Source organism: Oncorhynchus gorbuscha, linkage group LG18, assembly GCF_021184085.1.
Source record: "Oncorhynchus gorbuscha isolate QuinsamMale2020 ecotype Even-year linkage group LG18, OgorEven_v1.0, whole genome shotgun sequence".
NCBI classification, from domain to species: Eukaryota; Metazoa; Chordata; class Actinopteri; order Salmoniformes; family Salmonidae; genus Oncorhynchus; species Oncorhynchus gorbuscha.
The window spans coordinates 54,963,665-55,034,761 of NC_060190.1; the positions used below are offsets into that span (position 1 = coordinate 54,963,665).

The 71,097-nt window shown below is 42.3% G+C and overlaps 4 protein-coding genes, 2 non-coding genes and 1 pseudogene across 15 annotated transcripts in view; 4 read left to right on the forward strand and 3 right to left on the reverse strand.

Annotated features, from left to right (window-relative positions):
• Positions 1 to 1,122: 1,122 nt before the first annotated feature.
• anks1ab (ankyrin repeat and sterile alpha motif domain containing 1Ab) lies at positions 1,123 to 37,029 on the reverse strand. Of its 7 annotated transcripts, none has more exons than XR_006833256.1 (16): positions 35,639 to 36,276; positions 25,637 to 25,703; positions 19,429 to 19,544; positions 14,651 to 14,749; positions 14,213 to 14,359; positions 13,674 to 13,790; positions 13,344 to 13,517; positions 12,890 to 13,027; positions 12,589 to 12,660; positions 12,416 to 12,502; positions 12,086 to 12,223; positions 11,127 to 11,309; positions 8,979 to 9,077; positions 6,043 to 6,140; positions 4,778 to 5,221; positions 1,123 to 2,178 (listed from the first exon to the last, which is right to left on the reverse strand). XR_006833256.1 is itself a non-coding variant. In XM_046312041.1 (16 exons), exons 2-16 carry the CDS (start codon positions 35,927 to 35,929, stop codon positions 5,188 to 5,190), a joined length of 1,860 nt encoding a protein of 619 aa, XP_046167997.1. In that variant the 5' UTR covers positions 35,930 to 36,090; positions 36,821 to 37,029; the 3' UTR covers positions 3,807 to 5,187. The 7 variants fall into 7 exon arrangements, 6 of the variants coding, with proteins under 6 accessions (XP_046167999.1, XP_046168002.1, XP_046167997.1 ...); XM_046312041.1 differs by lacking the exon at positions 1,123 to 2,178 and adding an exon at positions 36,821 to 37,029 and having other exon boundaries at positions 3,807 to 5,221; positions 35,639 to 36,090; XM_046312042.1 differs by lacking the exon at positions 1,123 to 2,178 and having other exon boundaries at positions 3,807 to 5,221; positions 12,416 to 12,499.
• Positions 37,030 to 55,395: 18,366 nt separating this feature from the next.
• Positions 55,396 to 61,193, forward strand: LOC124003190 (guanine nucleotide-binding protein-like 3). The gene is made up of 15 exons (XM_046311265.1): positions 55,396 to 55,497; positions 55,696 to 55,754; positions 56,073 to 56,213; positions 56,307 to 56,420; positions 56,496 to 56,588; positions 56,694 to 56,829; positions 56,940 to 57,043; positions 57,225 to 57,375; positions 57,762 to 57,849; positions 58,117 to 58,294; positions 58,401 to 58,543; positions 58,749 to 58,885; positions 59,955 to 60,106; positions 60,371 to 60,440; positions 60,717 to 61,193. Exons 1-15 carry the CDS (start codon positions 55,485 to 55,487, stop codon positions 60,815 to 60,817), a joined length of 1,680 nt encoding a protein of 559 aa, XP_046167221.1. The 5' UTR covers positions 55,396 to 55,484; the 3' UTR covers positions 60,818 to 61,193.
• Positions 57,914 to 57,989, forward strand: LOC124004469. The gene has a single exon (XR_006833453.1). It is a non-coding gene; the product is annotated as a small nucleolar RNA SNORD69 (small nucleolar RNA).
• On the forward strand, positions 60,506 to 60,581 carry LOC124004468. Its single transcript, XR_006833452.1, has one exon. It is a non-coding gene; the product is annotated as a small nucleolar RNA SNORD19 (small nucleolar RNA).
• A 2,012-nt stretch (positions 61,194 to 63,205) lies between the features above and the next one.
• On the reverse strand, positions 63,206 to 64,658 carry LOC124004181 (annotated as a pseudogene).
• A 1,342-nt stretch (positions 64,659 to 66,000) lies between these two features.
• LOC124002462 (signal peptidase complex subunit 1-like) lies at positions 66,001 to 68,352 on the forward strand. Its single transcript, XM_046309873.1, has 4 exons — positions 66,001 to 66,154; positions 66,638 to 66,697; positions 66,786 to 66,872; positions 68,124 to 68,352. The coding sequence occupies exons 1-4, from the start codon at positions 66,041 to 66,043 to the stop codon at positions 68,247 to 68,249; spliced, it is 387 nt and encodes a 128-aa protein (XP_046165829.1). The 5' UTR covers positions 66,001 to 66,040; the 3' UTR covers positions 68,250 to 68,352.
• Position 68,353: 1 nt separating this feature from the next.
• The window catches only part of LOC124002460 (serine/threonine-protein kinase Nek4-like), a 15,810-nt gene continuing 13,066 nt past the window's right edge, over positions 68,354 to 71,097 (reverse strand). For 3 of the 4 annotated variants that reach the window (XM_046309870.1, XM_046309868.1, XM_046309867.1), the window contains 7 exons: positions 70,962 to 71,097; positions 70,701 to 70,767; positions 70,181 to 70,299; positions 69,994 to 70,085; positions 69,653 to 69,861; positions 69,134 to 69,264; positions 68,354 to 69,052 (listed from right to left, as the gene is read on the reverse strand). The exon at positions 70,962 to 71,097 is cut by the window's right edge and continues 32 nt beyond it. In XM_046309870.1, coding sequence (XP_046165826.1) covers positions 68,954 to 69,052; positions 69,134 to 69,264; positions 69,653 to 69,861; positions 69,994 to 70,085; positions 70,181 to 70,299; positions 70,701 to 70,767; positions 70,962 to 71,097 — 853 coding nt within the window. In that variant the 3' untranslated portion in view covers positions 68,354 to 68,953. The remainder of the gene's footprint in view (positions 69,053 to 69,133; positions 69,265 to 69,652; positions 69,862 to 69,993; positions 70,086 to 70,180; positions 70,300 to 70,700; positions 70,768 to 70,961) is intronic. The other variant, XM_046309869.1, reaches the window with a different exon arrangement.

The following is a 71,097-nucleotide window of genomic DNA, read 5'->3' on the forward strand; positions in this document are numbered from 1 at the left end:
ACTTTATCATTGGAGGTCTTAGCCTAATGCAGGGATGGGCAACTTGTAGCCCTGGGGAGTCATGCACTCCCAAAATCTGAGGGGGCACAAAGTATGTGGGGATCACTGGGAGGTGAAGACTAAGTTGACACCTGAAACAGCTTTTTCCTGCAATCTAGAGCCATAAACATTATGCTTAATTCTATGCAAAAAAATATATGTATATATTTTTTCTGCATAGCTAAGCATACCTCTTGAGCTGTCTGTATCCTGCTGACTGGTGGTTCTTACATTTAAAAAAATATATATATATTCTTCCCTGCATCTCTGCTCAAATCTGGGTAAAGGATTGAAAATAAATCTTAGTACATTTAGGCCTAGATTCAATCAGATCAAGCATTAACCGGCAATAGCAGACGCCCTCATAGCGGACGCTTTGGAGTTGTAATTGCGTTGGAGTCATTAAATCGGAGACAGCTGCGCTTGTGATCATTGTCACGAAGGCTCACCCGCCCCCACTCGCATTAGACGTAAATGGCACTCAAATTGAAAATGAGGATTTATATAAATCTAATCAAGGTGTAGATTACATCTCACATTCCAGTTTTCGAACTCGGAAACATGGCTGCATGGGATTGCTGGCTGCTGGATTTCTCTTAATGCGACTCTGTGTAGCCAATGGCAATGCCGCTTTAGGTATAATGACAGTTCCAACACCGCCAAAACAACCGCTATGCGGATGTTGGCTAAAGCGGATCTGATTGAATAGAGCTCTTAGTTATTGCTTGCTTTTCTAAAATCAACCAACTTTTCCAGCAGACATTCCAGCTAAGATAGACAAGCCAGCTGCTCTACCTTGATTAATAGCCTTAAATGGCTTTTTGGTAACTAGTTATGAGGTTGGGAGATTAGGCTAGCCAAAGCCAACTTCATGATGTTGCTAATTGGCTAGTAGTATTACAGAAAAAAAATACTTATTATTTTAAATAATGTTTTTAACAGGACACATCTTAAAGGGCACATGCCCCTGTACTCCCTATGGCCATGATACCTCTATTGTGACCCCCACCCCAACAAAGTTGCCCATCCCTGGCCTAGTGCATCAACCGTTCTGAAATTCACTCCATACTGTGGTATGTCAGTCTTTGAGGATCATAGCATCTGCTGGTGTTCATCCCTTTCTATACTATGTACTTACTGGTAAGTGATTTAAACCTACAATACCATATTAAGATTTCACACTAAATACAGATACTGCAGCCTGTAAAAGCTACATGTGTAGAAGCTTCTTGCTTTTACAAGGGTTTGTAAGTTGCATTTTCTTCCTAATTTTAAATAGTTGTCCCTCCATTGAATAATATATTTCATCCTCTTACTACATCAGTTAGCCATATAAAAATAGTGTATTTTAAAAATGCATCAGTTTATTTCCATCACATGTTTTGTTCCAAATGACTTTGCTAGTGAGGGAGTATGACTTTTGCATGCATACATCTATCTCCTCTGCCAGTCCCTGGGCTTGTCTTAGTGACAAAGAGATGCAATTAGCTCTCATATAATATATTGTCTGGCAGTACCTTCAAACTCCCATGCAAGTAAGATGACCTAAGACACAATCAAATACCTTAAGAATTAGATGTTCCATTGTACTATTTAATTTCAGGTATATATTGCTTTACATTTTTAAACATTATCATTGACAAACTATACTTTGCCCACAAATACATGGGCATAGCATTATTATGCTGGTACGGTAGTTCTAAATTTGATTAACGTACTCTTGTTGTCTCTTCTTGATCCTGGTATTAACAACATGTTCATCTCAAATATACCTGAATCAATAACAATTGTCATTAATGGCCCATCATTAATTGTCTATATTCTGTATATTACTGTAAAGGAAGTCAGATGTGGAGGTAAAGACAGTCAGTGTGAGGCCAGGGAGGATATTTGACCTTTCAGACTGACCTTCTCACCCAGTGGACAGACAGCTAAGTGTAAGGTTATAATTTCTCTGTTACTTGGTATTCAGGAGATGTGGTAGAAGGCAGCAGACCTTATCAAACAGTCCCTCATAGACCCGCTGAATGTATCCCTGTTGGTCTCTCTGGCTCTAGTCTACACACACGCAGACGCTCACATTGGCTGCTCCACTTCAACTCATAGCTTGGTGTCCGGAAACTTGAACGCTGGAGTGAGCTACACAAGGAAAACACTGGTGTTAAAAAACAGAAGCATCCACAGCCAAATCATGCCCCCACAATAGTGTCTGCTTGAAATAGCCTCTGCTCTTTAAAAACTTAAGGCTTTTATATGCACCCAAACCAAAACAGGTAGAATGTATTTGCATGATTTCAACACATAACAGGGAGGAACATACTTAGTGCAAGAGAAATGACAATGCTGGACAATGTAAATGAGATGAGGTGCTATATTTGTGAAACAAAGAAAAAAGTCAAACAAAACAGCAAATTATAAGATAAAACAAAACAGACACTGCTGTTACAGACACCTCAATGGGTCATCAGCAGACCAAACGCACATACTGCCACATGCATCAGTACTGTAACAGTCAGAACAGGACAGATTGATGATGAGTCACAGCTACAGTACCGCACAGAGACTAGCATGTCTTAACAGTCATTCTCCAGTCAGCCATCCTGTATTAACCAGGTGTCGTTTGGAGAGAGGCGAAACATAACATCTCCTGCAGCAGGAGACACAGAATGAGGACAGCAGCTAGAGACAGAACAACCCATCTTTCCACGAGGACACAAACACAAGGCTACACAGCACACAGAATAGGTTGAGCAAAACACAAACAGATAGAGCCAACAGACACACTACATGACCAAAAGTATGTGGACACCTTGTTGAACATCTCTTTCCAAAATCATGGGCATTAATATGGATTTGGTTTCCTCGTTGCTGCTATAACAGCCCCCACTCTTCTGGGAAAGATTTCCACTAGATGTTAGAACATTGCTGTGGAGACCATTCAGCCACAAGAGCATTAATGAGGTTGGGCAAGGATTTTGGCCGATTAGGCCTGGCTCGCAGTCGCCGTTCCAATTCACCACAAAGGTGTTCGATGGGGTTGAGGTCAGGACTCTGTGCAGGCCAGTCAAGTTCTTCCGCACCGACAAACCATTTGTGTATGGACCTCGCTTTGTGAACGGGGGCATTGTGATGCTGAAGCAGGAAGGGGCCGTCCCCAAACTGTTGCCACAAAGTTGGAAGCACAGAATTTTCTAGAATGTCATTGGAGGCTGTAGCGTTAAGATTTCCCTTCACTGGAACTTGTAGCTCGAAATATGAAAAACAGCCCCAGACCATTATTCCTCCTCCACCAAACTTGACAATTGGCACTATGCATTCGGGCAGGTATCGTTCTCCTAGCATCCACCAAACCCAGATTATTTTGTCGGACTGCCAGATGGTGAAGCGTGATTCATCCCTCCAGAGAACGCGTTTCCACTGCTCCAGAGTCCAATGGCGACAAACTTTACACCACTCCAGCCAACGCTTGGTATTGCGCATGGTGATCTTAGGCTTGTGTGCAGCTGCTCGGCCATGGAAACCCATTTTGTGAAGCTCCTGGCGAACAGTTATTGTGCTGATGTTGCTTCCAGAGGCAGTTTGGAAGTCGGTAGTGAGAGTTGCAACCGAGGACAGATGATTTTTACATCTTATGCGTTTCAGCACTTGGCGGTCCCGTTCTGTGGGCTTGTGTGGCCTACCACCTCACGGCTGAGCCGTTGTTTCTCCTAGACGTTTCCACTTCACAATAACAACACTTACAGTTGACCGGGGAAACTCTGGCAGGGCAGAAATTTGACGAACTGACATGGTGGAAAGGTGGCATCCTACAGTGTGATGGTGCCACATTGAAAGTCACTGACCTCTTTAGTAAGGCCATTCTACTGCCAATGTTTGTCTATGGAGATTGCGTGGCTGTATGCTCAATTTTACACCTGTTAGTAACGGGTGTGGCTGAAATAGCCGAATCCACTAATTATAAGGGGTGTCCACATATTTTGTATATATAGTGTAGATAACTAGATCTGCGGTATAAATCCCTGTGAAAGGAAAAACAAGAATGCAGTTTCACAGATATTTTCAACCAAAAGCTATTTGCACAATGAAAGCATATCTAATTACATTTTGATCCCTCAAATGTAAAGTTCCATGAGTAAGCCTGAATCTTTGGCACTGTCGCTAATGTTTTTGTGACTAAGTTGTTTAAACATACTGTACCTCATGCTGAACCTATGTGCCATTGCATGGATTACAATCCATGTAATCTTGATAAGATGCAACATAAGGAGTCCAGCAACACAAATGTGCCTTGCCTCATAAATTGTCTAAAATTAAAACAATGTTATTAGGAATATCTTGCATCCTTCACCAGGAATTGGCAAATTCAATTATTGCCCTCAAATTCCTTGGAAATACCCAACCGTGACCTTCATGACCATGCTGTTTTGGTCATTTCTCATACATTTGCACTTAAATTATTTACTATGCCGATATTATTGTGGTCTTGCTTCCCTTGGTTTCTTTCACTAAATATATTCCAGGAAGCCCTGGTCTTAAAAGCATATCTTATTAAAGAAACCAACCATATCCATTTTAAAACAATACATTTTTTAAGGGATAGTGCCATGTTTTAACACAGTGTTCTCTGATGAGCCAAACAGTCTCTGTTGATTGTCTCTCTTGGTAATAAAATGACTGGTGAGGCACCATGCACACTGTGAAGCTACAGAGCATTATAGACAGTATTATCTGGACAAACCTGTACCATTACAACAACTTCCTTGCAGCTCAGCCAAAGTGTTCATGTGTTGTCAACTCAAAAGTACTGTTAGTCTTTTTAACCATGGAAGACGCATGTAGCAGTTAGCAGGTGTGGAGAGTGTGTGATGGTGGCAAGAGATGCTCAATTGACTACATTTAGATAAACTGATAGATGGCCAGATTGAAGTAATTAAGGCTACTGATCTTGGCAGATTGATGATGAAGTTGTCCTCCCATTTGTGTACAAGAAGAGCACACAGGAATTTGAGGTTCAGTTCTTGATCCATTTTGAATGGAAAGGGAAGATTCCTTGATGATCCATCAATGTATGATAAAAAAAAATGCGTAGAAAAAATAGTTTTTTTTTGTCTTTCATGCATCCCAGGTGATGTGTCTCCTCACAGCGCCTCACAGTGGTAGATGCCTGGCAAGACAGGACAAGCTACAGATAGGAAAAGAAAAATATTGAACTTGCCTTTAGCGAAAAACAAGTGAAATACAAAAATAAACATGGTATTAAAAAGACAAAATTGTTAATCCTTTTGGGAAGGGAGTAAACTGTTGTTTATGGCTGAGGAGGTTGTTTGGGACATGATATTGTTCTTTGTTCCACTCTATATGGGACCAAAACGGTAAGTTGATAATATCACAAGAATAGTACTCCTTTGGCGTTAGATAAAAAGAGGTACTTGTGAAGGATTGTTCTTTTCTTGTTCACATTGGCAGTACAGCCAATGCTTATCATGTTACTATCAGGTAAAAATTCAACAGATAGCTGAATAGAAAAAAAGTCATGCTTGTTTTGACCGAAGGGAGTCACTTGGAAAATAATGGCATGACAGGAAGAGAACAAAAATCCACAATGTCTTCAATGATGATAAACCTAATAGGGGGTGGATGCAAATGCAAGTAGTTGGGAGGAGGAGGAGGCAGATCGGTTGAGAGAGCAGGGCCATTGTAGGTTCAGTTCAGGTCCATCCACAAGTCAAGGGGCTCCATCAGTGGCTGCAGGAGGAGCAGGGTCTGCCAAGGGGTGAGGAACAGGAGAGAGCTGCAGGGATGTGTGATGTCAGAGCAGGGTGAGGTTTGTGTAGGGCAGGGCAAAGGAGAGGGGGCAGCCCTGAGGGATGCTACCATCACAGTGAGAAGGCACAGGGCTCGTGAGAGAGAGAGAGGGCGGTAGAGGTCAGGGGTCAAACTGGGTGCTAGTGCGAGGTGAGGATGGGGCAGGTGATCCAGTCTCAGAATATGGTGGTCTCGTACTTGGTGCTGACAGGGCGCTTGTTGGAGTCTCTCTGGTTGAAGAGCCAGGTGGTGCTGCCCAGGGACTGCATGTCTGTGTCCATCTCCAGAGGGTCAATCTGCCGGGGGAGGGGAGGGGGATGAGAGTTGCACACTCAAGTCCTCAGCACATGTGCAAGTGGATTAAAGGCACAGTCCAGTGATGCTAGAATCACAGACACCAGGGCTCAATCCACAACATATAGATGTCTGATAACAAAACAGGCTGCTGGAGACCTAACAGACCACACACACTCCCATCTGTCTCTTAGTCTTGGCTTCAAATAAAGTGAAAATGTGAAAACACCATAAGGATTCAAACATGCGCTCTTAAACAATAGGTTCACCAATAAAAAAAGTGTCTCTGTTAACACATGAACAGCCAGAAATCAACACTGATCATTACCAGGATAAACATCATATGTTATAGCTTTTCCTTTTAAAAAAATGTACTTTAATTAGTAGTCCTGTATGTCTGATTACACTAAACACCACTGATAAACCCCAAATAAAGTACATTGTGGCAATGCAAAGCTGAAATATACTACTGTCTACATATTCAGTACCAGTCAAAAGTTTGGACAAACCTACTCATTCAAGGGTTTTTCTTTATTTGTACAATTCTACATTATAGAACAATAGTGAATACATCCAAACTATGAAATAGCACATATGGAATCATGTAGTTACTAAAAAAGTGTTCAATCAAAATACATTTTATATTTCAGATTCTTCAAAGTAGCCACCCTTTGCACACTCTTGGCATTTTCTCAACCAGCTTCATGAGGTAGTCACCTGGAATGCATTTCAATTAACAGGTGTACCTTGTTAAAAGTTCATTTATGGAATTTATTTCCTTCTTAATGTGTTTGAGACTATTAGTTGTTTTGTGACAAGGTAGGGGTGGTATACAGAAGATAGCCCTATTTGGTAAAAGACCAAGTCCATATTATGGCAAGAACAGCTCAAGTAAGCGAAGAGAAACGACAGTCTATCGTGAATTTAAGACATGAAGGTCAGTCAATCTGGGAAATTTCAAGAACATTGAAATATTCTTCAAGTGCAGTCGCAAAAACCATCAAGCACTATGATGAAACTGGCTCCCATGAGGACCGCCACAGGAAAGGAAGACCCAGAGTTACCTCTGCTGCAGATGATAAGTTCATTAGAGTTAACTGCACCTCAGATTGCAGTCCAAATAAATGCTTCACACAGTTCAAGTAACAGACACATCTCAACATCCACTGTTAGAGACTGCGTGAATCAGACTTTCATTGTTGAATTGCTGCAAAGAAACAACTACTAAAGGACACCAATAAGAAGGAGAAACTTTCTTCGGCCAAGAAACACGAGCAATGGACATTAGACCAGTGGAAATCTGTCCTCTGGTCCGATAAATCTAAATTTGAGATTTTTGGTTCCAACCGCCATGTCTTTGCGAGACAAGGAGTAGGTGAACGGATGCTCTCCGTATGTGTGATTTGCACCGTGAAGCATGGAGGAGGAGGTGTGATGGTATGGGGATGCTTTGCTGATGACACACTTAACCAGCATGGCTACCACAGCATTCTGCAGGGATACGCCATCCCATCTGGTTTGCGCTTAGTGGGACTATCATTTGTTTTTCAGCAGGACAATGATCCAACACACCTCCAGGCTGTGTAAGGGCTATTTGACCAAGAAGGAGAGTGATGGAGTGCTGCATCAGATGACCTGGCCTCCACTATCACCCGACCTCAACCCAATTGAGATGGTTTGGGATGAGTTGGACTGCAGAGTGAAGAAAAAGTGCTCAGCATATGTGGAAACTCCTGAAAAGCATTCCCGGTGAATCTGGTTGAGAGAATGTCATCAAAGCTGTCATCAAGGCAACGGGTGGCTACTTTGAAGAATTAAAAAAAAATATACAGTGGGGCAAAAACGTATTTAGTCAGCCACCAATTGTGCAAGTTCTCCCACTTAAAAATATGAGAGAGGCCTGTAATTTTCATCATAGGTACACTTCAACTATGCCAGACAAAATGAGGGGGAAAAAAACAGAAAATCACATTGTAGGATTTTCAATGAATTTATTTGCAAATTATGGTGGAAAATAAGTATTTGGTCACCTACAAACAAGCAAGATTTCTGGCTCTCTACAATGTGATTTTCTGGATTTTTTATCTCATTTTGTCTGTCATAGTTGAAGTGTAACTATGATGAAAATTACAGGCCTCTCATCTTTTTAAGTGGGAGAACTTGCACAATTGGTGGCTGACTAAATTATTTTTTGCCCCATTGTATATATTTTGATTTGTTTAACACTTTTTGGGGTACTACATGATTTCATATGTATTATTTGATTGTTCTGATGTCTTCACTATTATTCTCCAATGTAGAAAACAGTAAAAAAATTAAACACCATTTAAAGAGTAGGTTTGTCCAAACTTTTGGCTGATACTGTATATAAATTATAGCTGTCCAATACCAGATTCATCTGAATCCAAAAGCTGAGTAATATTGCAGGATTAAGACTAAATAGGCCACCTCAAGCATCTTCCTATTTGTACTTATCACACCACTATGCAATTAAAACACTAGATCATTAGCAGCACAACTGTTAAGCCATAAATCATTTGTAGCTGGTTAAGTCAAATCTAAGCTATAGCCTAATTATCCTCAGGAAACAATTCATGAGAAAGAACTGCTTATCTTAAAAAAGCTCAAATGGAATGACTATGAGAAAATAGAGAATGTGACAGAAATTCAGTGTAGGCTAAGTCAAATCAAAAGGGCAAATATTCTGTAGCTACATGAAGTGCCTGGAAAAAAAACAAAAGATGGACATGGAATGACAAGAGAGAGAGAGAGTTAGAGGTATGTCAGGTAGGTTAGCAGATGGATGATGAAGGATAGCGGAAAGGAGGAGAGAGCAGGACCTGGACTCCAGGGCTAACAGAGTGCAACGGGAGGAAGGAGGGGCGGTGGGTAGTACACGTGTGACAGTAACAGCAGCGGCATTCTAGCGGAGGGGCACCCTGGGAAACAAGAGGATCAAGAAGAGAAGAGCAAAGAAATGTTAAACAGGGAAATAGAAGGACAGAGCATGTATAATGGCACTGCACTGACCATAGCGGTGCAAGATATCCTGTAAAGAGTGCATCATCTAGGTTGTTTATCACATCCTATTTTGTGTAGACAAATAATGTTGTGAAGATTGAACTCTGAAACATTGTTTTATACTAGACAGCAGCTGGCATAGCAGGGATTTATCTCATCTGCCAACTAGACTGGACTGTACTAGCCAGGTTCCCTTCAGTGTCTAGGCACAGCCAGTACAGTACATGATATACAGTGCAGTGTTTAGGACTAGTAATTTAACCCCATTTTGCAGTAGATTGGTGGTAGTTAAACTAAATTCAAATATTGGTAGTGTTTCAGTAGTTACATTTACATTTAAGTCATTTAGCAGACGCTCTTATCCAGAGCGACTTACAAATAGTTAATTACATTTTTGTCATGTAGCGGTGTAGCTAACTACTGGAACTACTCACTACTTTTCTTGCTAAAATAACAGTTTCTCACTTAAAATAAAATATTCTTATTTGAAACAGTTTTTGTGTTTAATATGCTAAATTACACATTCTGTTAACATCAGAGCTGTTCTTTTAATTTGTAGTCTATGACATTTCAGATGTAGATATGATAATGTATCACAAAGCAGTTTTGATGTCGTCAACTACTGTTTCAAAGTTACTTTAGTTAAGTAAACCAATTAGCTTTAGTGCATCTCAACTTTTTCCAATGTGAAGTAATTGGTAGCAAGGTAAATTATATTTTCAGAGTAGCTTCCCCAACACTGACAGTGTTCAGCTGCACAGTGATTTATGCCATAATGTACATGGGACAAAAAGAGTGCACACCTGGCAAGAGTGAAATCATTTCGGAAAAAAGGAAAGGTCATCTCACAATTGTGAAATCATTGTCTACATTAACAGCTGCAAATTTAGTTTTCGGGTTTTAGATGTTCCTAAAATTCCACTGCCTAAAACTCATACCACCAACTTGTGCATTATGCTGCTTACTGATTACCTCATATATCATACCCAGGGGTGCAACTTTGGTTTTAGAAGTGGGGGGGACATAATGTTGTTGTTTTTTTTGTGTTTTTTTATCCAGACGGATAAACACTCTAAACACCCTACCCGACCACCCGGAAGCATCCGTATTGTCCCAAAACACACCGTTGCCTCGTTTTGTATCACATTCCAATGATAAAACTGGGGGGGACAAAGCGCAATTTCATAATGTGGGTGGTACATTTCTCCCCCGTCCCCAGTGAAAGTTGCGCCTCTGATTATACCTTATATGTACCTATATCTTAAACCTCATATATTATACCTCATATATTGTTCCTCATAATATCTTCTGTTTGTAGTAGATAATAAAGTACAGTGATTTGTGTGGACGCATAAACATGTTGAGCCGTGTGCATACATGGTCCAGACGGTGCAGCTTTACCAGGTGACAGTGATCACTGAGTGTTCATTATTCTGGGGCCTGAAAGGTTAATACATCCATACATGGCCTGAGGCATACGTAAACATTTACGTAACACTCTCAATCAATATACATGGAAACAGAGGAGGGGCCTGGCGACCAGCAGAGAGACACAGCTCTCCTTCTCTCTCTTTACTCCCATAGGAAATTATATCCTGCCTGTAAGCAAAAAAAACAAGACTATTCATTCATCATGGTTCTTATATTGTATGGCTGCAGGAAAATCTACTCCGATCTGAGTGACTCAGAGTCGTGGAGACGAGATTGGTAGCAAAATAATGACTCATCACTTTCATCGCTCTTCAAGTCTTCCTTTGTGTATAACAGGGTGATCAGTGGTTTAAACTCCGAAGGAACACTCTGTGAGTCATCTGATCGTGCATATTTCTGCATACACACATACACATCTACACATACATACTGAATATACAGAAACACAGTATGTATATACACATAATGCACGTACAGAAACACACATGTTGTGCTACGAGTGAGATTTGTGTTTGTGCTCAGTGTGTGGTACTCACTGTTGATCTCCTCATGCTGCTCCATTGCTGTGATGTAGGCCGGCTGGATTTGGTCTCAATGACCTCTGACCCCAGAGATGGTGGGGGGACTGGGACATACTGCCTGGCTTTGGTCTGGAGAGCCAGCTGATAGGCCACCTCAAAGGCCTGACCCAGCGTCAGGATGATCTCATAGGTCTGGGTCTGTACCGAGGGAGGGAGGGAGGGAGTAAAGAATGAACAGACGGTTGCAGTAGTGACTGACAGCTACTTTGAATGAGGCACTCTGAATGAGGTACTAATTACAATAAATCAGCATTTTTGTCATTGAGATGCCATTCATAGCAGGAGCACTATGTTAATCAAGGATGCAATTAGACAATCGAGATGTAGCTTTGTATCGTGTGCCAGGCCTTTTTGAAACATGGCTTTAAAAGTGACTAATCAAGATATGAAGTTATTTGCATGACAGCAGGTGCATTACTTTAATCAATACATTAAGGCAATTTAATTCATCAAGATATGAAGTTGCATGCGGTTTTGTCAGCAGGTTGCCAAACTCCAATAAACCTTTTGCTATCAAACTTTTTATGATATTACTGTATATGGCATTTATAGTTAAATTAATAATAGTCAGAGTACTTTAGAAAGATTTTAAGGTGGGAAATGGGTGATTGTATTTTAGCATAGATATGTAGAATCTTAATTTGAGCCAGTTTACTACAGTAGGAAAATAATCCTGCAGCAACAGAAAATGTTAATTATTATGTGGATTATAATGAATGGAATTTTTTTGTAGGGGTTGATACATTTTACATTCGGGCAACTTAAGCATTTTAAAACCATTCCTGCTGTGCAGGACAATTCTCAGCAACAAAAAAGTGATCTTATTAAGATCCTACATCTGTAGTCTTATGGAGTGATAATAATGTATGGAGTGATTGAAGGGTTTGGGGTGGTGTCATCATCCTGTTCCTCACCACTTCTACAGTGCTGAAGACATGGCAGAAGTGGTGGCCACTTTTATTGTCCTTGGTGATGTAGGCGAAGGTACAGAGTTCCTCAGGGTCCTGGGCCGCACAGGAGATGTTCCTGATCTCATGCTCGGCTACTATGGTCTGGTGAGAGGACAGAAGAACAGGATGGAACTGAGCAGCAACAGGAACAACAACATCGACCAGAAACAACAGACTTCATCGGCACCAACAGTGCTATCTTTATTTTAGGGGAATCAGTATGAGAGAGCAAAGTAGGGAAATGATGCTGCTGACATCATCATGCATCTCTCATTGCCTGCAGGCTCCCAGTACCTTAGTGGCTGCGTCGATAAACTTGACCCCTTTATAGGTGATGGAAAGGATGACAACAGGACCCTTTCTTGAATGGTCCTTCGACTTCTAGAAGTAGAAAGAAAATGGCAAGGGGTTATATATCAATATGGAGTGCTAGAAAAGAGTGATTGAATATTGATGACATCACGTACCCTAATTTTGGCACAGGCTTCTTGAGTTGACTCAATCCCCCGTAGATCCCTGATAATCATTGATCCTAAATACTGGAAAAGAAGCAACAAAAAAGGTTATCATCTCTGAACTATCAATTTCTGACACATCAAGCAATGATCAATATTGGATAGCTGGTGAATATATGTAGAATCTTAATTTGTGCCAGTTTGCTACAGTAGGAAAATAATCCTGCAGCAACAGAAAATGTTAATTATTATGTGGATTATAATGAATGGTGACTTCTCTTCAGGGGGCATAATGACTGTAGACATGACTTACACTGGCCTCATACCCACAGGACTCTAAGATGAGTTTCTCAGGCTGGTGATGCCAAGCGGACACTGTAGCGTATGTGGCAGACTGGCTAGGCGGCCGAAGGGTCAAACTGGGTTCCCTATGTCTGTCACTCTGTCTGTCCTAGAAAGACACATACAGTAGAGATGGATTGATTCTGTAGTGTACAGGGATGCTTATGGCATACAATTTTGTCACAAAATATTACTGGATAATAAAACTACAAATATGCTGTAACACTTGACTGATCAATATATATTTAATACAAGCATAGAATGACCCAATAATCTGTTAAACACATAACAGCTTCGGTTTCAGATCACCCCAGCAGCAGCTTCCTCTCTTTATGACATGATTATCCCAAGCATACCACAGAGACACATATTTCAGTCACTTTATGAGCTACAGGTAAAGACAGCGTTTTGTCAGGAGAACTAACATGAGAGCGTGGTCTCTCGCTGTAGGAGCGCAGGGACACACTGCAGTCCTGGTCCATGGCTCTCCTCCTCCTGCCTGCCTCTCCCAGGGGCAGGAGCATGTCCATGGAGCGACTGGTGGACGGGTCCATCTGACTCAGAGCAGAGGTCCCTGTCTGGGACAACAAGTCCTGAAACTGACACATACAGATTGATTGATCAGATTGATGACGTGGGCGTGGAAGATTTCAAACAAAATAGTAACTCAATACATATTTCAATTAGGTATTAGAATGTTATGTAGTGTCATACAGGTGAAATGATTGTTAAAATGTGACAAGGCTCTAACTAACCCTGATCTGTGAGAGACGGTGAGAGATCTGTGATTTGGTCGGGGCCTCCTCATAGGGCCGCTCTGCCAGAGACGCTATGATCCTCTTCCTGTGGCCCAGAACGCCGATTTTCAACACCTACAGAGACCGGCACAGATGGGACACAATGGTGACTAGACTGTACTAAGGCCTGTGTGCATATGAACACTAATACTGACAAAAACAAATATGAATGGAAATACACCACAGGTGGTTGGTGGGCCTTAATTGGGGAGGACGGGCTCGTGGTAATGGCTGGAGTGGAATTAGTGGAATGGTATCAAATACATGGTTTGCATGTGTTTAATGCCATTCCATTTACGTTCCAGCCATTATTATGAGCCGTCCTCCCCTCAGCAGCCTCCAATGAAATACATAGTTGGACACCCATGCCGGCACACAACAGGTAGACAGAACGGACTCCTCAATTATTCAGCTCAAATCTGTTTTCCTTAAGCTCAGTACAGCACTGTCTCCTCCCTGAGGCACTCTATAATTCACTAACAAAACATTGGCCTCACGTTGACAATCTCCAATTCCCATAGGTTCTTCACACAGTCCAAGGTACGGTAGCCGCTAGACAGGAAGTTAGGCAGGTACTCCTGCAGACCTAGCACATCCAACCAGGTGGAGAGAGAGGTGCTGCCATCACAGCCCAGGGCCTTCACCTATAGGCAGGGGCAGAAAATAGATCAAAATACATTTAAATAAAAGCAGGATTTCACAATTCCCTTCAGGATATTCCAACCATAACCAATGTCAATGGGCTTTTTCATGTGATCTCTTTTGCCGTAGCTACAGGCAAGATCCAAGCTACGTTACAATAGTGGTCATTCTGTCATGATTGATAATACTATGCACAAATGTAGATAAATCCAATGCACACTCCTTGATGTTCTTAGATGAAAGCTCATCCAGGTAAAAGGTTGCAGGCGGTGCCCTAGACTGATGATAACTACCTTGGGCAAGCTGCGTGCTGCGTGGAGGATCTTCTTTCTGTGTCCAGGGTCAGTGATTCCCATATCTCTAAGGTCCAAGTCCTCCATCACGTTACTGCCCTACACATGCACCAACGCACGCAGTACACACACACGCACACACACAAGTTAATCACACATACCGCAGACACTTATGCATAAACACATATAATCACTTAAGCTAACTATTAACGTAGACATTACAACATCTCCTACACTCCAGGTCTATATTCGTGGCCAAGCATGACTCTAACACCATCATTAAGTTTGCTGACGACACAACAGTGGTAGGCCTGATCACCAACAAAGATGAGCCTCTAGGGAGGAGGTCAGAGACTTAGCAGGGTGGTGCCAGGACAACAACCTCTCCCTCAATGTGATCAAGACAAAGTTGCTGATCGTGGACTGCAGGAAAAGGGGGGCCGAACATGCCCCCATTCACATCGACGGAGCTGTAGTGGAGCGGGTTGAGAGTTTCTTGGTGTCCACATCACCAACAAACTATCATGGTCCAAACACACCAAGCCAGACGTGAAGAGGGGACGACAACGGTTTTTCCCACTCAGGAGACTGAAAAGATTTAGCATGGGTCTCCAGATGCTCAAAAAGTTCTACACCATCGAGAGCATCCTCAACTGGTTGCATCATGCCTGCTATGGAAACTGCTCGGCATTTGACCATAAGGTGCTACAGAGGGTAGTACGTATGGCCCAGTACATCACTATATAATAGGCGGTGTCAGAGGAAAGCCCTAAAAATCTTCAAAGACTCCAGTCACCCAAGTCATAGACTGTTTTCTCTGCTACCGCAAGGCAAGCGGTACCTGAGAGCCAAGTCTATGTCCAAAACGCTCCTTAACAGCTTCTACCCCCAAGCCATAAGACTGCTGAACAATTAATCAAATGGCCACCCACACTATTTACATTGACCCCCCCAACCCCCCACCCTTGTTATTACACTGCGGCTGCTATCTGTTTTTTAGTAACTTTTTTATTTCATACATTTTTTATTGAACATTTATTTAACTAGGGAAGTCAGTTATTTACAATGACGGCCTACCAAAAGGCAAAAGGCCTCCTGCGGGGACATGGGCTGGGTTTAAAAATGAATTAAATATCAATATAGGAGAAAACACACATCACGACAAGAGAGACAACACAACACTACACAAAGAGAAACCTAAGACAACAACATAGCATGGCAGCAACATATAACAACACATCATGGTAGCAACACAACATGGCAGCAGCACAACATGGTAGAAGCACAAAACAGGGTACAAACATTATTGGGCACAGACAACAGCACAAAGGGCAAGAAGGTAGAGACAACAATACATTGCGCACTTTACCCCCACCAACATGTACAATTTACCTCGACAACCTATACCCCTGCACATTGACCAGTAACCGGTACCTCCTGTATATAGCCTCGTTATAGTTATTTTATTGTGTTACTTTTTATTTTATATTTTAATTTACTAAAACTTTTTTTTCCTTCTTTCTATTGTGTTATTGACTGTATGTTTGTTTATTTCATGTGTAACTCTGTGTTGTTGTTTGTGTCACACTGCTTTGCTTTATCTTGGTCAGGTCGCAGTTGTAAATGATAACTTGTTCTCAACTGGCCTACCTGGTTAAATAACGGTGATATAATAAATAAAAATAAAAACTGCATTGTTGGTTAAGGGCTTGTAAGTAAGCATTTCATGGTAAGGTATACTACACCTGTTGTAGTTGGCGCATGTGACAAATATAATTTGATTTGATTTTGATTTATATGCACTCAATAATGCACACACACACACACACACACACACACACACACACACACACAGAGACACAGACATAAACACACACACGCGCATGCGCTTATTTATGTCCTCAGACAAACAGGAATGGCACGGTGAGAGGACATTGGAGTCAAATAAATTGTGCATGCCAAAGGTAATCAATCTATTCTAATGCAACACCACCAAGGGAAAAGCAATCAAAACTGCAGGAGCTTTTACTTCTGAGCTACAGTGTTGCATTGAGACAAATTACATTGGGCATGAGAATTATGTATCTGTGTGTTTGTATATGTGTGTGTGTAAAGTCATCTAAACATTTCCCATTTTCCTTTACACTAATGATTGACAACAATAGATGTTCACCATTTGTTTTACATAACTTTCCATAAGTGGCACATGCTTCGTCATCTAAATCAGCTTTATAGGGAGAAATAAAGATACAAGGAGATCCTTAAAAATGTGGAGCTCAGCATTTTCCCAGTGGACTGCTGCGGATAGATTTTTCCTGGCCAAGAATGTTAAAATGTAGCTAGTCTTTTCTAAATCTAGCCTCACTGCTCGTTTCTGGAGCACAATGCAGCAGTTACAGTAACACACGGATGATCACTAGAACAAGGATCCAAATAATGCAGTGTCTGACGTCAGGAATCGGCCAAAATAGATATTTCCAATAAATTGTTGGACGTTCCAGAAGGTCCAACTCTAGCTTGTCATTTATACTTAATCAGGAATATATGATGAAGTAATGAATAGCTATTTTTGTTGTTATTTATAAGTACCTATTACATAACTGTGACACATCAAATCAAATCAAATGTATTTATATAGCCCTTCGTACATCAGCTGATATCTCAAAGTGCTGTACAGAAACCCAGCCTAAAACCCCAAACAGCAAGCAATGCAGGTGTAGAAGCATGGTGGCTAGGAAAAACTCCCTAGAAAGGCCAAAACCCAGGAAGAAACCTAGAGAGGAACCAGGCTATGTGGGGTGGCCAGTCCTCTTCTGGCTGTGCCGGGTGGAGATTATAACAGAACATGGCCAAGATGTTCAAATGTTCATAAATGACCAGCATGGTCCAATAATAATAATAGATACAATCCCTGATCACAAAGGGGAAGGTTCCATGAAATGAGGAGGCACCAGAAAACCCATAAGGGTAGACCGAAGGTCTGAAGGGTAGACTAACTCTAACTTTCTCTGTTTTGAAAAATTTGATCTATGACGCTCTTGCCTTTGGGATCAGCAGGGAAACTCAGATTTCTCAACTGGGCTATACTCTAAAAGAGTGTATTTTATTTAATGAAGATGACAGCTTTGTCATCGCAGCTTTCAGGCCAGATGTTCACCGACTAATGTGCGTCTCCGGCACAGTCAGCATTACCTTTGCTCCTCTGGGCTTCATGACAATGTATTTATATGTGATTTGATTTCATCTACATTCATTTGATGATGGGGTTGAACAGTGTCTCACAGAGCCATCTCAACCACTCAATAGAAGTTATACCTGGCAAAACCCAGTATACTACTTCCCCTGATCTAGAGTCGGCCCACAAAGCAAATCAACAAATAAACAGAGCAGCACTGCAGTGATAACTCAATGAATCTGGCAGAAAGTTCAATGGGACACCATTCAACCTTTACAACATCTCTCTGACTGCTCTGACCTATTCAGACAGCAACCTCCAAGTCCTTGTAAGTATCTGAGGGGAATTTGTCCTGCAGAGAGCGAATCAATTATCTGGTTGGTACTCCTACTCCTCAGACATTAATGCAGAGATGAACATTAGCATCACAATGCTAATGACCCATGATCCTCATCCTATTATAACCATATTAACACGAACACCATTGGTACAATACTGGTTGGTACAATACACTCTATATCACTATGCTGACTATACCCAGTCGAAACACAGTATATTAGACTTCTCCCATTGGTTATGTAACCTCTCCAACAGGTGCAGTCCATTGCCCCTGGCCAAGCTCTCATCTGTGGCAAACTCATGTAAACAACAGTACTGAAGCAGCTGTGTCATCAGATTAGTTTGTGTTTGCTTTAAAGACCACGTTATTCACCATTTACAACATATTTCTCAAAGTTACCTAATCAGTGGAAATACCAGTGTTGTTTTGAACATTCATTGGCAAATGTTGTAACACACATCCGTGTGTTGTAACTTAAAAGGAACACGATTGCCTCTTAGTTTGACACAAAACACACAGTCATTTTAGCTGCAGCTAATCCATTTTATTAATACATAATTCCAGAGGCACAGCCTATTGAATCTGCCTATGCTTTCCAGAAACTACAGACATACAAGACTCAAGGGATGTCATAATGATGTTATTTTCTGGCTGAAGTGGCATAAGATAACCAGAAAAAAACATCAGTATACAACTTGACCATGACATCACAAAATATGTATGAAGTTTCTACAGCAAAAAACAAACATTCATGCCCTTAAAAAAAATACTTAAAAAAAAATATCTTATAGAATTGCCAGAAAGTAAAATCCATCCTGTGACCTCAACAGAGTGGTTTGTAGTATCTGCTGATGATTGGGTGAGCTATACTGTGTATGCTTTCTGGCCGAGCCAGCATGGAGGTCAAGGCTATAGAACATAAATCAGCCTGACAAGATAGGGGGGATGGTGGTGACTATGGGAATTTATTGTAAATGAGATGGAATGATTGGGGATGAAGGAAAAAAGTGAATAGGTTTTGTTGTGATTCGTCTTACCATTGGTGACCTCTTCTACGCTTCAAAGGGATTTACAGTAAATCTGTATAGGGTCATCTACTGTATAGCAAGGAGAGGTGAAGAGCAGCTATGGAAGAAAGAGAGAAACTGGGGGAGAGAGAATAAGGAACAGAAACTGAAATAGAAGAGGGGGAGATGGAAAGGAGGGAGAAAAGGAGATGGAAAGAGATGAATAGTGTAAAAGATCTTAGAAACGTTGACTCACCATGTAGCGTAGGTCGTCAAAGCCATTAAGCAGCAGCTTGCTCTCGTACTGCGGCAGCCCCACATGCTCCAGCCACTCTCCCACAGGCTGGTCCAGGGCTTTGCTGCAGGCCCCATCTGCCGAGAGAGGGAAGCGCTTCAGCAGGGAGAAGCCGTTCAGCCGGTAGCAGCGGCACTCCGAGGACGAGACATGACATTGCCACATCATCCTCGGCCAGCACAGCCGAGTGCAGGAGCACCAGCAGGGCAGAGGAGACAGGGTCCAGGTTGGGGGAGGGCGGCTCCCACAGGGCAGGAGGGGGCCCGGCTATTCTTACACTGGAGATATAGTGGTGGAACCTGCCCACCGTGGTATACTGTACACCCACTGTTGTTACAGTGAGTGTCAATGTCAGGCAAGGATGGAGGTAGAGGTGGATATGTAGATCTTTTTAATACTGATCACCACTTTCAATTAATTGAGCCAATCTGGCATCTTCTATCAAAATGTTTTGCTAATTACTGACATGGAAATTGCCAATGCCTCAAAATGTTTCATTTCCAGCACACTGTAATACGGAGCACTAAACAAAATAATTTTCCAGACCACACAAAGATGATACAGTATTACTGGATATCATATTCCACATGCTGTCTTTAAACCTGGTTAAACCATCATCAGCATCATCCTTTTTGAGATAATATTCCACAAGGGTATGGTAAACCACAGTAAGTTACAGCTCCTCTTTGTAGCATTTGGTCACCTCTGTCTCTGTCCCATGGCTTTATTGGACAACCTGTCTGAGAGCTCTGACGGTAGAACCGTGATAAGGTAAGGCTATTCGTGTAATCTGGATTATGGGATTCTCTCTAGGATTGTGTTTTTACTCCACAAACAGAATGAGAGTCCAATCTCATACACCAAAATTCAGGTTTCTCCTTTGGCTTCCGACTGTTGATGAAAAACTCCTGAAATAAAATCAGAATCCAATCACTAGCCGCTTGATAAAGCTCCAGCCGCCGGCATGCCTGCTAGCCCGAGGCTCTATGTCCTTGGTGTTCCCAGTGATCCTGGTGGAAAACCTGATGCTTCCCAACATATAGACTCCCCTCTGGAGGCTGGCTCATTCAGAGAAAGTTCTTATCATATCTCACACCAGTAAATCCAAGCTTAGCTCTAACAGAGCGCAGGTGAGCCTCTTGACTCTTGGCTGAGATCTCCACAGGACCACCTTGGTTCAGCCTGCCTCTTCCCTGTGTGATAAGCCCCCTCCACCCCACCTGGTTCTCCCCCACCGTGGGTACAGCTAGCTCCTGTGCTCAGGGCAGAGGTTTGCTGCATCCCCTGTCTGATGCATGCACTGTCACAAAGCAGCTGCTCTCGGCTCACACGCTCCCCTCACCGCTTCCCTCACAGGACATAACGTCCTGATGCTGGATACTCACGAGTCCAGAAAGCAGCCTCAACCGCGTCCTTCCCGCATCCACAACAGGCAGTCTTGATGCTCATCCCCCTTCCCATTCAGACAAATCCCTCAAGTTTTCTCTCTCTTCTGCTCTCTTTCTGGCTCTTTACCTCATTCCCTTATTCACATAGTCTCTAAGTCCACTGCAGGGCTGCCGTATGCTGCCTGATGGAGAAGGGTACTGCTCCACGTATCAGCTCTTCGTTCCTCCCCCTATCTCTCTCTGCCTCACACTCTTACTATATAAATCCCCCTCCCTCTCCCTTTACCTCATAGCCTCTCTCTCACTCCCTCTACCTCAGTCTCTCTCTTCCTCTACTCCAGTCTCTCTCTCCCTCTACCCCAGTCTCTCTCTCCCTCTACCTCACAGTCTCTCTCTCGCCCTCTCTCTCTCTCTTCCCACCATCTGCACTGATTAGAATTGCACAGAGGCACTCTGATCTTGCTAGTGCTGAAAAGACACCACCGTCAGAGGCAGGGAACAAGCACTAGGAGCCTCAAAATCACAGACCTCTCTGTATGGAATGGCTAGATATTTTAAAAAATATGTACGTTTCTCCCCTTCTACATGGGCAGTGATTTCAAAGCTCGGCTTCCCATTGCTTTACAAGGGACATTAAAATAAAGAAAATGTTCAAGCTTATTCACAGCTGTCCTTAATTCGTTTACATCTCGCTGTGATGATTGTGCGAGTGGTGCAGCACAAATCTCTTTCACACACACACATGCATATGCGCACACACACACACACACACACACACACACACACACACACACACACACACACACACACACACACACACACACACACACACACACACACACACACACACACACACACACACACACACACACACACACACACACACACACACACACACACACACACACACACACACACACACTGTTTAATGGACTGTCTCTCATAACGACTCTCAAGTCCCTTTCATTGGATACCCCCCGTGCTACAAGATGACAGGAGAAACATTACACTCTTAGAAAAAAAGGTACTATCTAGAACCATAGAGGGTTCATCTGCTGGTTCCAGGTAGAACCCTTTTGGTTCCATGTAGAACACTTTTCTATGGGGACAGCTGAAGAACTCTTTGGGAACCCTTTTTTTCTAAGAGTGTAACTCCTTTTGTTACGTCAGCACATATCACAGACTATTTTAGAATAGAACAGTTGATGCGTGAAGCTTACAGAAAACTGCAGGAATCAAATGTGTGAAATGCAACAGGATAATACAAATGGGCACACAGACTTCTATTGAAATAAAACCAAATAGGCATTTGCACCCACCTATGCAGGGCTGCTTACTGCGTCCATCACTGGTGTTATCTGGATACAGCTACAGGCACAGAGTAATTATGCAGGCTTTCAGTCTGCCTGTGAACACCTCACACATCCCATCCCCAGCCAGCTGGCCAGAGGAGGAGAAGTCATGGTTACAGAGGCAAAGTGAGGAGAGATCGATTTGAGCTCCTGCCGTAATTGGCCCGGCTGTAACGAAGTTGCTCTACCTTAATGAAGGTAAAGGTCAGGTCTTTGTGACCACGCATCCGAGATAAGCTCAAGAGCTAACACTCATAATTCATAATAAAGAACAGACAGCCCTTCTATTAGACATGCTTTGGGATAGAGAGAGAAAGGATGAATGCGCCCACTACTGTAAGTCGCTCTGGATAAGAACGTCTGCTAAATGACAAAAATGTATAATAATGTGAAAAGGAAAAGGAAGACAAATGAAGCAGACAGATAAGAGATGCACGTAAAAAGATGAATTGTGAAGATGATGTCATGTGCATGTGGGGGAGATAAGATGGTAATAAAGAAATGGGAAAGATTGGAGCAGACTCATTACGTTTCAGTCAGACCCCTCCCTCTTCCCCCAGAGCTTTACCGATGGCAGCTTCTTTAATATATCACTCAAACAAAGCCTGTTAAAGATACCAGCCCTCCCCACCCAATTACAGCCATTCATTTAGGACGACATCAGCTCCCAGGGACCAGCAGGGCCTAATTACTGAGTGATTGTTACTGTTAGGGGGAACTGGGTTACTACCTCAGCCCACTAAACGAGTCTTCACGTCCAGTTTGGGATAGTGGGCTTCCGAAGGGACCAAGAGAGGTACCTAGGTCTAAACTTGGCTCGGGGAAATATTTACGGAGAGTTAATGGCTCTGCTATCTAGATAAAGCACTGCCTCGTTATCAATGTGAGAGTAGCCCTAGCTCTGTCAACACATCCACAATGGCAACACTACCGAAAGGAACCGCAAAGCTAAATTCATTCACAGGAATGGAAGACGGACACTATATCTTTGAACGTCAGAGGAGTGGCAAACACATACTGAGCTGCAGGATGCCTCCTGTGTGTTGTTAGGAGAGCTCTCTCTCCCTCCCTGCTCACTGTTTAAGTCTACTCAATGCTCCTGTAACAGACAATTGAAACACTTTCAAACCACAAATGCAAACAGCACATCGTTTAAGCATTCGATAGGCAGGGATGTTTCAAGAGGCAAAATGGCACAGCAGTCACAAAAATATATATTATTTAGTTTAATTAGCACAGGTCATCCCTAGGAAATAGTATCTATGGAGAAAAAGGGATGAGAGGAATAGGGAGAGAGAGAGGGAGAGAGAGGGATGAAAGGGTTGGGGGATAATATAGCTCCTTTACAATGGTGGAATAATGTAGGGGAGAATAGTGACAATTTGGCTTCCCCCTCTCACACTCACTTTTTTTTCCTTTTCTTGATATCTTAATCCGGAAGGACACTTTCATTTTGTATCATTTAATTTTGTAGGAGAATACAATACCCTCATTATGCCTTTACCAAGAGGGCAAGTCAGTCAACACATTTTGGCTAAACGCAGGGCAGCAGCTAGCCTAGCGGTTAGAGCATTGGGAAAGTAACCGAAAGGTCGCTGGTTCAAATACCCGAGCTGTCGATGTGCCCTTGAGCATGGCACTTAACCCTACTTTGCTCCAGAGGTGCCGTACTACTACAGCTGACCCTGTAAAACAACACATTTCACTGCACCTATTTGGTTTATGTGACAATAAAACATATTTTGTTGAAAAACATTTTTTCATCTCCTCTCCATGTCAAATGACAGAGTAACAAGCAATCAGGTACAATCAGGTGATAAAATCAGCACAGCTATGAATCAGCTGAATCTGGGAGAGGCTCCTGCTGAGTCCTCTTTATGAAAAACTCAAAGTACTGAAATAGTATAGAAGCACCGTCTACATCAACAAACACATCAATTACCATACTTTCCAGCCACATTACATAGAGTACAATAACATCAGCTATAAAAAGAATAGTAAATGAGTGGTAGATGAAATTGGAATAAGAAAAATATATACTTTCAGCTGAAGGAGAGGAAACTCACAGTGAGTTTCATTAGTGAGTTTCATGACAGTGGTTATGACTAATCATAATATTCAATTATGCATCAAGGACCATATATGGACGTTATGACGGTGGCCTGTTCAGTGTAATGGACACACATTGTCAGAGGCTGTATGATGTCATGATGAAAAAGACCCTAGCACAGTCAGCCTGCAGTGTGGAACTATTACTGTAAATGAATAATACATATTAATAATACACATTACAACATTAAGCCAAAAGAGTGTCATTATCAATATGAGGTTGACCAAAAATCCTCATTGCACAATGACCATAATCCACTGAGGTAAATAGCTTTGTGGAATCACATTATAGAAAAGTTTCTAAGGGAGATTTAGAGATCCAGTGTACCATGTTGAGAATGTAATCTAAATAAACTGAGCATTTGTTAGTTGGCTTCTCACTGAGAGCCACCTGAAGGATAGACTCGGTGAATCAGAGAATAGATTCAGCCTCTGTTGAGACACAGCACAGGAAAAATGATAGTCACGTGAAGTTTGAATTTGATTTCTCTTAAAGTGGAAATACACTTCACACCACAAAACCCCATACAGATGACACAAGTTTCACGCAAAACAAATTACACCTTGAATTGTTATGATTAATGGGAAAAACAAATCTTCATATCTTTTATGTCTTATAATATGGTTGTTGGCTTCAGAGCCTGAGCCTGTACAGCATAGAAACAGTCTGCCTCTAACAAATCTGGTTAACCCTTTACCAGTGGTGTAAATTACTTAATTAAAAATACTTTAAAGTACTACTTAAGTAGTTTTTTGGGATATTTGTACTTCACTTTGCTATACATATTTTTGACAACTTTTACTTCACTACATTCCTAAAGAAAATAATGTACTTTTTACTCCATACATTTTCCCTGAACACCAAAAGTATAGGTTACATTTTGAATGCTTGGCAGGTCACTTATCAAGAGAACATCACTGGTCATCACTACTGCCTCTCATCTGGTGGAATCACTAAACACATGCTTAATTTGAAAATTATGTATGCGTGTTGTAGTGTGCCCCTGGTTATAAATAAAAATAAAATAAAATTGTGCCATCTGGTTGGATTAATGTAAGCAATTTTAAAAGATGTTTTTGATTACACATAATTTTGATACATGTGGTATATTTAAAATCAAATAGTATTTTACTGGGTGACTTTCACTTTTACTTGGGTCATTTTCTATTAAGGTATCTTTACATTTACTCAAGTATGACAATTGGGTACTATTTCCACCACTGCCCTTTACTTTAACGCTCTGTCATAAGGCCTACATAGAGCTGTCATAAGATGGCTTACTGTTTGTATGCAACCTTTACCTACATGTAGGTATTTACCTGTGGTGCGCTGCTGGTCATTGGATGACTCGATGCCTGCTCCAATCAGGTTCATGAGCTTCTCAATCTGTGGAAGAGGAGTGAAACATTAGGACAAACCAGATATGGTTACCCCCAGGTAATGATCATCAACATGTGCTCCTAAATCTTGTTTCTGTGCGTTTACAAACAGTATACATGGATCCTGACTAAGGAGAAGGGCAGCAGTGATGGATGAAGAGTAAAACAACAACGTGGTGGGTAGTGTTTTATTGGTCCTTCACACAGGGTGTCAGGGTGAATTGCAATTTAAAGCGATTGAACCATCAGTGTGCAGGGACAACCTGTAGGCCAAATTGCTTTAGATCTCTGCAAAATGACCTTTATAAGATTCAATAAGGCTCTCTGCCCCATCTCTGAATAGAAAGTGAAAACATGCAGTATACAGAGTAAAACAACAAGCCTGCGTGGAGGTTAACACAAAACAATCCAAGCACATCATGGGCCTAAAACATATGGCCTTAGAAAATAACTAATAAACATGTATCTTATGAAAGCAAAGTCAAGAAAATATTGCAGTAATATTGAACAGTTCAGCTCTGTCTGTTTGTGTGAGAACTGGTGTTGTGACATTCTCCAGTACCCTCTCCCCTTGGCAGACTGAGATTCTGGGAGGAGAACTTCACAGAGCAATGGAGGGAGCTTACTGTACTCTAACTGTTCAGGAGGTAGCTAATGCCATAATACAGTGCTATCCAGTGATTTAGCCAGCATATTCTACTATTATAAAAGCCTGCAAAGCTGAATCCGCTTTCACAAGTGACACTGGAGACATAGAAAGGGTTATTTGACATACGATTTAGTGTTTGAGAAGCACTATGCACTTGTGGCATCAATGCACTTGATGCTAGTGGCATCAACACTCAGAAAAAGCCTTGATTCATTTAGAAGCCAGACACGTGGGAAGCATGGCAGCTCCCTCCAGCAATACAGACCTCACATATTCCACATCGAATTAACCCAGTTACATTCTATATCACACACGTACCATCAACACATTGCCCATATGCTATTGTGCACCTTATCTCGTCCCAAAAGCAGTTGTTTGAGGAATTCCATCTCATTACAATTAAAGAGCTAGAACATGCTGGGACTCTTTCAGCCTGAGAGTAATACAATTAAGGCTACACAACTGTTCCACATCATCACTCTTGCCAGATGTACAGGACATCAGGCGAGAACAAATCTGTGGAAAATCTGTACAAAAATCTAGTCAGTGTAGCTATCATAACGCATCACATAATATATGATTTTACAAAGTGAATTTGTGACCCCTTAAGGGGTCTGAAATAGACTTTCCAGTAAGCTCTTGAGTGGCAAGCCTTTGATTAGTGCAAAAGTGGATTGGAATAATCAGATATAGAGACCACAAAGAAATAAATGATAACACAGTTATGAAGTGAAGGGCCTGTTGGTGGACTCTGTTAAATCAATTGTGTTCCTCTTAAAGTGATCACGCTGCAATCAGTTGGGATCTATATGCTAATCCTCTTAGTGGGCCATTCAATATCTGCTGATGATGCCATGCTGCTGTCACACTGCTTTGTTACCCACACCAAGGAGCCAGGGAGAAGACCTGTTGGAAGCTGCTTACCCCAACTGGCTCATCAACCCATAAAACCTCCTCTCCAAACCAGGCCCTCTCATGTGTCTCTACCTCTTAAGGGTCTGTGGTTACATTTGTATAGTGATGCATGACCACATTTTTTTAATGGCAATTCAACTAATTTGGGACAGTCAAGCTATCACTTAGCTAAGTCCCCATATAAACAAATGTAAATATGTTTGTTATACACCCATCTATGTAGATCATGATGAATCACTGTCAGCTATATGCTTTGTGTGGGATCAACGTGGTCTCAGGGAAATTCGTATTATTCTGTTACGTTTATAGATTGCGTTATGAATGGAACAGCATATGTTGTCACACCCTGACCATAGAGAGCCATTGTTTCTCTATGGTATAGTAGGGCAGGTGTGAATAGGGGGTGATCTAGTATTTCTATGTCTATGTTGTGTTCTAGTTTCTTTTCTATGTTGGTGTTTCGTATGATTCCCAATTAAAGGCAGCTGGTAATCGTTGTCTCTAATTGGGGATCATATTTAAGTTGTTATTTTTCCCACCTGTGTTTGTGGGATCTTGCTTATGTTTTGTTGCCTGTTAGCACTTCATTGACTTCACGTTTCGTTCTTTATATTTTTGTGTGTTTCACTAAATAAATATGTGGAAACCATATCACGCTTCACCTTGATCCGATGATTCTAACAACGAACGTGACATATGTACATTATCATACGGATTATAGGACGTATTGTACCATACTTATTACACTGTATGTCCCCCAGATGCACATACATTTTGCTGTATGTTGTTTTTGCCGGATGTCTAGTCCGCATTTACTTGACACACATATACTTCACAAAGCTGCAGAAAGGCTTGCAGCATGGGGAAGGTTGTTTTCGCTGTCTCTGGGTTCCCTACCTTGTTTGACCAAAGCGCTAGTTGCTACCGGGACCTCCATGTTAAACATGTTGCATGGAGACATATTGCCAATGCGATTGGATGACCTGGTCAGTTGAATGTGAAATAGTTTGCTGGAAAGTGGAAGCTAGGTGCTGGCAATTTCTTAGCTAAGCTATCTAGAAAAGTAGTTAGCTTTGCAGTTAGATAGTTAGCTAACTTCTGTTCATACCACCGCAAGGTAAAGCCATGCTTAAGTTGAAAATATTGAAGGCATGTGGTACACAGAACGCACCGCAGTCAAGTGCGGAATTCCCAATGCAGCGTTGCAGACTGCTCCATTGACAATGAATCACTTCCACTGGAACACAATGAGTTTGACGGGTCTGGTGGACATGAGGCTTTACCCGGTCGTACAATAGCATACTAATTGGATGCCATACCTTATCATACTTCTTAGAGGACATATAATAGTATGTCTTTCTCTGAGACCAGGTTGTTTGTTGTGTCCTAACAACAAAGGAGAATGTTGGGAGAATTTATGTTGGCGGTTAGGGTAACTAACGACAAATTTTAAGAGAATTTCTGTAGCAGGTTTTGTTAAATGGGTTAAATTTAGAATAAGTGTGAGGGAAATGTAACAGGATCACTATTTTAGGACAGGCCACAGTACAGACTAATGGACAAGTGTACAAAGACCCATGACTGAAGACATGTAGTTTTTCTCACCTTTATTTAACCAGGTAAGCTAGTTGAGAACAAGTTCTCATTTGCAACTGTGACCTGGCCAAGATAAAGCATAGCAGTTCGACACATACAACAACACACATGGAATGAACAAAACATACAGTCAATAATACAGTAGAAAAAAGAAAGCAAGGTCTATATACAGTGAGTGCAAATTAGGTAAAATAAGGGAGTTAAGGCAATAAATAGGCCATGGTGGTGAAGTAATTACAATATGGCAATTAAACACTAGAATGGTAGATGTGCAAAAGATGGATGTGCAAGTAGAGATACTGTGGTGCAAATTGAGCTAAATAAGTAAATACAGTATGGGGATGAGGTAGATAGATGGGCTGTATACAGATGGGCTATGAACAGGTGCAGTGATCTGTAAGCTGCTCTGACAGCTGGTTCTTAAAGCTAGTGAGGGAGATGGGAATCTCCAGCTTCAGTGATTTTTGCAGTTCGTTCCAGTCAGTGGCAGCAGAGAACTGGAAGGAAAGGCGACCAAAGGAGGAATTGGCTTTGGGGGTGACCAGTGAGATATACCTGCTGGAGCGCGTGCTATGAGTGGGTGCTGCTATGGTGACCAGCGAGCTGAGATAGGGTGGGGCTTTACCTAGCAGACACTTGTAGATAACCTGTAGCCAGTGGGTTTGGCGACGAGTATGAAGCGAGGGCCAGCCAACGAGAACATAAAGGTCGCAGTGGTGAGTAGTGTATGGGGCTTTGGTGGCAAAACGGATGGCACTGTGATAGACTACAACCAGTTTGCTGAGTAGAGTATTGGAGGCTATTTTATAGATGACATCGCCGAAGTCAAGGATCGTTAGGATGGTCAGTTTTACGAGGGTATGTTTGGCAGCATGAGTGAAGGAAGCTTTGTTGCAAAATAGGAAGCCGATTCTAGATGTAATTTTTGATTGGAGATGCTTAATGTGAGTCTGGAAGGAGAGTTTACAGTCTAGCCAGACACCTAGGTATTTGTAGTTATCCACGTATTCTAAGTCAGAGCTGTCCAGAGTAGTGATGCTGGATGTGCGGGCAGGTGCGGGCAATGATCGGTTGAATAGCATGCATTTAGTTTTATTTGTGTTTAAGAGCAGTTGGAGGCCACGGAATGAGAGTTGTATGGCATTGAAGCTCGTCTGGAGGTTGGTTAACACAGCGTCCAAAGAAGGGCCAGAAGTATACAGAATGGTGTCGTCTGCGTAGAGGTGGATCAGAGAATCACCAGCAGCAAGAGCTACATCATTGATGTATACAGAGAAGAGAGTCGGCCCGAGAATTTAACCCTGTGGCACCCCCATAGAGACTGCCAGAGGTCCGGACAACAGGCCCTCCGATTTGACACACTAAGCTCTATCAGAGAAGTAGTTGGTGAACCAGACGAGGTGATCATTTGAGAAACCAAGGCTGTTGAGTCTGCCGATAAGAATGTGGTGACTGACAGAGTCGAATGCCTTGGCCAGGTCGATGCATACAGCTGCACAGTAATGTCTCTTATCGAGGGCGGTTATGATATCGTTAAGGACCTTGAGCGTGGCTGAGGCTCATGACCAGCTCGGAAACCAGATTGCATAGCGGAGAAGGTACGATGTGATTCAAAATGGTCAGTAATCTTTTTGTTAACTTGGCTTTCGAAGACCTTGGAGATGCAGGGTAGGATAGATATAGGTCTGTAGCAGTTTGCGTCTAGAGTGTCTCCCCCTTTGACCGCGGCAGCTTTCCAATCTTTGGGAATTTCAGATGATACGAAAGAGAGGTTGAACAGGCTAGTAATAGGGGTTGCAACAATTTCGGCAGATAATTTTAGAAAGAGAGGGTCCAGATTGTCTAGCCCAGCTAATTTGTAGGGGTCCAGATTTGGCAGCTTTCAGAACATCAGCTATCTAGATATGGGTGAAGGAGAAATGGTCGGGGCTTGGGTGGGTTGCTGTGGAAGGTGCCGGGCAGTTGACCGGGGTAGGGGTAGCCAGGTGGAAAGCATGGCCAGCCGTAGAGAAATGCTTTTTGAAATTCTCAATAATAGTGGATTTGTCGGTTGTAACAGTGTTTCCTAGCCTCAGAGCAGTGGGTAGCTGGGAGGAGGTGCTCTCATTCTCCATGGACTTTACAGTGTCCCGGAACTTTTTTGAGTTTGTACTGCAGGATGCAAATGTCTGTTTAAAAAAGCTAGCCTTAGCTTTCCTAACTGCCTATGTATATTGGTTCCTAACTTCCCTGAAAAGTTGCATATCGCGGGGTCTATTCGATGCTAATGCAGAACGCCACAGGATGTTTTTGTGCTGGTCAAGAGCAGACAGGTCTGGAGTGAACCAAGGGCTATATATATTCCTGGTTCTACCTTTTTGAATGGGGCATGCCTATTTAAGATTGTGAGGAAGGCACTTTTAAAGAATAACCAGGCATCCTCTACTGTCGGGATGAGGTCAATGTCATTCCAGGATACCCCGGCCAGGTCGATTAGAAAGGCTTGCTCGCAGAAGTGTTTTAGGGAGCGTTTGACAGTAATGAGGGGTGGTTGTTTGCTCGCAGACCCATTACGGATGCAGGCAATGAGCCAGTGATCGCTGAGATCTTGGTTGAAAACTGCAGAGGTGTATTTGGAGGGTGAGTTAGTTAGGATGATATCTATGAGGGTGCCCATGTTTACGGATTTGGGGTTATATCTGGTAGGTTCATTGATAAATTGTGTGAGATTGAGGGCATCAAGCTTAGATTGTAGGATGGCCGCGGTGTTAAGCATGTCCCAGTTTAGGTCACCTAGCAGCACGAGCTCAGAAGATAGATGGGGGGCAATCAAATCACATATGGTGTCGAGGGCACAGCTGGGGGAAGAGGGTGGTCTATAGCAAGCGGCAACGGTGAGAGTCTTGTTTCTGGAAAGGTTTATTTTTAGAAGTAGAAGCTCAAATTGTTTAGGTACAGACCTGGATAGTAATACAGAACTCTGCAGGCTATCTTTGCAGTAAATTGCAACACCGCCCTCTTTGGCAGTTCTATCTTGTCGGAAAATGTTATAGTTAGGAATGGAAATGTCAAGGTTTTTGGTGGTCTTCCGGAGCCAGGATTCAGACATGGCTAGGACATCCGGATTGGTGGAGTGTGCTATTGCAGTGAATAAAACAAACTTAGGGAGGAGGCTTCTAATGTTAACATGCATGAAACCAAGGCTTTTACAGTTGCAGAAGTCAACAAATGAGAGAGCCTGGGGGTTGGGAGTGGAGGTAGACACTGCAGGGCCTGGATTAACCTCTACATCACCAGAGGAACAGAGGAGGAGTAGGATAAGGGTACGGCTAAAGGCTAAAAGAACTGTATGCCTAGTACGTTCAGAACAGAGAGTAAAAGGAGCAGATTTCTGGGCACGGTAGAATATAGTCAAGGCATAATGAACAGACAAAGGTATAGTAGGATGTGAATACAGTAGGGGTAAACCTGTGCATATAGTGATAATGAAAGATATATTGTCTCTAGAAATAGCATTTAAACCAGGTGATGTCACTGCGTGTGTGGGAGGTGGAACTAAATTGTTAGCCGAGGCACGTTGAGCAGTGCTAGTGGCTCTACAGTGAAATAAAACAATAGTTACAAACCAGAACAGCCATCGACACGGCATGGTGACGTTAGGGAAAGGCATGCGTAGCCGGGTGATCATACAAGTCCAGTGCGTGGCTTCAGGCAGCTAGCGGCACGGGGCTAGCAGACTAACAGAAAGGCCTTAGAGGGATGACGCGACAGAGGAAAGTCTGTTGTGGCCCCCTCGTGCAGTTACATCAGCGGACGGATCAGCAGGGCTCCGTGTGGTAAACCAGGCCAATTGGCAAAATATGTATAGTGGCTGAAGAAATACGTCCGAAGGGCCTCTTAAGCCAGCAGTCCAATGTGCTTTAGATAGCTAGCAGGCCGCAGATTAGCGGCTGTGCGTTCAGGGGTCATTAGCTGCTATATTTCCAGGTGGAATTTTTGTTTTATCATAATAAAAATGTTTACATTTTTATATAAATAAAATAGGTTCAGAGCTTGCGGTAGGAATCCGGAGATATGGAGAAGAATAAGTCCGACTAGCTCTGGTTTGAGTTGCGCTGTACAGACTGGCGAGAGTTGTCCGGGATAAAGGTAGCTGATGACCGCTAGCAAAGGATTACTGACTGCTAGCTAGTGGCTTCGGAATGTATTCGATGGCCTCGTAAGCCAACAGTCCGTTGTGCTCTAGACAGCTAGCATTCAGGGGACGTTAGCAGCGAAGGTCGGAAGGTGATAAGGTTCAGAGCTTGTGTTAGGAATCCGGGGATATGGAGAGAAAAATAGGTCCGGTATGCTCTGGTTGAATTGCGTTGTACAAACTGGCGAGATCTTTCCGAGCTAGTGGTTAGCTGATGACCGTTAGCTGGCTAGTTAGCTAGCTAGTTTATGTTGGAGAGATTCCAGTAATAGAGGCAAATAAAAATACTTTAGAGAAAAAGAAGGTCCACACCACATTGGGTGAGGCGGGTTGCAGGAGAGTATTTTGAAGTGAGGGTTTAGAAAAATATAAAAAGATATGCGAAGAAAAATATATAAAAATATATATATACCTGGGACACGACAAGATGAAGGACAAATACGTCTGACTGCTACGCCATCTTGGAACTTCACCATGTCAGAGATGTCAGAGGTGGGCTAATTTGTATGGATGCTTGTTTCACCTGGTTCAATGCTGAACTACCCGTTGGCTCTATCGGCTAGATGATGAGTACAGAATTTAAATCAATAGATTTTTTATGTTTAACCAAGGTTTGCTCACATTCCTGCACCATAATGACAGCCTGCTCTGTGTCAATTTGATGCAGTGGGCGGGATGGGGACATCAGGCGGGAAAGCGACATGGCCTTCGTGTTTCGCTGGGTGAGATATTTTTTGTCAAAATGGTTCTTATAAATAGATGTTCTCTCTGCCCTAGCTAGCCACATAAATTATGAACTGAGCTAAACCAGCATATGTGCTGAACATGTTAGTCCTCTTTCCCAGCTAAAATTATTTTCAACCAGGGCCCCAATAGACTGCAGCAATGTTAACACGATGAGAGAAATGAACGAGAGCATGCCACAACAGACTCAGACACACACACACATACACACACACCACCCACTACAACCACAATCATCTCTCCGATACAAAAGGGTCATTTGAAGTGCGCTCACTAAAGAAAGGAGATATTCAAAGCGTCTCTAATGGCTAGAGGTATCGATGTATGCATCTGTAAATGTCTGGTTTAGACAAATGTGTCTTTAGAGAATTTAACAGATGTAAAGCTGTAAAGCGGTTGATCAGTTGTCATCATAGATGTCATTAGCATACTGTATGCCAAAATGTCCTCACTATAACGCTTATATCAAATCAAATAAATGGGACAAGCATAATCAGGGTGAGATAATAACAAGGAATACCAACAATAAATTACTTCAGACAATTGTGGACAGAAATAAATGCCCAGCTGAGAATTCCAAGCTCTAACTGCTGGACATGCTGTAGTCTAAATCTGAGTGTGTCTAAGGGCTGAGAGCAAACCAATCTCAACAGGAATATGGCCTCCTCTGCAGTTACTCCAACATATTGCAGTATGCAGTGTGTGTGTGTGTGTGTCACACCTGGCTTCCTCTCCTCCTAAGTGTGTGTAATGTAGACACTAGCTCTGGACTGTCCGAGAGGGATGGAACATTGTTGATCTCCTTATGAGTAAGCCTGAGTAAGTCTTTGCCCTTGCATACTCCCCACTCCCCCCCCCCACTCCCCCCAAATGACACTAGAAAAGAAACAGACACACCGGGGCAGCTGCAAAACAGGATGCCCTTAAGAACAGAACAGGACACCCCTCCCAGCGTGGCCTGAGCAAACAGTCCTGTCAGAAAGCAGAGAGAAGAGGGAAGAGCAGAGAGGGGGCCAGGGCACCAGACAGTCCTGTCAAAAAGGGGAGAGCAGAGAGTGGGACAGGGCAGCAGACAGTCCTGTCAAAGAGGGGAGAGCAGAGAGGGGGCCAGGGCACCAGACAATCCTGTCAAAGAGGGGAGAGTAGAGAGGGGGCCAGGGTACCAGACAATCCTGTCAAAGGGGGGGAGAGCAGAGAAGGGGCCAGGGCACCAGGCAGTCCTGTCAAAGAGGAGAGAGCAGAGAGGAGGCCAGGCCCACACAGTCCTGTCAGAGAGCAGATGGGAGAGCAGAGAGGGGGCCAGGGAACCACATAGTCCAGTCAGAGAGCAGGATGGGATGAACCAGAAAATACAATAATTTCTATCTAGACTAGAGTTCAAAACAGTACAGCGTCAGACCAGGGTTGAAGTAAGTGTTGAGGCTGGGGTTGTGGCATGCATTAGCCTACTGGAAAGCAGGGGAAATGGGGGAACAGAAGAGACGTCAAGCCATGCGCGGGTTGACCCATAGTAAGCAGTCTGACTGTATTAAGAGTGACAGCCCAAGCCCAATTAGCCTTGTGTGCCAGGGCTGCTATGGGGTATCGGTGGGAGTGATCAGGTCACTCATGCATTCAGCACTTGCCTGCAGGCATTCTGCAGCGACTGTATGGGTAAAAGTCAGCGCCACTACTACCCCTTACCTCCTGTCTATCACTGTTCTTCCTTCCTCTCTTTATCACCCTTTATCACTCATTACAACTCTCCCTCCTCTCCCCTCTGCCCCTAAAGGAATTAAAAGCTATATTTGAAGCCTGACTATGCATTAACTCTCCCAGTGACAATCCCTGCCTATCACCCCACCCAGAGAACCCAGAGAATTACCTCATCCCACTCGGAGGCGAAGGAGGGCGATCTCTCCATCTGTTTGTTCCCAGAACTGCAGTTAGCCACAGACTCACAGCAGCTGTTCAGACCCCCATCCTCCTCACCCAGGGGAGACACCAACAGGTCTGAGTCCGGCTTGGAGAGGCTCTGGGTCAACTTCAGGTCCCCCGGAGGCTTCAGCCTGACTGGAGGGACAGCCACAGCCAATGTCGACTCCCTGGCCTCAGCCTTGGCAGTGTGGTCCACCGTGGCATAGATGGGATCAGCGTCCAGGAGGGAGGCTGACATTACTGTGGAGCTGCTTGTGTGGCAGTGTTAGGATCCTAGCCTCCCTGTACCCAGGCCTCAGGCAGCAGTCTCTCTTCTTATACCAATAGTCAGTGCAGAGAGGGCTGTAAAACACTGGAGGATCCAGCAGTCTCAGTCTGTACAGAGCTTCCTGTTGAATTCTGAGGAAAAGCCAGACAGAAGGGGTGATGTAAGAAACAGTGAGGCAGGAAATATCTCTGTCGTGACACTGATAAGAATCCGCCTACTAAATAATTTATGTTTAAAACATATTAAATCTATTCCGTTTGGTGAAACGGAGCGTGTAAGAGAGAGGATTGCTGCGTGTGTCCATAGCTCAGATACAATCATCAGGGTCCACCCACTAGTTGTATCCGGCTGCCCTCCCCTTAGTGACTGCTGCCTCCGAGTTTTTTATGCTTTCCTTCCCCTCTCTTCACGTCTCTTGCTTTTTCTCGCTCTCGCTCTCGCTCTCTTCCTCCTCTTTCTCTTTCAGCCTTCGCTTTTATTCTTGAGCAACATTCTATATTTCAAATGGTTGAATTACAAATAAGACTGCCTAGATAGAAAGACTATTCCCAACTAGATGAAGGAATGAAACAAACACCAGTGTAGTCAAAAGGAAAATTAAGAAATGAATGTGATACACAACACACACAAACATACACACGCAAACATAACACATGCAGAAAATTATCCCAGTAAGGCACAACAGTAGAATCAGATTCTGAATATTTCAAAGGTGTCTAGCTGCTTTATACAGTTTAAAAAATAATGCCCTGTGTTTGCTTTTCAAAAATGAATCTAACACAGCAACAGTTAGTTGCAACAGCTGCTTTTAGGAACTGTAATAGCCTTAACAACGTCATGTGAAATCCCCATTGATCATACCTGCACACTTTGTCTTTGTCTGTCTGTGTTCGGAGAAGAGCTGCCGTCCTGTTCCTCATCTGTCCTCTGACTCCCTATCAGAGGACCAAGTCTGTCCTCTGACTCCCTATCGGAGGACCAAGTTTGTCCCGTCCCGTGGTGGGGATCTGAGGCCTGGCCTTATTAAGACTGACAGCTAGGGTAATCAGGTTACTGACGCAGTGGGTGCCTGCCTATTCAGAGGGAGGGCTGCCTGCGAGGATTCCTCCACCACGCTCTGTGTGCTGTACCACTGGGTCTTGGATAAGCCCCTGAATGAATTCAAATATATTTTCTGGTCAAGATATTTGCTCCATTAGGCATTTGAAGTTGACTGCCAGGCATTTCAATGGTTAAAATGGGTGAAGAGACTTGATGGCTTGACGAGAATGCAGAACAGATCCCACACACTCTCATATACTGAGCAGTCTATTCATCAGGGGTTGATTCTGACAAAAGGCTCTCTTGTAAGGCATCCTTAACCTTCCGCAGCACCCGCTGTCATGCACTGTGTACTCCTTCCCTGTAGTGTCCTCAGTCAGCCAAGTCCCTGGCCCGCCCACCTCTTCCCTTTGGGTAGTACTGGTATGTACAAGACACAAGGGATAACATCATAGCCAGGGCGAGAGAGAGAGAGAGCGAGACAGAGAGAGAGAGAGAGAGAGAGAGAGAGAGAGAGAGAGAGAGAGAGAGAGAGAGAGAGAGAGAGAGAGAGAGAGAGAGAGAGAGAGAGAGAGAGAGAGAGAGAGAGAGAGCACACTGCTCAGAAATGATGACAAAAACTGAGGTGAAATAACCAAATTATTCATAACTATTTAGTTCATTTTGAAAGGTTCTGGGCGTTGAATAAATGTTTACAGAGATGTAATGATGCCTTAATGGTATATTAGATAAACTAAAAGAAGAAGGAAATATGTATGCTCCTTCATCTGGCTGCAGAGCTCCAGGGCAGAGAGAATGACTCATGAACACGGTCCTCCAACCAACCAAGCGAAGCACACCCAGCAAACACAGCAGCACAGTGTAGTAAACACACGCAACACAAGCACCTCTCTGTGTTTCAGTATGTTGTATGCTCTCTGACTCACAACTACATTTTAGATTTTAGGGTTCTTAGGCATTTGGTCTCTGAGGTACTTTGCACCCATGTATCCCAAGGCCCTCAATTTACATTTTCATAACACTGCAGGATTCCAGAAACACTCTGTTGTTCCATTACGTCTCTCCTGCTTGAAATCATTACATATCTTTGCAAACCTGATGCTTCACATCATCTCGACAAGCCCCAGATGACCTGCATTCATTCTATGAAGTTTGTGTTATAAAGATAATCAGCCATAGATGTTATTGCCTTCTGTGAAGCAAGCTGTTTGGCTCGAATACAAATCTTAGAACCAAGCGAACTCATACTAGTGAAAATGGGGAAAACAGGAAAAACACTGCCTAAGGCCTACCTCTCAGAGACACCTTGTATAAAATGAAACCACACTTTCTCTATGCCTGATGATTGTTTTAACCCCATTTCATTGCAGTATATTAGAGGGTTATTATGCCTGTATACTAAGGATGAGAAGTCCATCCTTTAGAATCACGAGAGAACTCCATTAGCTAAGTCTTACTAGGGATTTGTAGAATTTGCCTGGGCCATGACACTGACTCTCAGCCTCTTAGAACTTAGAAGCTCTTACAAAGTCAACCTGTCACATGTACTGTATCTCAGCACTCTCGTTTATAGCCCGGAATGTGGTGCAATTGAAAAGACATGTTGGACTGTGAAACAGTAATTCAATTACAATCTGTGAGAGTTATGTAGGCTTACAGTTACTGTTTGAACTGAAACACACATTTGCAATAATGTTAAATCATTTATACCAGTTAAATGTAAGTAAATGTAATCGAAAATGTAGTCTACGTAATCCCCAAAAGTATTTATTTATCATGAGAGGGCCATGAACAATAACTAGTAATTCTGTATACTCCAAGAAAGGTTAAAATCTCAACTTTATGGTAAAAATAGTTATAAATTGCTGAGGTGTAGTCACTTTTGAGCTCAAGTACACAGTACAAATATGAGACAAATATGAAAATATGAAATATTTTATATGATGTATTTCCTATTCAACAAAACTGTATGAATGAGGCTTTAAATAATGTATATGCGTTCTAAATATAGTATAATCAAATGATAAAATGACTAACTATAAGATTTCACCTTCCTTATAACTGTAAAATGCATACGGTGTCCACAGATCGATTTATAAGTGAAAATGTTGGTCGGAACCGGTACCAGAACCATGCAGGGACTTTACATCTAAGAGGCTTAACAGTGTAAGGAAAAGAGTAAGTCTATCGTCCACCTGTAAAAAATATCAAATTACCCTAATCTACAACAACTCAGACATCCACAAAACATAAAATATCATGGTAGTCTGCGGTCTTCACAGATACAAAACAAAAGACATCCACCAGCTCAGAGAGCTCATTCAAGATGGAAAGGCAGTCCTGTAAGAGGCTTATAACTGTCACAGTGGAGCTGACCTCCCAGCAGAGGAATATGAGGGAGAGCACGCATGGCTGAGTGAAAACCCAGCACTGAATATCTATTAGTGTACTTTCATCCCAGAGGAGAGACAAGAGATGACAACCTAACACCATGCCACCAATGTTTTTCCTCAATCAACAGGGGCTTGGTCATCTCTGGAAAACGTGAATATGTTCAAAAACAAACAAGATGAACTGTGGAAAAGACATACAGTACTAGAGGAAATGACATCCAATGCAAAGGTAGATACACATCTTGACTATTGGTTTATTTCCCCTTCCAGTCTTAAGAACTTGATAGAGATACTTTTTAAGTGGCTTACCTGGACAGGTAGGCTCATTGGTAGAGCATGGCGCACGCCAGGGTAGTGGGTTCGATTTAATTGCACACATGAAATGGATAAAACTAAATGGCATATATTATTTATTATTTATTGGAAGCAATGTCTTTCATTCAAATGGTACAGTAAAGCAAGATGGCCCATCACACTGGCATGTCTGGAAACTACACTAAATACTGTATTATCCCAGTAGACAATAAGAGTCATAGCAATTATAGTATTTAGTCACACTAACTACTTAGATTTTTATACAACTTGGGATCATATACACCAGTTATTGCTTCTGGCCAAATGCCGATGTAGAGTTAGCAAGCAGCTCCTAAAGTAACTATCAAAGCACACCATGGCACCATACCATAATTTGGTTGCAAAATGTATGTATGTATGTATGTATGTATGTATGTATGTATGTATGTATGTATGTATGTATGTATGTATGTATGTATGTATGTATGTATGTATGTATGTATGTATGTATGTATGTATGTATGTGTGTGTGTGTGTGTGTGTGTGTGTGTGTGTGTGTGTGTGTGTGTGTGTGTGTGTGTGTGTGTGTGTGTGTGTGTGTGTGTGTGTGTGTGTGTGTGTGTGTGTGTGTGTGTGTGTGTGTGTGTGTGTGTGTGTGTGTGTGTGTGTGTAAGAGCCAGCAAAGAAGAGAGTTTCCTGTGCAAGTTAATGCTTGATTTGGTGAAAACAACACTCGGCACAGTTCCATGTTTGTGGATTTCCAATTAGGAGCCAGTGATGACAATGACCAGTAAGACATTAAACATATTCACATTTTTATTACCCTTGGCACAGATGTTGAAGAACAACACCAAAAAAAGTAATCATGCAAACAGTAAAAAGTATTCTCTTTGTTGTTCTGTCAAATGCTCATGCTCTGATCTTAAAAAAAACATACCCATTTGAAACTGCCTATTTCTCAGCCCCAGAAACTAGATTATGCATATGATTGTCAGATTAGGATAGAAAACACTCTAAAGTTTCCAAAACTGTAAAAAATATTGTCTGTGAGTATAACAGAACTGATATTGCAGGCAAAAACCTGAGGAAAATCCAATCAGGAAGTGCCTCTTATTTTGAAACCTCTCTGTTCCTATGCATGCCTATCCTCCATTTAAAGGGATATCAACCAGATTCCTTTTTCTATGGCTTCCCTAAGGTGTCAACAGTCTTTAGACATAGTTTCAGGCTTTTATTTTGAAAAATTAGCTTGAAAGATCACATTGTGTAAGTGGATAGGTGGGGGCTCTCAGAATGAGTTTTGTGCTACAGAGTAAAGCGGCCATTGTTTCTCCCGGTGTTATTGAAAAACCTACACACCCGGTTGATATATTATCTAATATATATTTTAAAAACAACCTGAGGATTGATTATAAAAAACGTTTGACATGTTTCTGTGGACATTATGGATTTTTTTGGGAATTTTCGTCTGCGTTGTGGTGACCGCTCTTTCCTGTGGATTTCTGAACATAACGCGACAAACAAACTGAGGTATTTTGGGTATAAAAATAATCTTTATGGAACAAAAGGAACATTTGTTGTATAATTGGGAGTCTCGTGAGTGAAAACATCCAAAGATCATCAAAGGTAAACAATTAATTTGATTGCTTTTCTGATTTTCGTGACCTAGCTTAATGCTTAATGCTTAGTGTACATAATGTTTTGTTATGCTATCGATAAATTTACACAAACGCTTGGATTGCTTTCTCTGTAAAGCATAATTTCAAAATCTGAGATGACAGGTGGATTAACAAAAGGCTAAGCTGTGTTTTGCAATATTGCACTTTCATGAATATGAATATTTTTTAGTAATATTATTTGACTGTGGCGCTATGCTATTCAGCGGTTGCTGACGAAAATGATCCCGCTAACGGGATGGGTAGCGTCAAGAAGTTAAGCATGTCCCAGTTTAGATCACCTATCAGTACAAACTTTGAAGATGGATGGGGGGAGATCAATTTACATATGGTGTCCAGGGAGAGACTTGTTTCTGGAAAGGTGGATTTTTAAAGGAATAAACTCGAATGGTTTGGGCACAGACCTGGATAGTTTGACAGAACTCTGCAGGCTATCTCTGCAGTAGATTGCAACTCCGCCCCCTTTGGCAGTTCTGTCTTGTCGGAAAATGTTGTAGTTGGGGATGGAAATTTCAGGATTTTTGGTGGCCTTCCTAAGCCAGGATTCAGACACGGCTAGGACATCCGGGTTGGCGGAGTGTGCTAAAGCAGTGAATAAAACAAACTTAGAGAGGCGGCTTCTAATGTTAACATGCATGAAACCAAGCCTTTTACAGTTACAGATGTCAACAAATGATAGAGACTGGGGAATGGGAGTGATTGCTGGGGGCTGCAGGGCCTGGGTTAACCTCTACATTTTCAGAGGAACAGAGGAGGAGTAGGATAAGGGTATGGCTAAAGGCTATAAGAACTGGTTGTCTAGTGCATTTGGAACAGAGAGTAAAAGGAGCAGATATCTGGGTGGGGAAGAATAGATTCAAGGCATAATGAACAGACTATGGTATGGTAGGATGTCAGTATTGTGGAGGTAAACCTAGGCATTGAGTGACGATGAGAGAGGTTTTGTCTCTAGAGGCACCATTTAAGCCAGGTGAGGTCACTGCATGTGTGTGGGGTGGAACAAAAGGGCTAGCTAAGGCATATTGAGCAGGGAGGAGGCTCTACAGTGAAATAAGACAAACATCAGTAACCAAGATAGCAATATACATAGCATATTGACATTATGGAGAGGCATGTGTAGCCGAGTGATCATAGGGTCCAGTGAGTAGCTTGGCGAGCTGGAGACACAGTGATTCAGACCATCTTAATACCATCTTTTATTTTTATTGGCCAGTCTGTGATGTGGCCTTTTCTTTGCAACTCTGCCTAGAAGCCAGCATCCCAGCATACGATGAGACTGGTGTTTTGCGGGTACTATGTAATGAAGCTGCCAGTTGAGGACCTGTGAGGCATCTGTTTCTCAAACTAGATACTCTAATGTACTTGTCCTCTTCCTCAGTTGTGCACCAGGACCTCCCACTCCTCTTTCTATTCTGGTTAGGGCCATTTTGCACTGTTCTTTGAAAGGAGTAGTACACAGCGGTGTACGAGATCTTCAGTTTCTTGGAAATTTCTCGCATGGAATAGCCTTCATATCTCAGAACAAGAATAGACTGACGATTTTCAGAAGAAAGTACTATGTTTCTGGCCATTTTGAGCCTGAAATCAAACCAACAAATGCTGACGCTCCAGATATGCAACTAGTCTAAAGAAGGCCAGTTTTATTGCTTATTTAATCAGGACAACAGTTTTCAGCTGTGCTAACATAACTGCAAACGGGTTTTCTAATGATCAATTAGCCTTTTAAAATGATAAACGTGGATTAGATAACATAACGTGTCATTGGAACACAGGAATGATGGTTGCTAATAATGGGCCTCTGTTCGCCTATGTAGATATTCCATCAAAACTCTTTCCAGCTACAATAGTCATTTACAACATTAACAATGTCTACACTGTATTTTTGATGAATTCGATGTCATTTTAATGGACAAAAAAAGTGCTTTTCTTTCAAAAACAAGGACATTTCTAAGTGACCCCAAACTTCTGAATGGTAGTGTAAGTATTCAGACCAATTGCTATGAGACTCTAAATTGAGTTCAGGTGCATCCTGTTTCCATTGATTATCTTTGAGATGTTTCTACAACTTGATTGGGCTCCACCTGTGGTAAATTCAATTGATTGGACATGATTTGTGAAGGCACACACCTGTCTATATAAGGTCCCACCATTGACAATGCATGTCAGAGAGCAAAAACCAAGCCATGAGGTGAAAGTAATTGTCCGTAGAGCTCAGAGACAGAATTGTGTTGAGGCACAGATCTGGGGAAGGGTACCAAAACATTTATATAGCATTGAAGGTCCCAAAGAACACAGTGGCCTCCATTATCCCTAAATGGAAGAGGTTTGAAACCACAAAGACTCTTCCTATAGCTGGGCGCCCGGCCAAACTGAGCAATTGGGGGAGAAGGGCCTTGGTCGGGGAGGTGACCAAGAACAAGATGGTCACTCTAACAGAGCTCCAGAGATCCTCTGTGGAGATGGGAGAACCTTACAGAAGGACAACCACTTCTGCAGTATTCCACCGATCAGGCCTTTATGGTAGAGTGTCCAGACAAAAGCCACTCCTCAATAAAAGGAACATGACAGCCTGCTTGGAGTTTGCCAAAAGACACCTAAAGGACTCTCAGACCATGAGAAGCAAGATGCCCTGGTCTGATGAAACCAAGATTGAACGTTTTGTTCTGAATTCCAAGTGTCATGTCTAGAGGAAACCTGGCACCATCCCTACGATGAAGCATGGTAGTGGCAGCATCATGCTGTGGGGGTGTTTTACAACGGCAGGGACTAGGAGACTAGTCAGGATCGGGGGAAAGATGAACTAAGCAAAGTGAAGAGTGATCCTTGATGAAAAACCTCTCCAGAGTGCTGAGGACTTCAGACTGGGGTGAAGGATCACCTTCCAAAAGGAAAATGACCCTAAGCACACATCCAAGACAACACATTAGAGGATACTTGACAAGTCTCTGAAGGTTCTTGAGTGGGCCAGCCAGAGCCCGGACTTGAACCCCGATCAAACATCTCTGGAGTGACCTGAAAATAGCTGTGCAGCAACGCTCCCAATGCAAGCTGACAGAGCTTGAGATGATCTGCAGAGAAAAATGGGAGAAACTCCCCAAATACAGGTGTGTCAAGCTTGTAGCGTCATACCCAAGAAGACTTGAGGCTGTAATCACTGCCAAAGGTGCTGCAACAAAGTACTGAGTAAATGTTCTGAATACTTATGTAAATGTGATATTTCCTTATTTTTTTATATATACATTTGCACAAAAAACTGGTTTTGCTTTGTCATTATGGGGTAATGTGTGTAGATTGATGAGGGAAAAACGATTTAATCCATTTTAGAATAAGGCTGTAACGTAACAAAATGAGGAAAACGTTCAGGGGTCTGACTACTTTCCGAATACACTGCATTTGTTGTAATATTTGATCTGTTTTTTTTTCAGGAGGATGAAAATGTAATTCTAACCAGCTTTGAATTGCTTCTTTTAGAAAAGGCAATACTTTGTACAAGGTTTCAATTTAAATTAACAAAAATGAGAGGTTGTAATCTTGATAAAGGAAAAGTTTGAGGTGCAAAAGCATTAAACCTCTCACTAAAAACTTCAGAGGGTGAGCTATTCTTACTATTCAACTGGATAATCAGTTTGGGTTTACGTACAGCTTTTGTATGACTGAAGCTTTTAGTGAGAGGTTTTATGCTTTTGCCCCTCAAACTTGTATTAGTTATATAAATTAGCAAGTTTAATTTTGTCTGGCTTACCGTTCCAAATAAAGTAAAACATTTTTTGCTCATATAATTATAAAAACACGTTTTCTGAAGTAGGTAGCAACTTTAATAAATATGTAAACGGTGATATGACTAAATAATCCATCGGTGTAATTTTATCATAAATAGACAGATTTGTACCTCTCCATGGCAAGATCTTGTCTATTTTTGCTAACTTTGTATTCAAGTTTGTTGTTGTGAGTGTCATGTTTTGTCTTATATTGTCTTGTCATTATGCTTTCCCTTCTGTTCGTTTCCCCCTGCTGGTCTTATTAGGTTCGTTCCCTTTTTTCTATCCCTCTCTCTCTCCCTCCCTCTCTCTCCTCTCTCTATCGTTCCGTTCCTGCTCCCAGCTGTTCCTCATTCTCCTACTCACTCATTTAGTCTTTCCACACCTGTTCCCTATCTTGTCCTCTGATTAGAGTCCCTATTTCTCCCCTTGTTTTCCGTTTCTGTCCTGTCGGATCCTTGTATATTGTTCGCCGTGCTGTGTCTTTGTCTCGCCCTGTCGTGTCTTGTTTCCCTCAGATGCTGCGTGTGAGCAGGTGTCTGAGTCTGCTTACGGTCGGTGCCTTCCCGAGGCAACCTACAGTTTACGGTCGAGTCTCCAGTCTGTCCTCGTCACTACGAGTGGAATTAGTTTTTTATGTTTTGTTTCCTGCTCCGATTTGTCTAGGAGTATTGCCTATTTCCTTTACTGGAATAAAGACTCTGTTTTCGCCAAGTCGCTTTTGGGTCCTCATTCACCTGCATAACAGTGAGTTCATTTATTTCTTTAGGGATATGAATACCAGGTATGCATACTTCATCATCAAACCATTTTATTGGTAAACTACAGGGTAATGTAAATGTTGTGTAATTTAACGATCCAACATGTAATACAATACACTTGTCCAGGGGTCCAGATTGTGGATTTAAGAGAACTAGAATCATTGGCATACATTGACATACATTGGCATACAATGACATACATTGGCATACATTGATATACAATGACATACATTGGCATACATTGATATACATTGGCATACATTGGCATACATTGATATACATTGGCATACATTGGCATACATTGACATACATTGGCATACATTGGCATACATTGATATACATTGGCATACATTGATATACATTGGCATACATTGGCATACATTGATATACATTGGCATACATTGACATACATTGGCATACATTGATATACATTGGCATACATTGATATACATTGGCATACATTGATATACATTGGCATACATTGGCATACATTGATATACATTGGCATACATTGACATACATTGGCATACATTGACATACATTGGCATACATTGATATACATTGGCATACATTGGCATACATTGATATACATTGGCATACATTGACATACATTGGCATACATTGATATACATTGGCATACATTGGCATACATTGATATACATTGGCATACATTGACATACATTGGCATACATTGATATACATTGGCATACATTGATATACATTGGCATACATTGATATACATTGGCATACATTGATATACATTGGCATACATTGGCATACATTGATATACATTGGCATACATTGATATACATTGGCATACATTGATATACATTGGCATACATTGGCATACATTGATATACATTGGCATACATTGATATACATTGGCATACATTGGCATACATTGACATACATTGACATACATTGACATACATTGACGTACATTGACGTACATTGACATACATTGGTCCTTCTGTAGCTCAGTTGGTAGAGCATGGTGCTTATAACGCCAGGGTAGTGGGTACGATCCCCGGGACCACCCATACGTAGAATGTATGCACACATGACTGTAAGTCGCTTTGGATAAAAGCGTCTGCTAAATGGCATATATTATTATATTATTATATTATTATTATTATTATTATATATTACATTGACGTACATTGACGTACATTGACGTACATTGACGTACATTGACATACATTGACATACATTGACACTTTTGTTTTTAAGCACTGGATTTCTAACCCCTTGATATTATTGTTAGATCGGATTTTAATAGCTATTTTCCAATGGCCATAACAAATATATATATGGAATAGGTGGACAACCTGGTTTAACTCCTCTTGACAGTTCAATACTTTCTGATAAGTAGATTATTTACTATTTTACATAACTTCAACCCATTGTATAAGACATTCATCAAAATGAAAATAGTCCAGGCATTTATGTATCAATTATATATTATAATCCATAATCATCATTGATTAGATAGCTCTTTTATAAAAAACGATTACTGAACAATTTAGAAAAGTTCAAGGTTTGGGCATGAGTGTTCATTCATAAAGGACCTGTCTGTCCAAGGCTCCTCATCAATATCTGTCTCAAAGCTTCTGTCAAAAGGAAGGAAGGAAATCAATGAAATGATACAGACACTGGTGTGACATCCTCTCTCTTGCGGAGCTCTATAAAAGTAGTTTCACACATTTCGGTGAGAAAATCGCTGCTATTAAACACAATTATTCCTATGTTCAGAGGGAGATAGTTACAGATGATGAGTTTTCAATTTCACTCCAGATGGGTATTGATTGACAGAGAGTAAGAAATGTATATGCACTGCAGAACAGATGATAAATGTCGCTTAACTTAGAATAAGAATCAGTCATCTAATGGACAGGGAAACTCAGGCAATAACTGTGTCAACGATAGTGTGTTTTTCTTGTCTTTTGATGTGGTCAATGGTAATATGACAAAGGGTTGTAATTTCTTAACCACTGACAACCATCATAATGAAAACGGTACCATCAAGAGATGATGTGAAGTCCTCCTGAGTGGGGCAGTCAGTTTAAGGCACTGCATTTTCAATGATGGCTAGGAACAGTGGATTAACTGCCTTGTTCAGGGGCAGAATGACAGATTTGTACCTTTTCAGCTCAGGGATTTGATCTTGCAACCTTCTGGCTACTTGTCGCCCCCAGTCCCAGGCACTGTGGGCTAGGCTATATAACGGTGCATGTGTGTACTTCAATTGGATTGTGTGCTTGTCGTTGTGGCAATTTCATTGCATTTCCCCTGAGGAAAACCCAAATGTGAAGTCAGAAAAAGTTTTTAAATACAGCCCAAGTTCAAAAAGAAAGAATGGTTCAAATAGATGGGGTAGAGAGCACGGGAGAGGAAGGACAGAGTAGAGAGCACGGGAGAGGAAGGACAGGGGTAGAGAGCACGGGAGAGGAAGGATAGGGGTAGAGAGCACGGGAGAGGAAGGACAGGCGTAGAGAGCACGGGAGAGGAAGGACAGGGGTAGAGAGCACGGGAGAGGAAGGACAGGGGTAGAGAGCACGGGAGAGGAAGGACAGGGGTAGAGAGCACGGGAGAGGAAGGACAGGGGTAGAGAGCACAGGGGAGGAAGGACAGGGGTAGAGAGCACGGGAGAGGAAGGACAGGGGTGGAGAGCACGGGAGAGGAAGGACAGGGGTAGAGAGCACGGGAGAGGAGAGGAAGGACAGGGGGTAGAGAGCACGGGAGAGGAAGGACAGGGTAGAGAGCACGGGAGAGGAAGGACAGGGGTAGAGAGCACGGGAGAGGAAGGACAGGGGTAGAGAGCACGGGAGAGGAAGGACAGGGGTAGAGAGCACGGGGAGGAAGGAGGAAGGACAGGGGTAGAGAGCACGGGAGAGGAAGGACAGGGGTAGAGAGCACTGGAGAGGAAGGACAGGGGTAGAGAGCACGGGAGATGAAGGACAGGGGTAGAGAGCACGGGAGAGGAAGGACAGGGGTAGAGAGCACGGGAGAGGAAGGACAGGGGTAGAGAGCACGGGAGAGGAAGGACAGGGATAGAGAGCACGGGAGAGGAAGGACAGGGGTAGAGAGCACGGAAGAGGAAGGACAGGGGTAGAGAACACGGGAGAGGAAGGACAGGGGTAGAGAGCACGGGAGAGGAAGGACAGGGGTAGAGAGCACGGGAGAGGAAGGACAGGGGTAGAGAGCACGGGAGAGGAAGGACAGGGGTAGAGAGCACGGGAGAGGAAGGACAGGGGTAGAGAGCACGGGAGAGGAAGGACAGGGGTAGAGAGCACGGGAGAGGACGGACAGGGATAGAGAGCACGGAAGAGGAAGGACAGAAGGACAGGGGTAGAGAACACGGGAGAGGAAGGACAGGGGTAGAGAGCACGGGAGAGGAAGGACAGGGGTAGACAGCACGGGAGAGGAAGGACAGGGGTAGAGAGCACGGGAGAGGAAGGACAGGGGTAGAGCGCACGGGAGAGGAAGGACAGGGGTGAGAACTTGAAAACTGCCATTTCCTAAATTAATTTGCTGGTAGGAATTTGATGAGTGAAAAGGAAGTATCTGCGTGATGGCACAGGCTGGACATTTTGCAAGGCAGAGATTCACTTACAGGATGGAACTTGTCATAGCCACTTGGAAACAAAGAGTACTAAAAACAAATGGCACGATGTGAAAAGGACGTTGATAAAAAATTCAGGTCCCTCCATATGACATGAGTTTATATGAAAATATAATTCAGTTTTATTGTTCCAAAATTACACTGACAATTTTGAATTGGGGACAGCAAAACACCTACAAAGCACTTACAGTTGTATGAGAAGTCAATTACTCTACAATACATTTGCCTTTCAGATGCCCATTGGCTGTTTATATCAATCAAAAATCCTCACACACTATACTGTTAAGGATTACTGATTTGATTCGAAAAATACAAAGCATATCAACATAACAACAAATTATTTTTTACCGCGTTTACAACAACATAATATATCGGCAAAAAAATCCCCTCCACATCCACACCAACCACAACAATGGTTAGATAATAGCTGACCTATAAGGCACAACCCATTTATACCTACCTCTTTGGAGACATTCAGTAGTTAAATACTAGAGCTATAAAAGCAAACTGTTTACCTGTCCCTTTGACTTTTCACAGGGTTGTGAAGTAGAAAACACTTTTCATGCAAATGTTGACTCTGAATGTTTAATGAGCACATCTATAATACATGGAGATGCACAAGGCAGAGAAGAAGGTGTAGGAGAATCACTGTTCCTTATAACGTTGCACTGGCCACTGTTCAAAACACTGTTCAAGAGGAATATAAATGTTTCCTGTAGGTTGGATCATATTGTTTTGCTGATTGTATGGTTTCACATTCCTAATGCTGTATTGATTGCTGTTGCTTTCTTGGGCAGGTTTCCCTTGAAAAAGAGAATATGTGTCTCAATGGGCTTTTTAAATAAATAAAAAACTTTTGGGTGGCATTGATCATTTTCCATTTGGTGATCAGACACGGTTTAAGCATTCTGATTCTGATTCTGAAGGAATGAGGGTGCTAGTATGTGGCATTCAAACATGTGATTATAAACCCATTTTAAACCAACTCCAGACTACTTCACCGCACGCCCATGTTTGTTTAATCCAGTAACACACACGAGAGGTCACACAACACAGAGTACATGAGCGTCTGATGTAAGCTCTGTGTTCTCCTCTCATGCTCTGGTATGCAACATCTGTGTAGCCCTGCTGGCTCAGAGAAGACAGATGCCGCCAGCTCATTGGCTGTTAATCCTGCCACCGTGAGAGAACGGCAAATCAAGAGGCCATCCCCAAGGCCCAGGAACATGGGTATTGATCCCGAGCCATGCCTAAATGGATTAAATTACAGAGTACTGTTGCTAGCAGCAGGGATGTTGAGGGAGGGCTTGAGAAGGAGGGAGAGAGGCAGGGAGAGGGTTGTGGGAGGGGGTTGGAGGGTAACTCTACCAAGGCTTTGGCCACCCATGCCTGGCACTGGTAGACAGCTCACTCCCTCTTCTCCCCATAATCAATACTATTATCATTCATTCCCTCTGTCTACCTGGTGCATGAAAGAGGTCTCTAGAACACTCTCAATCTCTATAACATGCCAGTCTTCTTGGTCAAATCAAATCAAAGTTTATTTGTCACATGCGCCGAATACAACAGGAATAAAACCTTACAGTGAAATGCTTACTTACAGGCTCAAACCAATAGTGCAAAAAAGGTCTTAGGTGAACAACAGGTATGGTAAAAAAAAACAACAACAGTAAAAATAGAGTGAAAAATAACAGTAGCGAGGCTACATACAGACACCGGTTAGTCAGGCTGATTGAGGTAGTATGTACATGTAGATAATGGTAATGGTCAATTTGATTCAGACTGAGTGTGAAACTGTGAGGAAGGTATCGACTACATATTGGAGCGAGAAGATGCATCACAGACACAGGGGGGACTTGACTAACACCGTGTCAACATTAGTGGGCAAAGCTGGGTGGGACGAGTCATTCACTAACCTGAAGTCATTAGTCTTCTTGTATGAGCAGTGATCCAGAGTCTTCTCTCTTTCTCATTCACACCCTTTTTGTTCATGACCTGAAGAGAAGAGGGGGATACGGGTCTGAGTCTGGAGAGGATATCTAACAGAGTGCTTCCCCTGCATGTTCTGAGCTTTAATATTCTGCATAGAAATGTGTCCAATTGCATGACAGGAATATAGAAGAGGAGAGTGTGAACTAACGGATAGTAATAGCAACATCAAAGGATGGCTGTGCTTTCTCACTATCATCCATATCTGGATTCATAATAGCCATGAACAATTGGAAGATATTAAAAGATTTCAGTGTCTTTTTGAGTCCTGGTATTCTTCAGTAGTCATTTTCAATTGCACTTGCAATCCTTTTTGATTTTAAGAAGTCCTTTCTTTGTGTTCAGCTTTGATACCTTTGTACATCAAGGGCAACTCTATCATACTGTTGGGCCCATAGACTTATGGTTGGGCCTCTATCTTTTAGGACAAGTTTCCCAGACCAAGATTAGGCCTAGTCCTGGATTAAAAATCATTCTCAATGGAAATTCTCCATTGAAATCACTTTTTAGTCCAGTTCTAGGCTTAATCTATTTGTGTCTGGGAAACCAGCCCATAGATCTTCAGTCACAAATATTCTACCCCACTCCACTTCATCCCCTTCGGGCAGTGCTCCACTTCATGGCACAATTGAATAATCATAAAGAACCCATTAGATTCCAGATGACACACGGACAACAGCACATGCTCGACATATGTAAATGTAAATAAAAATGATGTCCATTTCAGGGCAGTGATGTTCCAATCCCTATGACATTATGAAGAAAATGCATCATGGGTCCTTAATGGGTCCCTGTGTCCATTAGATTGACAGTCAAGGATGTCCCACCATCAGTAATACTTAAAGAAAAACTGCTGCTGTTCTATGTACAGTACAGTTGTGACCAAAAGTTTTGAGAATGACACAAATATAAATTTTCACAAAGTTTGCTGCTTCAGTATCTTTAGATATTTTTGTCTGTTGTTACTATGTAATACTGAGGTATAATTACAAACATTTCATAAGTGTCAAAGGCTTTTATTGACAATTACATGAAGTTGATGCAAAGAGTCAATATTTGCGGTGTTGACCCTTTTTCTTTCAAGACCTCTGCAATATGCCCTGGCATGCTGCCAATTAACTTCTGGGCCACATCCTGACTGATGGCAGCCCATTCTTGCATAATCAATGCTTGGAGTTTGTCGGAATTTGTGGGTTTTTGTTTGTCCACCTGCCTCTTGAGGATTGACCAAAAGTTCTCAATGGGATTAAGGTCTGGGGAGTTTCCTGGCCATGGACCCAAAATATCGATGTTTTGTTTCCCGATCCACTAAGTTATTACTTTTGCCTTATGTCAAGGTGTCCCATCATGCTGGAAAAGGCATTGTTCATCACCACACTGTTCCTGGATGGTTGGGAGAAGTTGCTCTCGGAGGATGTGTTGGTACCATTCTTTATTCATGGCTGTGTTCTTAGGCAAAATTGTGAGTGAGCCCACTCCCTTGGCTGAGAAGCAACCCCACACATGAATGGTCTCAGGATGCTTTACTGTTGGCGTGACACAGGACTGATGGTAGCGCTCAACTTGTCTTCTCCAGACAAGTTTTTATCCTGATGCCCCAAACAATCGGAAAGGGGATTCATCAGAGAAAATGACTACCTTAGTCCTCAGCAGTCCAATCACTGTACCTTTTGCAGAATATCAGTCTATCCCTGATGTTTTTCCTCGAGAGAAGTGGCTTCTTTGCTGCCCTTCTTGACACCAGGCCATCCTCCAAAAGTCTTTGCCTCACTGTGCGTGCAGATGCACTCACACCTGCTGCTGCCATTCCTGAGCAAGCTCTGTACTGGTGGTGCCCCGATCCCGGAGCTGAATCAACTTTAGGAGACGGTTCTGGCTCTTGCTGGACTTTCTTGGGCGCACTGAAGCCTTCTTCACAACAATTGAACCGCTCTCCTTGAAGTTCTTGATGATCCGATAAATGGTTGATTTAGGTGCAATCTTACTGGCAGCAATATCCTTGCCTTTGAAGCCCTTTTTGTGCAAAGCAATGATGACGGCACATGTTTTCTTGTAGGTAACCATGGATGACAGAGGAAGAACAATGATTCCAAGCACCACCCTCCTTTTGAAGCTTCTAGTTTGTTATTCGAACTCAATCAGCATGACGGAATGATCTCCAGCCTTGTCCTCGTCAACACTCACACCTGTGTTAACAAGAGAATCACTGACATGATGTCAGCTGGTCCTTTTGTGGCAGGGCTGAAATGCAGTGGAAATGTTTTTTGGGGATTCAGTTCATTTGCATGGCAAAGAGGGACTTTGCAATTAATTTCAATTCATCTGATCACTCTTCATAACATTCTGGAGTATATGCATATTGCCATCATACAAAATGAGGCAGCAGACTGTGAAAATTAATATTTGTGTCATTCTCAAAACTTTTGGCCACGACTGTATATTGCTTCCCTTGATACAAGAAAATAATTGATCATTTTCAGGGAATACTGCATGCTAATTCTACATAATTCCCCAAAATATTGGCTACATAATACAGATTGCTCACCAGCACCGATAGGCCAAGATCTGTGGACTAAAGTGAAAAGGAATTTCAGGAACTTTCAGGATCGGGGGAGAGTGGAACGATAAAAATGCTTCTTGTTTGAAAACCAGACTACTTCGGCCCTGGGAGTTTTACAGAAAGAGAAAGTAATTAGGGATTATTACATTTAAAAATGGCCTCCTATTGGTTTGGGACCAATCACAATGCTAATGCAACACAAAGCATGATGTAATTGGTCAATTAGTTGCAAAAATCTGACCAATCGGATTTGTATAGCTATTTTACAGCACCGTCAGACTGCATGAAATTTCAATATGGAGTGGCTGCGGACCCGACTTTTCTGGACCTCTATTTCGGAAGAATAAAGGTCCCAAAGCTTATGTGGGATTCTTTACTTTAGGGACAGTCTCTGGAGTAATAAATGGGGTGACGTTGAGTGTAGAGGTGGATCAGATGATCGTGTTTGTGACACGGACACGGTGGAAATAGTGTACCTTGTCTGTATTGTTGAACTTTGATACAGTTTCAGGTTGGGTTACATCAGCTATTCTGTGAAGGCCTTTGTTCCGAACCTGTTGCGGTGCTTTAGTTGCGAAGGATTCGGACAAATCAAATCAAATCAATTTTTATTTGTCACATACACATGGTTAGCAGATGTTAATGCGAATGTAGCGAAATGCTTGTGCTTCTAGTTCCGACAATGCAGTGATAACCAACAAGTAATCTAACTAACAATTCCAAAACTACTGTCTTATACACAGTGTAAGGGGATAAGGAATATGTACATAAGGATATATGAATGAGTGATGGTACATGTTGCAGCAGTGTGTAGGAGGGTGATCCCAAGATGTGAGAAGTATGCGGGAGGGTATAGTCACAGGGATTGGGAAGTTGGGGTAGAGAAAGTGGTCCTTCTGTAGCTCAGTTGGTAGAGCATGGCGCTTGTAACGCCAGGGTAGTGGGTTCGATCCCCGGGACCACCCATACGTAGAATGTATGCACACATGACTGTAAGTCGCTTTGGATAAAAGCGTCTGCTAAATGGCATATATTATTATTATTATTATTATTATTATTATTATTATAGAAAGCACAGTGAGTCAACTCTGGGGGCACCCATGCAGCTGGGGATCTGAAGTGCCCACAAGTGGTCGCAAGTGAGTAGGCCTGAAGAGAGAGAGCGCATTTTGGTAAAGTATGACTTCTTGCGTTGATTGCAATGGTTAGTAATTGTACTGCACTATAGGAACTTAGATCCTATTAAATAGATCTGGTAGTGGCACCTACTTCAATGAAGTCAAAGTGAGTCAAATACTGCTTTGGCGCCATCTGCTGGGCACAGCTGCAGATGAGCAAAGATGACCAAACCGGAAGCGGAAACGTAAAGGCTAGCTGGTGGTTCCACGTGCAGCAGAATTTTAGTCAAAGTGCCAGAACCACAGTCCTGCAATGAAGCGCCCAGGTATGTGTAGCTGACGTTTTTACATTTGGATTGTACAGTCGTTTATCCTTATTAATCACAAATAATATTATCTTCAGTTGAATATATGTGTACATTGCCAGTTAGACTGCTAACACTTAACTAATGACCCATGCTGGCTAGCATTAGCTTGTTAGCAAGCCAGCCCGAGACTTTCATGCGTGTTTCATGTTTTTCCAGGGTTAAAGAAAGCAAGTAAACGTGTGTCTTGCTCCAAACGTTACAAAATACAGAAAAAGGTATTGGTGAATTGTATTATTTACTGTCAATACCTAATTATATTTAGGCTACTCCTAACGGTAGCAGTTGCTGTCATGAAGTAGCTAAGTTGGCTAGCTCGGTGGTTTTAAAACTCCTGCAGGGACCTCTATACGTTTCACAATTGTGTTGTAGTCTTGAACTTGCTCACATAATTCACCTATTCAGGGGCAGGATGAATAGTTGAATCAGGTATGCTAGCTAGCTCAGTATATTATTCTAATAAGATATGTACTAAATAAAAAATATACCATATGCGCAAATAAAGTCTCGTCATGATTTATGTCATTTGATTTTAGGTCCGGGAACACAACAGAAAACTAAAAAAAGATGCAAAAAAGAAAGGAGTAGGCAAAAAAGCGAAAAAGGATATTGGAGTTCCCAACAAAGCACCCTTCAAAGAGGATATTCTGCGGGAAGCAGAACAGAGGAGGTTAAAGGTGAGTTCATGAACTGTTTTGTGGTCCCCTCTCATTTTAGGTGGCAAAATAATTAGGCCTAGATGAACGTGCACTCATCTCTTTCCAACCCAGCTTGAAGAAGAAAAAGAGAAAAAAAAGCTTGCCAAGCAACAACGGGCTCAGAAGAGGAAGAAGGAAAACGCTTCCAGTAGTGATAGAGACACCAAAGTGAAGAAAGCCAGAAAGGTATGTGAAGGGCGTCAAAAAATCATGCACTCATGTAGCTTGACAATATTTTAACTCCACATTTTAACTCCACAGGAGTTACCGTCACAGGAGGACCTTGTCAAACAGATGGTGAAACAAAGTGACCCGAGGAATTCAAAGAAGCACTTTTGTTCAGAATTAAACAAGGTAGCTAAGATTATTAAATCTACATGTCTCAATTGGTATTAGGTGCGAAGACATGCCCTACCTCCTTGTCCCTATGAATTGATATTCAGTCTATATTTTCTTCAGGTGATTGATGCCTCTGACGTTATAATTGAAGTCCTAGACGCCAGAGATCCCATTGGCTGCAGGTGTCCACAGCTAGAGGAAGCTGTACTGAAGAGGGGTGGAAACAAGAAGCTACTATTCCTGTTGAACAAAATAGGTAATAATCTTATGGATAAGTCTTTAATTCATGTAAATTATATTGAGATGTAGTGTTTATTCAAAAGGTAATTCAACTTAACCATACAATTAATTTTCCAAATCCTGCAGATCTTGTCCCTAAAGAGAATGTGGAGAAGTGGCTGCAGTGTCTTCAGCTTGAGTTCCCAGTTGTGGTGTTCAAGGCATCCACACAACTACAGGATAAAACGGTGGTATGGACTATGTACATGCAGTGCCTAAGATTTTAATGGAATTAATTTCACTGACTACTTGGGGAATCCGTATTGATGACCAGGTTCGGTCACACGTGCAGAATGTAGAAAATTGGTCATTACTGTGTAGACTATTTGAATATTGATCATAAATGATTATACACGTTTTTTTGTTAAACAGCAAGAGAAGAAGGCTAGGTTTGCAACTCTTAATGGAGTAGTAGACCAGACCAAAGGAGTGGCGTGTTATGGTGGCGGCTGTCTTCTCCAGCTCCTGGGAGACTTTGCAAATGGGACAGGGAGAGGGGGCTCAGTAAAAGTGGGCTTAGTCGGTAAGGAAGCTACTCCCCTCGCCATTATTTAGACATCTCCTCTTGTAATTAGTATGGCTCTCGAGTGGTGGTATTAAAATGCTGTGCTTACGGAATTATGATGATTTGTGTGAACTACTGATGTCTGACGACTACTAAAACGCTGATCTCATCCATAGCGATCGCAGTGTCCTGTTGTGTACCCTATGTCATATTTTGTCTGATCGGTCTTGTTCGTTCAGTTTATTTTATCCAATTATATTATCGTACTGTATGCACACATTAGCCTGTCTTGTCTTATCTGTTATATGACAACAAGATTATGAATCTTTAAGGGTTTATCCTGAACATTATAAATGCACGTCGTCTATTATTTGAACCACTTATGCCCTCCGCCGTCCCCTCAGGTTTCCCCAACGTGGGGAAGAGCAGTTTGATCAACAGCCTAAAAGGGATGAGGGCCTGTAATGCAGGAGTCCAGAGAGGGATCACCAGGTGAGTGATGCTGAACCATTCATGATAATGATGGAGTCCATTCTATTTGCAGATGGTGAGGAATTGTATGAAGCATGATGAGGTTGAAGATCTGACAAAACAATGGAGTCTATATTCAATCCAACACTGAGCTTTATACACCTCATCGAGGTCTTACCAATTGTGGCTGAACAGTCCAAAACCCTTGGTCATGTCTGTTCACCTGAATTTGCTCAAATGCCACTTGTAGCTTAACCTCTTAACATACCTCATGTCTGACTCTTGCAGGTGCTTCCAAGATGTCCACATCTCTAAAAATGTCAAGATGGTTGATAGCCCAGGGATAGTGGCGGCCCAGTCTAACCCAAAAGCTGCCATGGCGCTGAGGAGTCTCCAGGTGGAGGACAAGCAGGAGACTGTTCTAGAGGCTGTCAGGACCCTGCTCAAACAGTGCAACAAGCAACAGGTGAAACTGAGATCACTGGTGTGAGGAAATGTTTACTGCCAGGTTTGATATCAAGCCCTATGTCTGCTGAGCCTACTAATAGTTAATCCTGGACTTTGTGTTTCAGGTAATGCTTCAGTACAATGTTCCGGACTTCAGAAACTCGTTGGAGTTTTTATCCTTTTTTGCCAAGAAACGTGGATTTCTGCAGAAGGGTGGATTCCCTAACACAGAGCTGGCTGCCTCTACCTTCCTCAGTGATTGGACAGGGTGAGTGTTGTCATGATTTGTCACCAATCAAATTTAAAGTAGGGTGAGGCTAGCATGGAAATGAGGATAATTAACGCAATTCTTGAGTTAAAGTGAAGACTTCTAATCCAACTCTGATCCCTCTGCTGAGCCAGACTGAGCACTTCGCCTGGAAACTAGAGTGAAAGGTATTTTTTGTAAATACTTAAAATGTTTATCTTTTCAGGGCAAAGCTGAGTTATCACTGCAAAGCCCCTGAAAAGCCAAACCTTCCCCCATACCTCTCTGAAGACATTGTAACAGAGATGCAGAAGGGCTGGGACTTGGACAAGCTGAGGAAGAGCAATGAGGAGACTCTAAGAAGTGTGTTAATTTAGTATTTTCTCTAATAGAAGAATTTTCTCGGTTTACATTTGTCTTTTAGCAGACGCTCTTATTCATCTAGTCGGCTCGGGGATTTGAACCAGCGACCTTTCGGTTAGTGGCCCAACACTCAACTGCCAGGTTACCTTCCGCCCAGTAATGAGTTTGTTGATGTACACCAGTGTTTCCCATCCTCGAGTACCCCCACCAGCATACCTTTTGTTGTTGTAGCCCTGGACAAAAAACACTTTATTCTATTTGTCACGGGCTTGATGGTTAGTTGCCATGTAGAATCAGGTGGGCTTGTCCAGGGCCATAACAAAAAGGGCCACCAGATGTACTGGTGGGTGTACTGGAGGACCAGAGTTGGAAAACCCTGATGTACACGGAGGTTACAAACACCTGCTCTTTCAATGACAGACTGACCAGGTGAAAGCTATGATCTGTTTATTGATGTCACTTGTTAAATCCACTTCAATCGGTGTAGATGAAGGGAAGGCGACAAGTTAAATAATGATGTTTACACGTTGAGACATGGTTTGCCATTCAGAGGGTGAATGGGCAAGACTAAATATTTAAATGCTTCTGAACTGGGTATGATAGGTGCCAGGTGCCCTGGTTTGAGTGTCAAATGCAAAGGCCTAGTGGTTAGAGCGTTGGAATAGTAACCGGAAGGTTGTAAGTTCAAATCCTGCACTGACAAGGTACAAATCTGTCGTTCTGCCCCTGAACAGGCAGTTAACCCACTGTTCCTAGGCAGTCATTGAAAATAAGAATTTGTTCATAACTGACTTGCCTAGTTAAATAAAGGATAAAGCTGCTGGATTTGTCACGCTCAAGTTTCCTGTGTGTATCAAGTATGGTCCACCAGCCGACTTGACACAGTGGTGGGAAGCATTGGGAGTCGACCTGGGCTAGCATCCCTGTGTATTGCTTTCAACAACTTGTAGAGTCCATGCCCTGACAAATTGAGGCTGTTCTGGGTGGAAATGGGTGCAACTCAATATTAGGAAGGTGTTCCTAATGTTTTGTACAGTAAGTGTATGTGATGACTGACCTACTCTCCTAGGTGTAAAGTTCCCAAACCAGGCCAGCAGCATCATCCTCCTGTCTAAAGGCCCCACTGCAGGAGTGCTGAGTGACAGTGACGTGGTTGAGGACAAACCTGCTCAAGTGCCCACTGAGGAAGAGGAGATGGAGGGTAGCTGTGCGAACCAAGAGGTAGAAAATCTTTACACTTATTTCTCACCTGATAATTCAAATTAAAGTAGGATCAGTCTGTTCTAGCATGGGAATTAAGACAAATAACGCAAGTCTTGAGTTAATGAAGACATCTAATCCAACTGATCCCACTGCTGAGCCGATTTATTGTAAATTCCAGACAATGCAATGTATAAAATGTCTAAACTAATCCTTTCAGGGCAGATCTGAGCTATTACTGCAAAGAAATAAAGGCCTTTAATGGAATATCTTTTTTAATTTCAGGATGATGGGGTTGAAGAGGTGTCTGATGCAGATGAAACGGATGAACCACAGATAAAGACACCAGTCACAAGTAAATCAATATTAGAGACCAGATTCATTCCTGTAATGTTCCTTATTAATATAGGATCGGTCTGTGTGGAAATGAGGACAATAAAGCAAGTCTGACTTTAAGTGAAGACTTCTAATCCAACTCTGATCCCACTGCTGAGCCAGACTGAGAACCTTGCTTGGGATCTAGAATGAAATGGCTGTATTTAATTTTTCCCTCAGGGAATAGCTTAATTCCTGTTTCATTTCCAATCAAGTCTGTCAATATCACTTAACTAATGATTTCTCCTCTTTACAGAAGAACCAGCCAAAGTGAGGTTCCAGGTTCCTGTCCCAGTCAACATTCTCTCCTCAGTCCAGACAGATGATGCCTATGACTTCAACACAGATTTTAAATGAACATCTATGACCTTCTGGCTGCGTTTGACAGGCGGCCCAATTCTGATTTGTTTTTTCACTAATTGGTCTTTAACCCAATCTGGTGATCGGTCAAAATAACAATTGGTGGAAAGAATATTAGAATTGGGCTGTCTGTGTAAACACAGCCTTTGTTTCTCAACTCTCTCATATCTTAACCTTACTAGCTGTACTGGCATCATCTGCAGTTACTGTTTGAAGTCCTGTGTGTGTGGATGTAACCTGCAAACTTAGTTGGTACCAATGTTTTGCCTTTTAAGTAAAGGTCCAGTGGTAAATTGTTTAAGATCTTCAATGTTCATTGTGAATTATTGTATATAGCCTGAACACAAATAAATTGATCCATATTTTGGCTAAAGTTGTGCTTTCTCATTCGAGTTAAAATGGTGATGAATACAATAGCTCAATCCCACATATGATCAATTTTTGTTTGCATGGTGTTAGGTTGACTTATCAGGACCAAGACTCAAGGTGGTTGACTGTTTTATTAAACTGCTTTTACAAAAGGATGACCATTTGAAAATGTACATTGGTTAGGTTAATCCTTTTGTACAAAGTAAAGAAATGGCGTAACTTAACACCATGTTTAATACTTCAGACGAAAACCATAGGATTGTGTAAATGGGTTACTTGCAATTATCAAATTCATAACCATTTCAGCTGTTGCACATGTATTGACACTAGGGGTTTGTGTGTATGACATCCATACTTAGCACAAAGGCATGTCACTGCAAAATGCAATCAAGATAAAGGATAGTAGGCTTGTGTTAAGTGTTGTGTGGTAGTGATCCTGATATACAATATTTTTTAGAATTTTTATTTTTTATTTAAACAGGTAGGCAAGTTGAAGTTCTCATTTACAACTGCGACCTGGCCAAGATAAAGCAAAGCAGTGCGACACAAACACAGTTACACATGGAATAAGCATACGTACAGTCAATAACACAATAGAAAAGTCTATACAATGTATACAAATGAAGTAAGATTATCGAGGTAAGGCAACAAATAGGCCGTAGTGGCTAAATAATTACAGTTGAGCAAATAAACACGATGTGCAGAAGATGAATGTGCAAGTAGAGACACGGGTGCAAAGGAGAAGGGGAAAAAATATATACATCAAATGATATGGGGATGAGGTAGTTGGATGGGCTATGTACAATGATATGTAAGCTGCTCTGATTGCTGATGCTTAAAGTTAGTGAAGGAGATATGAGTCTCCAGCTTCAGTGATTTTTGCAATTTGTTCCAGTCATTGGCAACCGAGAACTGGAAGGCGGCGAAAGGAGAAGTTTGCTTTGGGGATGACCAGTGAAATATACCTGCTGGAGTGCGTGCTACGGGTGGATGCTGCTATGGTGACCAGTGAACTGAGATAAGGTGGGGCTTTACCTAGCATAGACTTATAGATGACCTGGCGCCAGTGGGTTTGGCAATGAACATGAAGCAAAGGCCAGCCAACGAGAGCATACAGGTCACAGTGGTGGGAAGTATATGGGGCTTTGGTGACGAAACAGATGGCATTGTGATAGACTGCATCCAATTTGTTGAGTAGAGTGTTTTGTAAATGACATCGCCAAATTCAAGGATCGGTAGGATAGTCAGTTTTACGAAAGTATGTTTGGCAGCATGAGTGAAGGATGCTTTGTTGCGAAATAGGAAGCCGATTCTAGATTTCGTTTTGGATTGGAGATGCTTAATATGAGTCTGAAAGGGGAGTTTACAGTCTAACCAGACACCTATGTATTTGTAGTTGTCCACATATTCTAAGTCAGAACTGTCCAGAGTAGTGATGCTATGTGGGCGGGCAGGTGCGGGCAGCGATTGGTTGAAGAGCATGCATTTAGTTTTACTTCCATTTAAGAGCAGTTGGATGCAACGGAAGGAGAGTTGAATGGCATTGAAGTTCGTCTGGAGGTTAGTTAACACAGTGTCCAAAGAAGGTCCAGAAGTATACAGAATGGTGTCATCTACATAGAGGTGGATCAGAGAATCACCAGCCGCAAGAGCGACACCATTGATGTATACAGAGAAGAGAGTCGGCCTGAGAATTGAACCCTGTGGCACCCCCATAGAGACTGCCTTTTAAAGGATAAGGAGTTAAAGTGCAAGACAACTGGCAGTAACAGAACATTGATCCTTGTTCAACAAAAGGTTAAATTACTACACACCTAGGGCCTCCCGGGTGGCGCAGTGGTTAAGGGCGCTGTACTGCGCCACCCGGGAGGCCCTAGGTGTGTAGTAATTTAACCTTTTGTTGATATACATCATATGGAACATGCCCCGTCTCTGCCTGAGATAAACAACATTGTACAGTAAACAGACATCACTCTATTGTGATGAGCTGTTGTCTGGTCACATCCCTGCTTTAGTCTACTTGTCCCCTGTATGTTTCTCAACTGGATGGAATTTACCCGTGGGATCCTGAATATATCACTTGTCCAAGACTTCTGTGACTGAAGAGGTCCTGAACCATAGTTTGTAATGTTCGTTCCAATGGAGGAGTTTGGCAGCTTTCACAAACTGGGGAGAGTAGCGGTTTCCAGCACCAGTAGCTCCAGAAAATAGAGGAATACTGAATATTTGTATGCAAACAAAGACCAACAGCTTGCTAGTTTAGAGGAGAATAAACTGTACAGGGCAATGATGATACTCTAACTAGAACCTTTATTTGTACTTTTCCATACAACATTACACCACTAAGTGTGCCAGGGCTGTCTGCAGCTCATCGTTAGGGAAACATGGACAGACAGACCATAGTAGTACAGTTCTTACCTGATGCGCCACATGGGGTCGATGCTAGAGTGGTGTTTCTGGAAGACAATGAGCAGGAGAGGTGTGGTGATACTCTGCCAGTCTTACTGTACAAGTCTTCCCTGACAATTATTTTTATACAATTAAAGCAAATGAAAACTCAAAGGAAATGCTTTTCAATTGTCTACAATGAATGTCTATTTGGATTGATTTAATTGATATACAGTGTAGATATTTTATTTCATAATAATCTCTGGAGTGCTGAGGGAATTCTGCCCCTGAGGCTGTCTGGCTCTGCTGGTGACTTACTGTGCATTGAGCTCCATCCAGTGTTCCAGTTGGCTGGTGATGTTGTGATGCTTCCACTCCGTCAGGTTGGCCACAATCACCCCAGGATTAAGGGAACACGTGTTGGCACTCATGCCCAGCTTCTCGATGGCCTTCTTTTTAAAAGCCAATATAGTTGTTCTAAAGGAATGCATACTTGAGATAATTAAAACGTTAACATTATTTGATATGGTACCAAGTACAAATATGAAGGGGGAAAAAATGCTTTCATACCATTATGTAAAATAAGTCCCATTCTGTTCATTAATTTATTATATGGAGGTTTTATTTCATTTGTGTGTAATTGTAGCCTACAGCTTGTGTTGTGTACATGGTTCCCAGCTCCTCGAACTATGTCCTTTGTGGATGCAGAATCACTGTCATCTGACAACGCAGCTGCATGCCATGACTTTAGGCTTGTGTCAAAAAGCCCTTGGATGTCCCCTGCAAATATATCATATTCATATGTCTAGCATTCATTCAAATCAAATGTTTATTGGTTGCATACACAGATTTTCAGGTGCAGAGAAATGCTTATGTTACTAGCACCAACAGTGCAGTAGAATGTCACTCAAATATAATAGAAATACCTGGAGACCAAGGGATGGCCCCCACTGTGTGTCTCCAGGTTTATGAAGGTGGTTTGTTGCCTGCGTCCAGCTAGGACCCGCTCAATGTCGAGCTGGGATTTGAACCGTTGGGAGTCTGCCTCCCTGAAACACCTCTCTATGAAGGTGGTTTTCATAGTAGTGATTACTTCCATCAAGAATGTGGGTGCTAAGTTCTGAGTGCTACCGGATGGACACCGGTGGGAGAAGTATATCTCTCCGCCCCAACCCTTCATTCCTCCAGAAGGTTTTGTCAGACAGGCATGTGAACATCCCTTTTATCCTGTCTGCTTACAACCCCCCGCCACGGGCCTCCCTCCAGCATGCTGTGTCCTGTGCGGGCACTGGCCACCTATTTGGAGGTCACACGGTCAGTGAGAACATACCGGATTTCTGGCTGCTATGGTGAGAGAGCCCTGGGGGGATGGGCTATCAAGCAGAGGCTCTCTCACTGAATCGTGGACACGAATATGACAGCATACCGCCTGGTTGGCAGGCCAGTGCTGGGATCTGTGGTGGCACATTCAACATGAGGTGTGGCTGCTTCCTGGGCTCTACTGATATCTGCTGATATCTGTGCTACGGCCCGCTGGACTTCCTCTTGCACCTTTGCTAGGTACTATCGGGTAATGTGGTACCACCCTCTGCGGTTGGTTGGCTGGCCAGGCTGGATGGCCGGCCAGGCCCCTCTAGCACCGACTAAATCTGGTACGGGTATATCAATATATTGGAGTGATCCAATATAGTGAAACATAACGAAGGTAACGAAACACACTCCAATCCTCTACGGTGCTAGAGGCACCTCAACAATGATGTAGAGAACATGTGTCGTGGCCATGGGGTCTATATATAGAGGTGTAACCCAGCCTGTGACACAGGTGTACACGGGAGTTTAATCTGTAAATCCTAATTTTGGATGTGGAGTGATACCAATATATTGGAGTGATCATATAGCTCACATAACCGTGGTTACATATGTAACCTTTGCTCTCCTTTGTTATCCTGCACAGAATGTACAAATGAAGCAAAATGTTATAATGATCTATACAGAAAACGAAGTACTTTGATTTATATAGTGATTTAAACACCGTCCCACAAATAAGCACAATAACAAACCCGATGGTTACGATATTATTTCTAAACCAAGTCAAATCGTTTCTTATTAAAACAACATAGCCATACAATCTAGGGTAAAGGAAAGCGTGAGTTTATGTTATGTTACTCCAACTCAGCATCAACAAGTATGTCGCCTGTTAACTTGAATGGCCATAGTTGCTTACATAGTTGCCTGTATTTAAATCGCAAAGTCTACTGTAGGATAATCATAAATTACAATGGAGTTCACTAGCACAACATCACTTTGAATTGTATAAGTATTTAGATATTTTTAAGTCGTTGAAGGGGTGGGTTAACTTAATTAGAGGACGAGATGTCGTAACGCTGTGTAGCTGCACAAGCCTCGCGTAGTTCTGATGCGCTTGAATGCATCAACAGTCTGGGGTCCTTCGAAATACAACGTATGCTTTTTGAAACCGGAAGTCTAACCAGACAAATTGAATACTTTTTCTTCTTTCATCTGATTATTCAACAAAACAAGATGTTGTCAATATTCAACTCGATTCCAACACACATGGTAAGAGTTTGAATTATTTGTGAACTCGCCGACTGTTACAAATATCTACCAATTTAAAAACGTTAGCCTGCTGCTACAAATATCAAGGTAACGTGGTGGTAATGTGGCAAGTGGTAATTGGCAACTAGCTAGCGAGCTACACAAGTTAGTTAGACCGATTCAGTAATCATATTGAACATGGTTAAGACTAACGTTATGATAATCAGTTAGCTCTTCATCACAACCATACATCCATTTCATATTTATGGTTTGGATGTTAGCCAGCTAGATGCCCATATAGCACGTCTATGAACCTGTCGTAACCAAATATAGAAATGCATCCTCAATAACAAAGCTTAGATATAATATTCACAACCCTCTTTAAGTCACCACTTCGGATGAACCTTCCTGATTTGTTTTGATTATTGACACGTCAGATATTAGTTTTCCAGTTGTGATCAACCATCTACCAGTCCTTTCTCAAAAATAAAACTTATGTTATAGGATTATAAAGGACAGAAACTGGCGGAGCAGATCTTCCAAGGAATCATACTTGTCTCAGCGGTGAGTGGCCTGTCAAACATACCTAATAAAATGGACTTTTCATATGTGTTGTTTTTACACTAGGCTAACCCCTTGTATTACCCTCCAGGTTATTGGATTTGCTTACGGCCTCATCATTGAACAGTTTGGGTGGACTGTATACATAGTGTTAGGAGGTTTCGCTGTGTCTTGTTTGGTGAGTTAAGTTTCATTCCATCCTCCCTGTATGTTTATTTGTTGTGCCAAGCAGAAAATAATATTGCACTTGTGCAAATAGTGCACCCACAGACCCACGTTGACTCCAATCTGCTTTTACGGGACCCAAACTAACTGAAACTAACTAACCCAAACTGATTTACTACTTGCCCGCCTGTCCAGCGTCACTACTCTGGATGGTTCTGACTTAGAATATGTGGACAACTACAAATACCTAGGTGTCTGGTTAGACTGAACTCTCCTTCCAGACTCACATCAAACATCTCCAATCCAAAGTTAAATCTAGAATTGGCTTCCTATTTCGCAACAAAGCATCCTTCACTCATGCTGCCAAACATACCCTCTTAAAACTGACCATCCTAGCGATCCTCGACTACGGCGATGTCATTTACAAAATAGCCTCCAATACCCTACTCAATAAATTGGATGCAGTCTATCACAGTGCCATCCGTCACCAAAGCCCCAAACACTACCTACCACTGCGACCTGTACGCTCTCGTTGGCTGGCCCTCGCTTCATACTCGTCGCCAAACCCACTGGCTCCAGGTCATCTACAAGACCCTGCTAGGTAAAGTCCCACTGTATCTCAGCTCGCTGGTCACCATAGCAGCACCCACCTGTAGCACGCGCTCCAGCAGGTATATCTTTCTAGTCACCCCCAAAGCCAATTCCTCCTTTGGCCGCCTCTCCTTCCATTTATGTGCTGCCAATGACTGGAACTACAAAAATCTCTGAAACTGGAAACACTTATCTCCCTCACTAGCTTTAAGCACCAGCTGTCAGAGCAGCTCACAGATTACTACAGCTATACATAGCCCATCTATAATTTAGCCCAAACAACTACCTCTTCCCATACTGTATTTATTTATTTTGCTCCTTTGCACCACATTAATTCTATTTACTTTGCACATTCTTCCACTGCAAATCTACCATTCCAGTGTTTTACGTGCTATATTGCATTTTCCTCGCCCCATGGCCTTTTTTTTGCCTTTACCTCCCTTATCTCACCCTATTTTCTCACATTGTATATAGACTTATTTTTCAACTGTATTATTGACTGTTTGTTTTACTCAATGTGCAACTCTGTGTTGTTGTATGTGTCGAACTGCTTTGCTTTATCTTGGCCAGGTCGCAATTGTAAATGAGAACTTGTTCTCAACTTGCCTACCTGGTTAAATAAAGGTGAAATAAAACATCTCAATCTCTCCCTCACCACCACCTTCTGTCTCAGCTGACCCTTCCCCCCTGGCCCATGTACAGACAGAACCCCCTCTCCTGGCAGCCAGCCCTACCAGAGACTACAGGAGAAACCCAGCAAAAGCCTCAGGAGAATCTGAAGAAGAAGAAGCACAAGTAGCTCATGAATGTTTGTACCAGTTTGCCCAAGACACGTTTTGTAACTGAAAGCAACCATCATTGTTTGTCTGTACAATAAATACTTGTTTGAAGGACCAAGGGAAGGAAGTTTAAAGGAAGACTTTATTAACAGTGACTGTTCAATCAGTGGTGGAATGTCTCATGTCAAACTCATTTCTGCTACTGTGGCTACTTTGTCAATTTCACACATGTTGATGTTGTCCCAACTGTTTAATCATGTGGATAAATCAAAACAAACAATTTTCAAAGTCAGAGGGGTTGGAAATATCTACACTACTTCTACATCCTGCAACTTATATTATACAATCAGCAGATTAAGGATTTCCTATGTAGTATTTATAGGTACACCTCGTTTCACTAGTTTGCATTCTAAATATTAACTCATTTTATTAGTATTTTGCTACAATCTACCTATCTGACAGGTGGACACAGTAACAGAAGACCCAAATTCATTGCATATTGTAACCTGTATGGAAAATTAGAAGACACAGCTGTGTGCGAAGAAAGAAAACATTACAACCATGTCCAGCTAAAAAGGACTACCATGGATGCCATGTATTTTCTAGATTTGCTTTTAAAGTGAGGTATAAAAATAGTCTACATGTACATAGAAATGGAGATATGATTGTCTATACAAAAAGTATTACATTGCTTGTGTGTAAATGCATTTTTCATTAGCTGATCCTAACCCTTGAAAGAAACGTCTTCAAAGAATTTTAGCTGCCGCACCATCAAAGCATATGACTGGTACTTGTCATCTCCCATCTGCTTCCGAAGACACAGCTGTGTGCGAAAAAAGAAAACAAATTACAACCATGCCTGGCTAAAAAGGACTGTATCATGGATGCCATTTTCAATCCTAACCTCTCGTTTGTCCTCATCATCGTCCTCCATTATGTCCAGGACTCTGTCCAACAGCTTCACGCCAAGTCCCTTCACCACATCTGTTTTCAGGTGCTCAATTGCTCTGCGGATCTTTGCCGGTCCAGATGTGCCTTGTAAGAGGTGGGTTGAATACAAGAAACAAGTTTCACAGAAAAACCATTTATTCCTCCATAAGAAATAAATAGATTTCTCACTGATAAGCCAGATCATGTCGACTGAGCAATTTTGCATTGAAACATGCAAGTATGTAGACACCAGATAGAATCTACTAGGGCAGAGTTTCCCAAACTCGGTCCTGGGCCTCCCCTTGGGTGTACTTTTTTCTCCAAAAGCACTACACAGCTGATTTCAATAACCAACTCATCATCAAGCTTTGACTATTTGAATTCGATGTGTAGTGCTAGGGCAAAAACCAAAATGTGCATCCAAGGAGGCCGCAGGACTGAGTTTGGGCAACCCTGTGCTAGGGAAGCTCAGACTGTTTTGGCTGAGACTTACCGGTGGATAATTCACTGAAGTGGAACTTCTGCTCCTCTCTTGCTTTCCCATGCAGCATCAGGGTGTCCCTATACTTCCCGTTCAGCTTAAACTCAGCTAGTGGAGTAGATCTAACACCATCCGGCTCACTAACAGTATCTCTGCCATCCATTCGCAATGTCTGGGTCATCATCTGAACCAGGTCCTGCATATCACTGGATTCACTCTTTCTGCAATGTAAAAAGAAGAAAATAACAATGTGTCAGATTTAAATGTGAACATTACCAGCAACACATAGGGGGTAATGTGCTTCTATGGGTGTGGTGTGGCACTGCTCCCAAAGAGCCACAAATTGCTTTTACCCCTCTTTGCAGTCCCCCTCGGAGTGATCTGTTGAGCTGGTGGAGGAGCTGCATTCGTCTTCGTCTGATGGGCGCCCCAAAAACCTGTCCTGCTACAGGAACACACACCACTGTTATAGACTGAAGCCATATTTTGAACTTGTAGCTTACTGAAACAATAAGACAATGGAGATGAACCTATATTTACCTGGTTGGTTTCCTTTCCCATTTCAGATACAGAGCGAGTGACAGTGGAGTTCTGGGACTCTGGCTGTTTATTATGTAAAGAGGCAACGTCATAAGACGCCCTTCTTTCTGCATAGACAACTGTGGGAAAGAAGAATACTACAGTTAACAATTTATTGTTCAAATAGGCAGACTATACTAGACAAAATGTCCCTTGCTAATCCCTTCTGGTCCTGAAATATTGACAACAGAGGTTGGAGGAGTAGCCTGGCGGTTAGGAGCATTAGGCCAGTAAACGGAAGGTTGCTGGATTCAAACCCCGAGCCGACAAGGTACAAATATGTCGTTCTGCCCTTGAGCAAGGCAATTAACCCCAATTGCTCAAGGATCAATATCAATAATGGCTGATCCCCTGGCTGTGACCACACTCTGAGGGTGTCTCAGGGGAGTAGGATGTGCAAAAGAAATAAATAATAATAATTCACACTTGTACATACAGTGAAACAGGACTATATAAGTGCCCCCTAATTATTATTATTTACTTGGTTGGCTGAGGTTCTGCTGGGACTGCCTCAGTCTTCTCCTCTCCCTGGCAGTCAGAGGACGCTCCTGCTAGCAGTAGAGATGTTATTAACGTTACCTGCCTATGTAACTACTGTGTAAATACATAGTATTAGGGGCACTTGTGAGTGGGACCAACACAACACACTTCTTTACAATATACATGCCAGACCCCAAGACAGTTTTTTTTCTGTGCAGTAACACAAATCTACCTTGTTAATTGTTAAATCGATTTCGCCCACCTGTGGCAGTGGAGTGTTGCCGTCCTTGGAGGAGCTAATGGTTGTGACGAAAGTCGTTGTGGTGGCCCTCTTCTTATCTGTGTTTGTCCTGCTTCTCTTCTTCACCTCCACTACCAGTGCATTAATAGGAGGAGGC

Coding starts and splice junctions, on each gene's coding strand:
- anks1ab (XM_046312041.1), bottom strand. CDS start 35,929: ATGTCAGCCTCCCTCCTGGACGCTGATCCCATCTATGCCACGGTGGAC. Junction 25,704..35,638: donor TCGCCTCCGAGTGGGATGAG/GTAATTCTCTGG, acceptor CCTCTTCCACAG/ATTGAGAAGCTCATGAACCT. Junction 12,224..12,415: donor TTATCGACGCAGCCACTAAG/GTACTGGGAGCC, acceptor TCCTCTCACCAG/ACCATAGTAGCCGAGCATGA.
- LOC124003190 (XM_046311265.1), top strand. Junction 57,850..58,116: donor GTCCAGAGAGGGATCACCAG/GTGAGTGATGCT, acceptor TGACTCTTGCAG/GTGCTTCCAAGATGTCCACA. Junction 60,441..60,716: donor GATAAAGACACCAGTCACAA/GTAAATCAATAT, acceptor TCCTCTTTACAG/AAGAACCAGCCAAAGTGAGG.
- LOC124002462 (XM_046309873.1), top strand. CDS start 66,041: ATGCTTTTTGAAACCGGAAGTCTAACCAGACAAATTGAATACTTTTTC. Junction 66,155..66,637: donor ACTCGATTCCAACACACATG/GTAAGAGTTTGA, acceptor CTTATGTTATAG/GATTATAAAGGACAGAAACT. Junction 66,873..68,123: donor GTTTCGCTGTGTCTTGTTTG/GTGAGTTAAGTT, acceptor CTTCTGTCTCAG/CTGACCCTTCCCCCCTGGCC.